The sequence below is a fragment of the Quercus lobata genome, chromosome 11 (genome assembly GCF_001633185.2).
Source record: "Quercus lobata isolate SW786 chromosome 11, ValleyOak3.0 Primary Assembly, whole genome shotgun sequence".
NCBI classification, from domain to species: domain Eukaryota; kingdom Viridiplantae; phylum Streptophyta; class Magnoliopsida; order Fagales; family Fagaceae; genus Quercus; species Quercus lobata.
The window spans coordinates 16,388,563-16,459,445 of record NC_044914.1 but is presented as its reverse complement, the minus strand read 5'-3'; the positions used below and the strand labels follow the sequence as shown (position 1 = coordinate 16,459,445).

Here is a 70,883-nt window from a genome sequence, read left to right as displayed (position 1 = left end):
GTGAGAGAGACTTTTGAATCTACACTAGAAAAAGTAGACCCAACCAAAATTGTTGTGCGAGTGTAAATAGTTGGGATTTCATGTAGATTTCATAATATTGAAGTGGTGAGAATCCTTGAGTCCCATATAGGAAATGATGGAGAATACGAGTTTATATGCTCATTGGTTGGACATTGGGTTGGGCTTTAGGCATGTGTGGACTAAGCCCCCTTGTCCAAATAATAATAATATTTTATTATTTTATCTTTTGAGTTAGTAAGTCTGTATATAGCAGTTATTTTTAAAATAGTGTGTCTTTTCAGTAACGTATATATTCATTACCCCTCATTCATGAAAAATAACTTTTGAGAAACTCTCCCAGAGAAAAAATATTTTGTCCATTAGCATTTGAGTCAAAGAGAAAGAAACGGAGACATAGTTTAGTTCACAGAGCACAGACCTTGTATGCTTCTTCTCCGTGTTGTAGATCATTTTATCTTGGGAGACAAACATCCATAAGTCTCAAAGCATCACAGATTGTGTGAGGGGCGAAATCTTTTTTAAGAATATTGTGTCAAACACAAGACTTGATTTGTATCATTCATCCTTCACGCATTTGGTTTGTAAGTTTTTAATTATCTTGTAGATTTCTTCTTATATATGCAGTATCCTTTTTCTGTTTTTGCATATCACATTTTTTGATGTTATTGCTTATAATTAGATATGTATGTTATTTCTTTTTGCTTAATCACAAAAGTAAATGTTTATTTTAATGCTTGGTAATTTATTTTTGCGTTGTCTTTCAATTACTATGAATAGCTAAATTTTCAATTAAGATTGAGGATGAAACCTTATTAAAGATTATCAAAAGTATTTATGTGATTTAATTTTTCCCACAATAGTTGTTCTTTAATGATTTAAATTGGAGACAATGTTCATGGATCTAGCAACAACTTAAAGATTGGAGAATGCATGCAAAATGATCGTTTTGGATTTTATTGTGATGGGTGAAAATCTCATATATATCTGACTAAGGTAAGGGTGGACTTCTCAAATTTCACATATGAATAGGTGGTTTTTACTATTTTAGGTTTTGTTTTGAAGTTACTTAATGTATTTTGTATAATACACGCACACACGCACATGTGATCAATTCAGTCTTCATTGAAATTGGAATCTCAACGACGTCATTAACTATCGTCCTATTTGTCGTCGGCAATCCCATTAGGCAATTCGATCAGCTTAATTCCAGCTCAATAATTTGGCCTAGATTGATTTTTGAACACCCTTACCGAAAGTTTAACAATTTCAATAAAGAGTTTTAAGGGGTCTTAATTTCTATTTCTTTTAAATGAAGGGGGTAGGGTCATGTGTTTTGGTATTGTCAATCATGCCAAATTATGTGTCTTTTATTGAGTTTTGATGTGTCTTAAAGTTGTAATTGAAGACCAAGTTGAAAACACAAAGTTTGCTCAAGAAAAGCTCAAGAAAAACACATTTTCAGCATGTACCTCAATAGCAGCTCGATAGAAGCTAGAAACTCACTGTCTCCTTGATAGAAGCTTGATCTATCGAAATTTTGTTCTTGATAGTAGCTTGATCTATCGAGTTTTGCGGATCAGCAAAAATCAGTAACGTGAAAAGCCCTATAACTTATTCGTTTAAAGCCCGGATTGAGATCCATTTGAAACGGTATTTAAAGGACATCATAAGCCATCTATTAGAAGGTTTTTCAAAGAGAAAAACACTTTGTTTATGCAGCTAGGGTTTTGTAACCAAGTTTTTTCTATGTCACCAAATAAAAGACTTTCAAAGTAGATCTAAAGATTCCATTGGTGAAAAAGCTGAAGTCATAGCAACCACCATAAACATGCTACTGTGAGGAAAACCTTCAAGAGGTTCTTGAAGTCAGTTGTAGGTTTCAATTGTGATTGTGGGTGGAGCTTTCATATATTGAAGAGTTTAGAGGTTCTGAAGCGGTAGAAAGTTTTTGCTATAAGTTCATCTATTGAGATTGTAGAGTCTAGGGACAAAAGTTTTGTACTAGATCTGAAACTTCTCTTTTTTATAGTGGATTGATTTTTGGGAAGGTTTCCCCCTAGATTTTTTACTGTAAAACTAGTTTGTTTCATTAGTTTTTTTGGGTCATCATATCTTATCTTATTTACTATTCCACTGTGCATGATTTTGACATGATATTGATGTTTTTTCCTTTAACCAAGGATTATTCATAATATATCTAATTAACAACTTGGGTTTAAAACTTGTTAATTTTATCAATCGAGATCTAAATTTTCCAACAAGTGGTATCAAAGCGGGTACACTTTGACTGGATTAACTTCCTTAGTGTGATCCTTGACCCTTGTTGTCATGGATTATGGACAATCTCTTTTGATTCCTCATTTGTTTGATGGTACTAACTATGCCAACTGGAAAGTTCATATGAAAACTTTTTTGCAAGCTCTTAATGAAAAAGTATGGTTAGTTGTTGAAGTTGGTTGGAAGAAACCAAGTGAACCCCCAGCTAATTGGGATGATGGCAAGATCAAAGTTACAAACTTCAACAGTAAGGCTTTAAATGCTTTGTTCAGTGGTGTGACAAATGAGAAGTTCAAGAAAATATTATCCACTGAAATTGCTAAGGAAGCATGGACCATGCTTGAGACCACCTATGAAGATACTAAGGCAGTGAAGACTGTTAAGCTTTAAAGACTCACTAGTAGTTTTAAAGAAATAAGGATGGAGGGGGATGAGACATTTGATGAGTTCTTTGCTAAACTCAAGAATATTGTGAACTCTGCCTTCAATCTTGGAGAATCTATAGCAAAACCCATAATTGTTAGAAAAATCCTTAGGTCCCTACTTGAAAGATTCCATGCCAAGATCATTGTCATTGAAGAAGCGAAGGACATTGATAAAATTCCTTTAACTAAGCTTGTAGGAAACCTTCAAACTTATGAGATGAGATTACATAATATAGGAAAAGGTGGAAAGAGAAGGAGCATGGCTCTTAAGGGTATAGTGGAAGAGAGTGATGACTTTGAAAATGAGGATGAGAATGAGGATGATGACTAAACTTTCATAGCTAAGAAGATTAGAAAACTTCTCCAATATAGGAAAAAGGATAAGAACAGAGCTCATAGGAAATTTGAATCCTTTAGGAAAGGTAAGAGTGAAAAACCCCTCATCTAGTGCCATGAGTGTAAAAGTTTTGGCCATATAAGGATAGAGTGTCCAAACTATCTTATAAAAGAAAAGACCAAAAGATCAAAAGGTAAAGTGTTGGTTGCCACCTTAAGTGATACTGAAAGTGATCTTTTTGATGAGTTTGAGGATGAATATAGTAATAATATGGCTTTTGCTGCCACAATTGAGAATGTGATTGTGGAGAATGTTAGTGATAGTGAGAATTCTTCCGATGATGAAGCACCTAAGAAGTTGACTCTTCAGGAAGCCTATGATAAGTTGTGCACTGAATATATAAAATTTGAAAAGACCTCCTATCTCTGTAGAAAAGAACTTAATGAGGTAAAAACTGATCTATTAGTCAAATTAGATGAGACTACTTAGTTGAGACTCTGGCTGTGGAGAACACCTCATTAGATGAGAAGGTCAAGAATCCTAAGGTGAAGAGGATGTCTAGTGCAAAGCTTGATGAGGTTTTGAGTGCTCAAAAGCCTAGTTCTGATAAGACTGGCTTAGGATATGTTAATTCCTCTAACCCCTCTTCTTCCACAGCTTTTGGATCAAAGACTATTGTTGTGCCTCAATTTGAGAAGGTTGATAAAGGTAAGAAATCCATAACTAATATGTCTAATTCTAAATCCTTTGTTAGACCTCATTTTTGGAAATTTAATTGTTTTAAAACTACTCATGTTTGTCACCATTGTGGTGTTCCTAGACACACTCACCTTAATTGTTTCAAGTTGTATCCTCATAAGCAAGTGTCAAAAAGGTCTCAGGTTTCTTCACAAGGTTCTACACCTTTTCTTGGTGAGTTATTAAAAGTTTTGAGCTTATTAACTTAATTTTAGGAGAATTTTAACTCCTCTATGTCATTTGGTAATCATACTAGGACACGTGCCTTTTTATCTTCACAGCCAAAGACTTATGCTGTGTGGGTGATGAAGGATCCTAAGGCTTAATTGTCTTTTTGTTTGTCCTTTGCTTTAATTCATTCTATCTAAAGTAGGACTTTCATGCTTGATTTCTTATCTATTTTTAGAATCATGCTTTCATACATTGCATTGTTTTTGTATTTATTTATTTTTGCATATGCATTTTTTATTTCTTTTGTTGCTTTCAAGAAAAGAATAACAAATTTAAAAAAATTGAAAAATACAAAAACAGTGTGTTTTGAGTATTCTGGTACTTGTGTACTTTTGGATGGCCATTGAAACAAGGTTTCTTAATTTTGTAACTCTTGTAGCTTAGATAAGCTTCTTTATGCACAACTAAGTAATGTGAGCTTTGTGGCTTGTTATATGATTTAGTTAATCTTTTATCATTCATATCTTCAATCACTCTTTTTGATGGGAAGGACTAGAAAATTCTAAGAGAAAAACATGAATAACCATCTCACCACTAAAACTTGTCAATCATAAACATTTGTGTGCAATTCATAAAAGTCGTGTTTGGCAAGGTGTAGCACTTGCACAACAAGAAAAGGATGTTTGGGTAACATAATTGAGTATTTCTTTTTTCTCTTATATGTTCATGCATGATATCCCTTTTATACATAATTGTCTTTTTGTTTGTCCTTTGTTTTAATTCTTTCTATCTAAAGTAGGACTTTCATGCTTGACTTCTTATCTGTTTTTAGAATCATTCTTTCTTGCATTGCATTGTTTTTGTATTTATTTATTTTTGCATATGCATTTTTTATTGGCATAAATGCACTTTTAGTCCCTACATTTTGCACTTTTTCCATTTTGGTCCCTACATTTTATTTTTACCACTTTTAATCCCTAAACCAATTAACACCTGACATTTAGGTCATTTCCGTCACCCAACTAACAGCAAAAGCTAACGTGGTTCACAGTAGAATAAAAAAATAATATAATCACACATAATATAATGCCACGTCAGCATAAAAATTTAAAAAATTAATTTATTAATTTTAACTAAATAAAAAAACAGAATTAAAAGCCAAAAATCACTAAAATTAAGATCTAAAAAGTATCTTGAACAAAATTAAAAAAAAAATATTCGAAAAATTTGGAAAAACATGTTTTTTCCCCAATCTTTGGTTGGAAACATGTTTAGACTATCTCTTTCTTCCAATTCCAATTCCATTTCCAATTACAATTCCTAACTAAAACCAAACAAATCCTTATAAACCAATTTCTCTTCTCCACTTATCAAAAAAAAAAAAAAAAATCTTCTCTTCTCTCTGAGCTATTCCACAGTCCCCATCAAATCTCTCCAAACCTCTTTCTCTACCTCTCGATCTCGCTCTCTTGGCAAGGGTGATGACAACAGTGAAGGCGACGGCAAAGGCTTGAAGACTGAAGGTGACAACAATGGCAGCTTAAAGATTGGTTGTTCTGGGTTTTGCTCGTATGGGTTTTGGATATAGATCGATGCTTCTGTGCTTGTTCTGAGTTTTTTTGGGTTTCAAACCGATGCTCCGTTGCTGCTTTGCCACCGCTCAGCCCACCACTCTAACCCCTCTACCCATTTTTCCCTTCACGATTTCTCTCTCACGAACCCATATTTGCTCTCTCTTTTCCAACCGAACCTAGTTGAGACAAAGAAAAATAAAAAAAACAAAAATCCATAGCAATATCCACGAACCCAAATTCTCTCTCTCACGAACCCAAATTTGCTCGCTCTCTCTCACAAACCCAGATTTGCTAACAATATTTATCAGCTCCTAGAAAATTCTTTTTCTTGTATATTATTATTATTTTTTGCTGTCTATGGGTTCATATCTGAGCTGCTGACATGTTTTTGTTTTTATTTGTGTGTGTGATTTCCATTGTAAGATGTCTGGGAAGTGTGTTGATGTAGTAATGATCAAATGTGTTTTTTTCATGTGGGTATTTGTAAAAATTTAGGATTCTGTGGTGTCTCGGTGGTGGTGGCGACGGCTAGCTTTTGGTGGTTGGGTTGAGTTTAGGTTGTTGTTGGCTTTGGTGGGTTGTTGCTGGTGGTGGTGATTGCTGGTCATGGGCATGATGGATAGAGAGAGAGGAAGAGAGAGACGTGTGTTCTTGAGCTCTTTGATCTAGGTTCGAGTTCTTTGATCTGGGTTCGAGTTCTTGTGATCTTCATGTTCTTGAGTTTTTTTTTTAATTTTTTTATTTATTTTAATATTTATTTTTAATTTAATTAATTAATGTGTGTGATTATATATATATTTTTTTTATTCTACCGTCAGCCACGTCAGCTTTTGTTGTTAATTGGGTGACGAAAAGGACCTAAATGTTAGGCGTTAATTGGTTAGGGACTAAAAGTGGTAAAAATAAAATGTAGGGACCAAAATGAAAAAAGTGCAAAATGTAGGGACTAAGTGCATTTACGCCTTTTTTTAATTTCTTTTATTGCTTTCAAGAAAAGAAAAGAAAATTTTTTTAAAAAATTTTAAAAATTGAAAAATACAAAAATAGTGTGTTTTGAGTATACTGTTACTTGTGTACTTTTGGATGACCATTGAAACAAGGTTTCTTGTATCTCTTGTAGCTTAGATGAGTTTTTTTTTTATGCACAACTAAGTAATGTGAGCTTTGTGGCTTGTTATGTGATTTGTATGATTTGGATAATCTTTTATCATTCATATCTTCAATCACTCTTTTTGATGGGAAGGACTAGAAAATTCTAAGAGAAAAACATGAATAACCATCTCACCATTAAAACTCGTCAATCATAAACATCTGTGTGCAATTCATAAAAGTCGTGCTTGGCAAGGTGTAGTACTTGCACAGCAAGAAAAGGATGTTTGGCTAACATAATTGACTATTTCTTTTTTCTCTTGTATGCCCATGCATGATATGTTTTTTATACTAAAAAGAAAAATAACCAAAGAACTTGAAAAGCAAAAAGAATCAAAATGCATTTATATATGGTTGCAAGTATGTTTCTAGGAGATGTTGGAGTTATATGATGTACCTCAGAGGTGATGGTCCCCATTAAACGGTTATGATTATGTGTAAATGTTTTTGATTCTCGTATATCATTATTTTCATATGACGAGACACTTATGCTTCTTGCAAAAGTTTCACACACAACACGCATACTCTTTGCTAGTCTTGATAATGTTGTATGGGTACAATGTGATTTGGCCATTTAAAGTTACTCTTGTACTAGTGTGAGTTTTTAAAAAAATAGAAATTTGTGTTTTTGCTTTAGAAAGTCTTTTGGATTTTTGCATTTCTTTTCTCCCTTTGTGTCCATAGCATCTTGTTGTCATGTTCTTTTTGTAGGTCTATGGTTCCTTATTTTCCTTATTCCCTCTTGTCAGTTTTCTATCTGTCTCTGGTCAAGCTTTTTTGGCTTTCTATGTCCTTTGACAATCGTGGCAAAAAGGGGGAGAAATTTGAGATTTGCATGTCATTCCTTAGGGGGAGTAATAAATTTAGGGGGAGAACTTCATGTAAAAGAGAAGAAAATTTTTTGATGTAACAATCTTAGGGGAAGTGTTAGTTTGTTAGTTTGATACACTTTGATATTGATATATTTTGTGTAGTGTATTTTTTGGTTTTGTAACCATCTACATACATTACATCATGTTTTGTTTCAATATATGATGATGATGTATGTGTTTCTCTCTTTATCTCACATATGTTGTTTCTTTTCTCACTTTATACACATGTTTCTTGTTTATTTAACTTGTCATTGTTTTCGACATAGTACCTTGATACGCCTTGTTTAGTGCCTTTCAGGAAAGACAAGTTAAGATTCCGAGCCTTTTTCTTGCAACAACTTCCAAGGTTCAAATCTTTTAGACTAGGCTTATTTTGCAATCTTGAGTAGAATGTATTCTAGGACATTCAATGTACTCTTGTGATTTTGTCACGGATTACCAAAAGGGGAGATCGTTAGGTTCATATTTTTATATAATTGGCATATCTTATGACAAAACTCAATTTACTTGTTTATTATTTATCATTGTTTTCCACATGGTACGCATAATATGTTTGTTAAGTGCTTTTAGGAAAGACAGGTATGAAGCCAATCAAAATAGTCAATCCTAGTTCGTGCTATGATTTCTCAGGACTGGTTGTTTTTAGATAGGCTAGTGTATTTGAATATGGGTTCATTCATTGTATTCGGGTTATTATCGTATTGGGCTTACATTTGTATTAAAGTTTTGTCATGGATTGACAAAGGGGGAGGTTGTTAAGGTCATGTGTTTTGATATTGTCAACCATGCCAAATTATGTGTCTTTTATTAAGTTTTGATGTGTCTTAAAGTTGTAATTGAATGCCAAGTTTAAGACACAAAGTTTGCTCAAGAAAAGCTTAAGAAAAATACATTTTTAGCATGTACCTTGATAGGAGCTCAATAAAAGCTCGATAGAAGCTAGAAACTCACTGTCTCATCGATAGAAGCTCGATTGCAGTTCAATCTATTGACCTTCAGGGATCAACAACAATTAGCAATGCGAAGAAGCCCATAACTTATTCGTTTGAAGCCCGAATTGAGATCCATTTGAACCAGTATTTAAAGGACATCATAAGCCATCTATTAGAAGGTTTTTTAGAGAGGGAAACACTCTGTTTATGTGGTTAAGGTTTCCCCCTAAGTTTTTTACTGTGAAACTAGTTTGTTTCATTGGTTTTCCTAGGTCATCATATCTTGTCTTATTTACTATTCCACTGTGCATGATTTTGACATGATATTGATGTTTGTTCGTTTAACCAAGGATTATTCATAATATATCTAATTAACAACTTGGGTTAAAAACTTGTTAATTCTATCAATCGGAGTCTAATACTATTTAATGTAATTGATCAAGCTAACTTTTATAATACTATTTAATGTAATTGATCAAGTATTCAGATTATAAAAAACTTTTCCATTTAAACTTTGCATTGTAAAACTCTACTACTAAATCTCTACTTTCTACAACAATACAAAAAAAACACTAAATCTGGGGATTATGGTCAATAAACCACATGTTTGAATTTAATATGAAGAATCTAAGATACAATACCTTAAAAATAGTATCTAAGTTTTATATCCTTGTATATAATTGCAATAGGATTTTTGGTGTCAAATTTTCACTATTTTTCATTCAGGTTCATGTGATAGCCTAGGGCCAGTGGTAGTAACACTATTTATGGTGCCTAATGTATGTGGTTTGAATTCTATCTCTCCCTTCCCCTTCCGCTTCCGTACCTTATGTTTAACCTACCCCTAATATTTAGTTCAATTTGATTTTTTTAAACACAAATATTGGACCAGAAAAAAGTATTGTGATAATGAAAAGATTATTTAGAATAACATACAAAGTTAAGGAGAATGGTTCAACTAAACATATCTCTTAAATGTATCTAACATCATACCCCACGCTACTAATAATTTAACTTTTTTTTTAATAGAATATAACTATTAAAAATTTGAAAACTCTCCCACACTCATACAACTACTTATTTTGAACCCAAGAAAAAAGCATTATATGGATAGACTTTAAAATAAGCACTAGCATGTGCATGGGGGTTGAATCTCCCCTCCCCTAAAACACACACACACACATACATACATATACATATATATTTATATATATATATATATATATATATTTATATTTTGGGAGTTGAGATGATTAGATATTAGGGGGATTCTAAAAAAAAAGTAGATATTAGGGGAGGATGAGGTGGGGTTCAAACCATAGATATTGGGCACCATAAAGTATGTCATTACCACCAAGCTATCACTTAAACCCCAGGTTAATCCATATTTAATTTAGGGTCCGTTTGGTTGGAGGAGTGGAAAAGAATGGAAAAATGGGAGGATATAAAAGATTTGGCTTTCCCTCATGTGTGTTTGGTTGGAGGGGTGGAAAAGTGGGAGGGTGGAAAACTTTTTTGTTTGGTTGGAGAGAAAAAGGGGAGGATGGAAAATGTAGTTTATATAAATTGACTGTTATGTCCTTGTTATATAATATATAAGAAATAGATATATTTACACTCATTAAATAATATAAAAATTAACACAAATACATAAAACATTTATATTACTTTTCTTTATTATTATATATAATTTTAAATTTATAGGCAACAAAAATAGATTATGCGTTAACTGGGAAGACATTTCAAAAAAAAAAAAAACCTTTATCCACATGACCATACGTAGATTGGGAAGATATATATATATATATATATATATTTAAAAAAAATTATCTAACCATTGTTACGTGGGAAGATATTAAAAAAAAAAAAAAAAACTTTATTCACATGGGCGACTGGAGTTCACGTTGTTGTGCTGTGAAGATGCTAAGAAACTGATAAGGATGAAGAGGCAAAAGTAATCAGGTCACAGGTGTAGTGGGAAAGTGAAAAGGATAGGTGAGTGCAATAAAGTGAGAGTATTTGTGTAAATTACATCATTCAGCAACTTTTTTCTTAGTTTTCCTCCTAAATTGGGAAGACAAAAAAATGTGGGCCTGGAGGGATTATTTTCCTCCCCATTTTCCGTCTCTCTTATTTTCTCTCCTAAACCAAATAAGAGAAAATGCCATTTTCCACCCTATTTTCTTCTCCCTACTTTTCATTCTTCCTGTTTTCATCCCAACCAAACATACCCTTAAGGTTTTTGCCATTAGGTTTCAAGGGAACATGTCAAGATGCATTGAATACTCTATTAAATGATTTTGTTGTACGTTTTTTTATAAATAAAGTCAAACACTATACACAAATGTCAAGAAAAACACACATTACCATAATCAATTGTACATGCAAATTTTTTTTAGAAGATATTGTACGTGTAAATGATTCAAATAAAAATGATTGACAAATTTATAAAGAGTAAATTGTAAATTACACTTCTAAAGTTTGAGGGTGTTTGGATTTTACATTTAGAAGTTTCAGAATTTGGATTTTATTCCCTGAAGTTTGAGGGTGTTTGGATTTTACATCCTGATGTTTCATAATTTGGATTTTACCCTCTAAATTTAGGGTTGTTTGGATTTTACTCCCTTAAGTTTAAGGGTATTTAAAGTTTCAGAATTCGAGAGTGTAAAATCCAAACACTCCTAAATTTTAGGAAGTAAAATTCAAATTCTGAAATATTAGGGTATAAAATTTGAACACCCCCAAACTTCAGAGGATAAAATCCAAATTCTGAAATTTCAAGGTGTAAAATCTAAACTTCCCTAAATTTTAGGGGTATAATTTGTAATTTACTCATGTGGGTACACGACTCACACCAATCGGTATTTGTCCGCTTTGGGGAGCCAGTCCCTCACGGTTTTGTCACGAAGGGGTGGGAGCTAAGGATTTTTGCCATGAAGTGATTGACACCTAGGCTCACCCCAGTCCCACATCGCCTAAGTAACCCTCCCACTCATGGTTTATAAGCTTCTGGAGCGACCATGAGTGTACCACTACTACATGTGTAGTAGTGGTACACGGTCGCTCCAGAAGCTTATAAACCATGAGTGGGAGGGTTACTTAGGCGATGTGGGACTGGGGTGAGCCTAGGTGTCAATCACTTCATGGCAAAAATCCTTAGCTCCCACCCCTTCGTGACAAAACCGTGAGGGACTGGCTCCCCAAAGCGGACAAATACCGATTGGTGTGAGTCGTGTACCCACAACTCATATAACTCATAATTGAATATTAATAATTTCTTATCTTGTGTCTTCTCCTTCCACTTATTATTAATTGTTAATGGAGGTGGGGTTGTTAAGGACACTGATTGACAACATTTATTTATTTATGAATAATTTTGAGGTGGAGTTGTTAAGCACACTGATTGACAACATTTATTTATTTATGAATAATTCTTTAAAGTCTCATTTCTTCTAGTATAATATTACCTCAATCAACTTCAACAAATAATTCAAAACTCTTAACCAGTACTTGGGTAACTTTCAAGAGATTCATCACTATAGTTACATAGTGTGTATGAGATGGGAGACTGCACACCCAAGACAATGATCAAATACTCAAAAAGTTCTCAAATAGTGAACACACATATTAATAATAAATAAATAAAACAAATAGATAAAAGACAAGGTTTTTCTCTAATTCATTATGTAACGATTCATAAATAATTTGTATGTGTTATTTAAACAAGTTATATGATTTATTAAATAAGTCATGTGAGTAAATCTACATGTAAATAGTTTTATCAATCTGCACATAGTAAGTTGAAGAAATTCAAATTGGTTTAGAGGTAAAACTTTTTTTCATGAAGGGCAATGTTCAAATGATAAATACTAAGTGTGCGTTTGGATACCACTTATTTTATTGAAAGCTGAAAACAATAAAAAAATAATTTCTGCAATACTGTTCACTCTTTTGACACTGTAGCTTTGTCTTAATGTATTGTTCATGTCCCATGAACAGTGCAAGAGGCGTTGGTCAAGAAAAAAAAAAAAAAGAAGGCAGACACAGATGTGAACGTGGAACGTGCAATCCAAATGGAGCCTTAGAGTCCATTTGGAAACAGTTTATTTAGCTAAAATTGAAAAACTTTTTACTTAAATACTATAGATAAATCTAAAAGGTAGCTGAAATAGTACAATAGGACCAATGAATAGTACCAAAAATGTAATGAGACCCACAAATAGTAATAAAAATAAGCTGAATAGTAACAAAAATAAACTAAAGAGTAAAAAAAACTGCATTTTTTAGCTTTTCCCAAACGCAACCTAAGTTGTCACTATCTTTACTCTTTAGAACCAAAAATTAGGGAGAAGGGAGACATGTCTTTTTCTATAATTTTGTTGCATTCAGATAACCAAATAACAATCAGAAAAATGTTGTCAAGATTAAGCATGTTGTTGAGGTGGATAGACTAAAATTGGGATTCAGGCTCCTGTATCTCCATGGCTTAATACAATAATAAATGTATGTTCTCTATTTTCGTCGGTACAAGAAAGAAAACTTTGATGAAAATGCGAGCATAAGCCTCACAACTGGATCATTCCCAACTTAACATGGTTAACTCTGATTGTATGAATAATTTTTATTCAGAGAAATGATCCTATTAATTTATTACTATTTTGACAAATGATGAACTCCAAATTTGATTATCTTAATAATACTTTCCAACATTCTTATAAAAAAAATACCTACCTCCAAATCGTATCGGAAAATCTCATTATAAAATTTGGTCAAAAAAGCTCAATTTAAAAATTAAAAATGTGTAGAGTGCATCTCATTTTTTTTTTTTTAAAAGGAAAGAATTGTGTAGGGTACACAGAATAGTGGCCCAATAGACATGGTTGGTTGCATGAATAATGTTTATTCAGAAAAATGATCTTATTATTAATTTATTACTATTTTGGCAAATGATGAACTCCAAATTTGATTATTTTCATAAATTTTTCCAGGAAAAAAAAACACTCCAAATTGTATCTGAAATCTCATTTAAAAAATTGGTCAAAAAACCTCATTAAAAAAAAAAAAAAGTCTAGAGGTGGGTTCTATCATTTAATTCAATTGGTAAAATATTTGATGATTGAATAAAATATCTGAGATTAATCCTCGCCTACATAAAAAACCGATCGATGTCTTGGTTTGATGATAAAAATTGAACAAAATTTGTCTCCAAATTAGTTTGAAGAGAAACCCTACAAACTCATCACATATATTTATATTGAGTGTGAATTTTGAAAATCTAATCGTTAGATTACATGTTCTTATTACATCCTTAATGCTTAAAAAATTTCAAGAAAATCAAAGATCAATTACTATGTCATCAAATAAATGTTAAAATTTCAAATTTTTGTGATTTAAAGTTGTGTATAAGAAATAAGTTTATTGATCGAATAGTAAATAACATTCGATTTGAATGAAATTTGATATGCATGTTAAAAACATTAAAAGAAATTCAACGGTTAAATTTTCAAAATTCACACCTAAAGAAAAAATATATAAAAAGTTTAAAAAATTTGTTCATAAAAAATTATTATCAGAAATAACATAGACTCTCTAAAAAAAAATAAAAACTATAAAGTATAAAGTGCATCTCATTAAAAAAAAGAAAAAAAAAAAAAGTTTGTTTCGGTTTACATGTGATAGTGGCCCAATAAACATGGGCTCACATAATATACTATAAATTTGGGGTGATGTGAATCCCAGTGCCGGGTCCACCACCGCTTCAATTCCTCATTTTTTAAAACCCAAGTGGGCTTCAACTGTTATAAAACTTTATAATAATAATAAATAAAAGAAAAGAAAAACGTAAAGGGCCGCCACATATATGGGAAGGGACCCACAGCAGATCCCCGAAGAGCCTTCAAATGCAAATTGTGTAATACACAATAGACAACACAATGCTACGTCTCTACACCCACCACTACTCTTAAAAAGTTAAAACAGTGCCGCACTAGTTGGAATTGAAGGAGGCAGCAATAGGCAATAGCACTCTTATCATATAAAACCAAAGGAATCGACGTTTCGCCCTCTCCATTCACCCAACAGCTTACACGTCTCTTTCTTTCGTACACCACACCGCACCGCAACACAAACTCAAAACACAACACGAACACACAAACTTCGCGATAAACGTTTCTTTGTGTAAATCTCCACCAAAACCATATCTCCACGTCTCTCTGTAAATCTCTTTTTTTTTTTTTTTTTGATATTATCGATGTTTAATATTTATTTATTTATTTATTTTAATTAATGCAAACTTAACCGACTCATATATATTCTTTTCTTTTATTTTTTTTTGTTAGTTCTTTCATCGCTTTCACTTCTTCACATCTAAATCTCACAGCCAACAACACACAGGTTTACATCTCTCTCTCTCTCTCTCTCTCTCTGATAAAGCCTTTGTTTGTTTATTTATTTGATTTTCTTGTTTCCAGGGAAAATTATTTTTATTTTTCCTAGAAAGGGTGGTGTTGTGATTGGCTGATTCGCTATTGCAATTGCATGCCTGGTGAATTGTATATGTATATTTTTTTCATGATGTTTATGCATTATGTGAATTAAATATTCATTTTATTATTGTATTCTTGTTTTCTGTTAATTTAATGTATTTGTTATTCTGTTGGAACAAACAGAGTCTTAGTGATTGGTGGACTGTTTGTTTATTGTATATATATTCTGTGATTTGTTTTAGTATGTGTTTGGATAAAGCGAAATGTAAAACATTTGGCTGTAATTGATAATTCCAGGTCTTAATTTTCTAGGTTTTAGTTATTTAGGTTTAGTATTGCTTTTTTTTTTTTTTTTAATAAGAATTTATTCTTATTATTAGGTGTGAAATCTGCTGTTAAATTCATCTTTCTATGTATTGAGTTCTTCTACTAGTATAACAAAATCTCGCAATATTTTCACAAGAAGCGAGGTGTCAAACCAAAAATAAAATACCGGGTCCCACATAACTCAAAACAGGGGTTTTGTGAAAATGCTAGTGAGATTTTGTTGTATTCATAGATTTTTTCTTACGTATTTGGTTGCAAAAATAATTCAGTGCCCCAGGTGTATTACAGAGAGAGTGAATCCTACATGTGGGTCCCACACTATGGAAAAATTATTCGGTACATTTGGTGTATTACGTACCTTTCTAAGGAGATGGTATTAGGTGTAATGGAGATATGTGTAACCCCTCTTACATTGGGTGGTTCCCACACGTGTGGCGGCTCAGATTTGCAGGGCCCAGATGTGGGATTGAGAGGAAAGTGTAGTAGTATTGGGTTCATTGAATAATTACACCCACATGTGAGACTTACATTTATGTGAGAGAGAGGTGTAATACAATGAGAGTATGGAATAAGATGAGATTGTGGTTAATAAATTATTCCATAGCTGACTCCAAAGTGTTTGGGTTAAGACACGTTGTTGTTAATATTCTTATAAACAACTATAGGGAAGAATATGATAGTATTGTGCTACATATGTATCCCTATTATGTTTAATAGGAAATTTGAGATTTGAAATGCTTCTTGTTTGTGAAAGTCTCAAAAGATTTTTCAAAGACAATGTCTTAAAAGAGAAAGAAGGCAAGAAAGTAATTTTAACGAGAGGAAAGTTTCGTAGAACAGGCAATAATATGATTTGGAATGCAATCCCCCATTGCCTCATGTGGCGTATTTGGTGTGAGAGGAATGCAAGGACCTTTGAGGGACAGGAGAAATTAGTGCATGATCTTAAGCTTTCTCTACTCAAATCTTTATTTGAGTGGATGAATGCTTCCTATATCTTTTCTTTTGATACTGTGATACTTTGATATACTTGATGGCTGTTCATTTTGTGCTTAATGTCAATGTACTTTTTGTACACATCCTGTGCATATGTCTACCTCTTCTAGTTGCATTAATGAATTTTACTTATCAAATGGGAGAGAGAGAGAGAACCTTGGCTAAATTTCAAATCTGTTACTGATTCTGAATTGAATGAAGGCGTATAGTTATGTTATCAATTTATTTTGAGACAAAGTATAAGGCTGCAAAGGTGCTTCCATGTGTGTGTGTGTGTTTTTTTTTTCCACATTGTATTCACTTCACAATTTTTTCCTTTTTTCTCTGAGTTGATGCCTATGTATGTGCTTGCTTAACTCTCTCTCTCTGCCTGGCTTTGGTAGTCTGGTAAAAATAATATCCTTAGGTAGGGGGGGCGTTACCCATGAAGTTATTGGTTATTGACAAAATAAAGGAACTTCCATTTCCATTAAGGCTTTAGCCCATGATATCACATCTTGTTCACCTTGATATTGAGGATTTCATTGTTATTGTCATTATTAAATTTGACAGCACATCAAGGGTGGAATCAATGGAGTATGATGAAGGTCAGCATGGTGCCCATGGAGAAGATCCTGAATATGGTGCAATTTTCATGTCAAATAGTGCAACCAAAAGAGAGTGTTTTAGTAGGAGACTATTTGGCCTTCCATCTTCTCAGAGCCGCTTTGTAATGCAGGTTAAATATGGAATGATTTTATTTTTGTTTGAATATGAAAAAAGACAGCTTCATGGTGTTTTCCGGGCATGTTCTGATGGTGCAATGTATATTGAGCCCAATGCCTTCCGTAAATCAGGGAAGCAATTCCCGGCACAGGTGTGGATATGTATATCTTTCTTGTGTCCGTTTGGTTCCTTTTTTTAGTTTTAGTTTTAGCTGGGAGAAGGCTTTGGGATTTTATTCTTAAGTGAAATGATTGAAATTTTTTTCCACAAATTATTTTATTTATTTATAAACTGATTCTCTTTTTTCTCAGGTAAAGTTCACCCCAATTTGGTCGTGTATCCCACTTAAAGAAGATGAATTTCGTGACATAATCAAAGAAAATTACTTTTCAGCCCACAAGTTTAACTTTGGGCTGTCGGAAGAGCAGGTCTGCTCCTTTCCTATCAAAGTCAAGACTTCAAAATGCAATCAAATATATATTTTTTTATCAATGTCTCTTCCTATGTATTTTATAGGTTTGTAGGCTTCTATACAAATTCAGTTTGAGAAAGGAAACAGATCATCAACCTCGAAGACAGTTACTAAAATTTAAGGTTGCAAGAGGGCGTTCTATGGATAAAGTCAGTAGAGCTGATGTTGGTGGCATTGCAATGAGTGATAAGGTGAAAGATGAGAATGATTGGGATGATCGTTATAGGCCAGCTGTCTTATCTGAGTACCCTGGGGAATCTTTTGGCTACTCTGGAAGAGAAAGTGCAGGAGGCAAGTTTGCAAAAAGTCTTGAGGTAGAGAACAAACATAAAGTTTGCAATGATCTTGGGCCAGTCATCAGGTATGAATATATTGAGGACTCCACGACTAGAGTTGGAAGAGATGAAAGCAGATTTGCAGCATGTGATAGGTTGAGGACTGATCATAACTCAGCTATTGACCATGGACCTGTCATGTCAAATGCCCATTCTGGGTACTTTTTGAGTGAAGAAGGACACGTCTCCGATCATAGCAGGTTTGCAATAGCTAATAGGCTAGAAAGTGAATGTAATTTAAACAATGGCACTGTGCCACCTGTCTCAAATGAGTGCCATAGTTTATTTCAACCTAACCTTCGTAGATCTTTTGGCTCTAACAAGCCCATTATGGAAACAGATTCTGTGGTTCAAGATCAACTCTGGCCACATTCAACATCTTCTGGCTCAATAGAGCCACAAATCTCTTACCCTTCTTACAGAGATGGAATTGTTACACGCACAGTTCCTTATGATCCTGATGTCCCTAGTATTAACTTTAGGCGCCCATCGCCTTCCGGGATTGATCACAGCACTAATCCAGTGCAAGAATATACTTCTCCTTATAGAACATGTGCAGGGAATCTTCTTCACTCCCCAAAAAATCAACCATATTTCCCATCTGTAGAGCCCAAAGTTATCACAAATAGATGTCCAGATGATAGTTCTGGTTTCGGGAACCATATTCCCTTCCCTACTCCCTACCATTATGAGCGTTTTTGCAACAGGACCAGCATATCTTCTTCAGGGACCGCTGCATATTCTGAAAACTTGGCAACAGAATTGTCTGGAAATCAAGATCATGTTGGCCTTTCCTTTTCGCAGACTCCTATAGCACCTGTGCCTTTATCAGAAACCGGAAATAATGGGATGGAAAACCAGGGTCTTCCATCATTTTCCTCTACTTCCAGCATACATCCTTCTTTTGCCTATAATTTTGGATTTCCTGTAGAGTCACAAGGCAAGCATGAGCATGAAGTACTACAGGAGGAGAACAATGAAGCATTTACTGCTAGAGCTAATGTTCCTTTATCAAATAAGGGTCAGGTTCAATTGCATAGTTATTCTTCTGGTCCCAATGTTCTTCCCTCCTCCATCTATAATTTTAACTTTTCTGTTGAGTCACAAGGCAAGTTTGAGCAAGAAGTTGTACAGCACGAGGAGAGGAATGAAGCATTTACTCGTAATGATCCTTTATCAAATAAGCGCCAGGTTCAGTATGATTTTTCTGGTGAGCCTAGGAGAGTGCATGTCCATGAAGACAATTCACCAAATCATGATTTCAAGTTTGATCAGGATCCCAAAAGCATGTATTCTGACTACGATAAAAACAGAAAAACTAGTGTGTTTTCTCGCTTGTCTTTGGCCCCAGCTGTTGTCTATGAGGAACATGATGGGGATTCATCAGTGGATGAAGTCATGGCAATGTTGCAGCAGAGTCACCACCAATGGGGGAAGACAAAAAAGTCTAAAACATTGATGAAGAGACGTGATGATGCTCAAAACGTTAGGAATAAAATACAAACCACTTCTTGTCCCAAGCCGGAAAGGGACTGCTTTGACATGAACATAAAGAAGATGAAAATGAATAGTCCTTCAGTTGTTGGAGAGAATGTCTACCAAACTGCTGAAAGTTCTCTGTTTGTAGATTCTGAACATCTGAGTGCTGAATGGTCACCATTTGTGGATTTCAAACGTCGGAGTGAAGTTCGGAAAACTGATGATGACACCAAGAATAGGGGTTGTTATAAAATTGCTGGAAGTGACAGATCGTTAGGTGTGCAGCGCAAAAGAAGAAAGTTGATTAGGCCTGACTTTAGTAAGAAAGAGTCTTCCAATGAGCAAGGAACCAATGGTGATGTTTCTCGATGTATAGATGTATTTTCACAAGAAAGTTCTGTTAGCAAAGGTGAACAATCAAGTTGTGAGGCTTTGGTTGGAAGCCAGGATAATGCAACCAAGTTATCTCAAAGTGTTGTAATTTGTTCAAGCAGTGGTGAATGTAAGAATATTATTGTTGAAAGAGGTTTAGACTCTGAAGGGGAATTAAGAACTGAAAGTTGTGAAACATCCTTCAGAGTTGTATGTGAAGACAGAAATGAGTCTTCACTAGACAATGGCGTCCAAAATGCCTGTGAAGATAAGAGTCATAATGCTGAGGATGGCTTGGGAGTTAAGGATCCCATGGAGGGTCAATTGTCCCTAGTTTGTGATGATACCAGCCACTCTATCTTGCCAAAGTCATTTGTAGAAATAGAAGAAGAAAATGCTTACAAAGGAACTGCACATGGTGATATTGAACATGGAAGTACTTTGCCTCAGAGTGTTGAGAATGTGAATGAGCTTAGTCACATCAGTGGTGAGATTGCCATGGGAAACACAGTGAACAACTCAGGTGTTGACAGTGCTACATTGCAAAGGATCAAAGAATTTATAGATAGCTGTGTAGATGAAGGTAAGAGGAACAATCAGAAACAATCCATTACCAAGCGGGCTTCTTCTGAAAATGCAAGGTGCTCCAATGTTGAAGAATCATCTCAAGAAATTTGTGAGGGAAATGTCGGATCTGGAGAGATATTGGCCACACCCAATGGTGGCAAAAGCTGTGAAATGGAATTTCATCAAAATATGGAAAACAAGAATGAAGTTATACCCCGCAGTTGTGAAATCAGTAAATGGCAATTGAAGACGATCTCAAGTGACCAGAATTCAAGATTATCTCAAGAGCCTGCAGATGATGAAAAGAAGGGACAAAACAGGGTGATTGTTGAAGCTTCTGATTGGAAACAGCTGTTTTAAAATCCAGACTGAAGCTTCTGAATTTTTTTTGACAAGGGCTTAAAACTAATTCTTGGCATACTGACAATGTTGAATATAAATCACAGAGATACTGCTTTTGGTATGAGGCAATGCTATGGAGTATATGACTTGGAAGTGCATTGAGTCTTTTGTTTGTTGACGTTACCGATCTGGGCTAACAAATTCAATTCTGCAGCTGGAAGAATGTCCCAATGTTGCTCACTTTAAATATTGATTTTGCTTGCTTGGGTAAATTGCTGCATTTTTAACTACAGATGATAACCATCTTTTTGTTTAGTGCTATTCTTGAAAGACTTCAGCAGTGTCTTGTATTTTGACAAGCTAAGAAATTTTATAATGGGAGTTTAGTTTTAAGCACTTGGTTATAATTATTGTATCTGAAATTTGATTTTTAATTTGGAAATGGAAATTCACTATATTTTGATTGTTGAAAATTGCCAATGATTTGATCTTCTCCACTAGTACGGCTGAAGTAGTGGATTTGATATAGTAATGAATGGGTGAAATAGGCACAGTTTCGTAAGTGCACCAAACATTAGGTTTTACATTTTAGCATTGAAATTATCTGTTTGGAGAACACGGTTATTGTTTGTGTTTTATTAGTTAATGGAATAATGTGTTTTGTGATTGGTGGTATATAAGTTTGTAGAACTTATGTAGTAAAATTTGTAATGCCCTAGTATCACTTGTACCCTTTAATCTCAAATTTTTGGTACTGACTTGGATCCCCAGCTGACATGGCTAAGTGGCTGACAAGATAAACTGAATTAGATCATCTTACTGTCAAACTAAATTTTGGGCTCATTTATGCCTCATTCAAAAATAAGAGTTGAATCTATTTATTGCATTTCTCCTGTATAAAAATGGCTCTAATTTGTAGTGCCGTAAATGAGGTCCAATTTTTTTTTTTTTTTTTTTTTTTTTTTTTTTTTTTTTTTTTTTTTTTTGAGAATGAAATGAGGTCCACATTTATGAAGGTATTCACGAACACAAAATGTATGAGAATTTTTTTTTTTTTATAATTTTGATGTTTAGAATTTAATGTCATATATATATACACACACTGAATATAAATATGAAAGTAAGATACTGAATGTAGAATGTAAAGAAATAATATACTGAATGTAAATATGAATACTGAATGTAAAACTTTATTTTATTGGGTATAAAACTTACAAAGTTACAAACTTACTGTTGGCTTACTGAAGCTATAGATACAAAAACTGAAAGCTTGATTGGAAGTTTGAATTATTGTTGGCTGACTGAAGCTATAGATACAAATAACTGAAAGCTTGAACACATATTTAAAATTTGATTATTTCTTAATACTATTAAGGACAATGGATTAGTCATTTCTGAATCCAAAGTCAAAAAATTTCAAACTCATGTTAGGTTCTTAGGGTTTGATATTCATCATGGTATGATCAAACCAATTGATAGAGTGATTCAATTTGCAGATAAGTTTGGTGACCAAACCTAGACAGTTTTAACATTATAATCATGTCTAAAAGATGGCATCATGACTTGTAAAAATCCTTGGTCGGGACTGAACCAGTCAATCTAGAGTTAGGTGATTAATACCTAGAAACCATCAATAAGTTAGGTGATTAATACCTAGAAACCATCAATAGGATTGATTTCCAAAAATGGCATTCGGACATGTATTTCTCTAGGCTAAGAGTATCTCTAGCAGATTCATCAGATTTTTATACTGTTTGGAGAATGAACAGTAACTTTTACCTTTATTTATCCACTTTTTCAAATACACATTTCAACAGATTCTCTATCTCATTTAAATATTATTTTTTCATTCATTATTTATTCTTTTTTTAACAACTACACATCTTCCAACATTTTTTTATTCAACACATAATTATTGATGAAGTGTGACTTTGTCAGTCGAATTAAACGTGCCTAGATGGATCCAAATCCTCGCCTGGATGCCTGTGTAGATGACAAGACTGCTTCTATAAGGGAGGTCACCGGTGTGGTGCTTGCCACAACGTCTCCGATGCCAAAATCAGAACGAGAGAGTATATTGTAAAATGAAACAAAACAGTAAAATGACGATCACTATCTTTTTAGAGTGTCTGTGTTTTTTTGTGTACCTCGTGTTGACAGTGTGGGGGGCTTTATATATGTTGCCTTGGATTCTAGCCGTTGTGATTGGCATTGTGATGTTAATGTCTTCCTTTGGTAACGCCTCTTGCCTTGAAATGGAGCTTTTAATGTGCTCTTAACGGTTTGTACAGTTGGTTCTGTAACCGTCCGAGGTATTATTGGTGGCATTGAATGGTCCAGCTGTCTTCGTCAGTGACGTGGGCAAAGGTTAGGCTCTTCATTGGGGAATGGTCTCGTTAGTCTCGCTTATTTCGTCTGTAGCCAATTTCGTCAATCCTATTAGATGCCCTCCGATTCTATGGTCATTGTGACATGTCATGACGACCGTAGAAGATGAAAGGTCATTGGTTTGTAAGTGACTCTTGGGACTTCGCGCTGTATTAAATGCGCAGTGGTGGCGCAACACACTTCATGGCCACGTGGCGCGTGCTGATTGGTGGGTTTTTTGCATGACCCTTGGGTTTCCCACTACTTTTCAGTTGTTTGGACTTTAGTTTTTAAACTCCCTTTTCCTTTCGTTTCCCCTTTTACTTTTCCCAATTTCCTTATTCATTGTTCTGAGTCTCTTCTTCCCCGCTTGTTCTTGCTACTGTTCCAACTTTTGTTCCAGCGATTCTCCTTTTCCAATTTGCGTTGCACTTTTTCGAGGTATGTTTCTCTTTGTCCTTTCCCTCTATTTCCTTTTTCTTTTCCTTTGTAATCTGTTGTAAGCTTTTGATTTTTCCTTTTTCTTTCCATTGCTGTGATTGTCTTTATTTTCTGGCTTTTGGGGTTTTAGTGTTTACCTCATTCTTCTGCGTTTTTTCTAGGTGTCCATGGTTGGTAGTTCTGAGGTTAGGATAGCTTGCCCCTCGATTTCTTTCCATTTTGTGCATTTAGGAGGGGTCTCTAGGTGTTTTCCCAAACGTTGAGGACTTTGTTTTTGAGGGTAACAGTTTAGGTGTTGTATTGGTTGAGTTGTGCCCTTTGCTTCGTCAATCTATTGGTTGGTTTGAAGGTCTAGTTAAAGAGTGGGGGATGACGTCTGAGATTAGGTCCAGTGAACTTGACACTGGGTTATCATCTAGTGGCGAGCCGGTGGAGGGTGATATCGCCGTCTCTACCCCTAGAGAGGTTAGGGCTTTTTACGCCCTCGAGGAGGTGTGTGGGCTAGATGCTGAAACCGTAGGTAGATTTAGAGACAGATTTCAATTTCCGGAGAGGGTTCGTGTTCATCAGCCTAATGATGAGGATAGGGCTTGCCACTTCTTTCTTGGTGAGGTATGCTTCTATGAGGCTACCTTCACTTGTGGCCTTAGGTTCCCCGTCCACTCGTTGATCATGGAGCTATTGGATCACTTTGGTGTTGTCCCCGGGCAGCTTATGCCCAACTCGTGGAGGATAGTGGTTAACTGTATAGAAATATGGTTGGCCGCTATCGGGGACATGATTAAGGTGGCTGAGCTCGTCCATATGCATCGTTTGAAAGGGTCTAAAGAGTACGGGTATTATGAGTTAGTGCCCTGGGAAAGGAAAACCAGGATTGTCAAGGGTTTACTGTTGTCCTTCAGGTATTGGAAGTCAATATTTTTCTTTGTGTCTGGGGATGATTTTGAGACTCCCTCCAATCGGGATTGGGGTGATATCCTGAGGTTGCTTCGTTAGTGGGGAACCCCGACCTTAGGTGCGTAAGTATTTCTTCTCGTTGTTTTCGGTTTCATTATGTTTGCTGTTATCGTCATTGACTCCTTGTTTCTTATTTTGCGCAGTAAAAAGATGACCTAAGCTCAAAAGTAGGTATAAGGAGCGTGTTGAGAAGGCCATACAGTACGCCCTGTCGATTGAGAATTGGGACAACCTGGTAGATCTGCGGACCCTTGCTTTCTATCATCTTGGTCCCGACCCGTCCTCCTACGTTCTGCGAAGTCTTGGCATTGAAGAAAAAAAGAGTAAGTATTAATTTCGTCAGTGTTTGATATCGTCAGTGTTGACTTTCTTTTAAGCACTTGGATTTTTTTTTTTTTTTTTTTTTTTTAACAAGTGTTTTCTTCTTGTAGAGATGACGACCAAGTTCAACAAGGATATGTACGCAAAGATGAGGTCTAAGAAGGATGAGCCCTTGTCCAGCATCGGGAAGAAGGGGGTACGTGTAACAGGGAAAGGTCCGTCTATTACACCAGTTACTTCTGCTACTCCCATCATCTCTGGTGTTAAGACTGTGAGGACGGCCTCTCCAGCCACTTCGGTTGAAGAGATTCCCACTCCTTCATCGAAAAGGCCGCGCATATCGGGCAAGGAGAAGGAAAAGGCTGACTCTCGTTCGTCCACCGTATGGAGTGACGAAGGGCTGGTTGTGGACAGGGCGCACGGGGTCGTCACTGCTGAGGACCTGAAGGTTTTTACCGGCATGCCATTCAATGTGGTCGCAAATCAACAAGTCCACAAGCTCGTCCGGGAAATCTGCTTGTGTGCCTCTGGTATTTTTCTCTCTTTGTACTGACGACTTTAGCTTTCTTTTCAGGTGTTGGGGGAGAGCCTCCACATTGCTTCTAAGTACCTCACTCAGGAGGCCAAGGTGGCATCATTAACATCCAGGATGGAGGCCTTGGAAGAGGAGAATTCTACACTGAAGAGGAAGCTCATTGAATCTATGCACGAGGTCAACACTTTGAAGGAAAGCACAAAGACTTTGACTGACGATCTCCGAACTGAGCGTCAATTAACATTGGAGAAGGACGATTAGCTTCTGGCAGCTAAGGAGAAGCTTAAGACTATTGCTGCCAGGTCCGTCGAGGCTTTCCAGCAAACTGATGAGTACAACACTATGCTCTTCAATTGGTACTTCAAAAGCTTCGAGCTTCTAAGGCGGTACCTTGTCAAGCATCCCACTGGAGTTGATCTGCAAAACTTGGATCTTGAAGTGGTAGACCAGGAGATGGCGATAGACGAGGCTGCCTAATCTTCCGCTCCTGAGGATGACGTCCCCGAAAAGGCTCCTGCTGACGATGCTGCTACCGGTGTGACGCTGCTATTGGTGATGACGTTGCTGTTGGCCCCCGAACTTAATACTTGTGAAAATTTCTTATTTTCTTTTGTTTCTTTTCGGTAGCCCGCCATGTTTTGGGCTTTTTGTAAATCTAATTTTAGAACAATTTAATCTATCTTGAGAACAATTTTTTTTGCCCAGTGTTTATGGGCCTTTGGATGTGAACACAGTGATAATTGCCCATCATTTTTGGGCTTTTAAATTCATGGTTATGGACTTACTTGCTTGCTTACTTATTGGTTCGTCATATGCTTGTGATGTTTTACATTCGTCCATACCTTGTACTTAGCCGAAATTTTTAGCTGTAACTTTTTTCTCTTCCTTCATCACTGTTCTGCTACTTAGTCTGCAACTCACAGCCCTTCAGAGGAGCTTGGATGCAGCCTGAGCTTTGTTTTGATTTGTTGCAAGGTTCTTGTTCCCCTTTTTATTTTTATTTTTTTAGGGATTTTATCGTTGTATGTGGATTCGTTAGTAACCTACATCTGTCAGGCGAAATCTTGTCACTTAGTCATTTTGTTGTTTGACTTGCACCTACTAATGGATTTTGTCATGTTTGTGGCTTCGTCGGTAACTTACATCTGTCAGGGCGGAATCTTGTTACTTAGCCATTCGACTTACACTCATTTAAGGGATTTTTTCATGTTTGTGGCTTCGTCAGTAACTTACATCCGTCAGGGCGGAATCTTGCTACTTAGCCGTTTGACTTACACCCATTTAAGGGATTTTGTCATGTTTGTGGCTTCGTCAGTAACTTACATCCGTCAGGATGGAATCTTGTTACTTAGCCGTTTGACTTACACCCATTTAAGGGATTTTTTTTATGTTTGTGGCTTCGTCAGTAACTTACATCGGTCAGGGCGGAATCTTGTTACCTAGCCATTTTTGGTTTTACGGCTGACTAGATCTGCTTGCATGAAGACATTGGGTGAATAATTCATTTATTAATTTCAGGAATGAATATATTCATTTGATACATCAATTGGTGGTACTTCTTCAAGTATTCAATGTTCCATGGCCGAGGGAGCCTCTGCCTGTCTACAGTTTCCAAGTGATAACTGTCTTGCTTAGAGTAGTGGACGACTCGGTAAGGTCCTTCCCATGTGGGGCCAAGCTTTCTGTAGGCAGGATCTTTAGTTGCCGTGGTAACCTTGCACAGGACGAGGTCGTCTATATCAAGTCGTCTGAGTTTGACCCTTTTATTGTAGTATTCGGCCATCTTCTGTTGGTACTTCGCCATTCTGCCGGAAGCTTTGTCTCTTACTTCGTCCAAACAATCCAGGTTGAACCGCAGTTGAATACCTCTCGCTTGATGCTAGTTACTCCTACCTCTACCGGGATCACTGCCTCAGTGCCATAGGTGAGCCTGAAGGGGGTTTCTCCCGTTGGGGTTCTTACTGTGGTTTTGTAAGCCCACAGGATATTGGGCAATTCTTCTGGCCAGCCACCCTTCGTGTTGTCCAGTTTGGCTTTGATAATCTTGAGCAGTGTCCAATTCGTCACTTCCGTCTGTCCATTCGCCTGGGGATGCCCTGAGGATGAGAATTGGTTCTTGATACCCAAACTTGAACAGAAGTCCCTAAACCCTTGGCTGTCAAACTGCTGCCCATTATCTGATATGATCGTCAATGGAATCCTAAACCTGCAAATTATATTCTTCCACACAAAGCTCCGAATTCTTGCTTCGGTGATTGTTGCTAGAGCCTCTGCTTCGACCCACTTTGTGAAGTAGTCAATAGCAACTAGTAGGAATTTTACCTGACCTTTACCTTGGGGCAGGGGACCGACAATGTCGATTCCCCATTGTGTAAATGGCCATGGGGAGGCTATCGTCGTCAGTCTCTCTGCTGGAAGTCGTTGGACATTCCCGTATCGTTAGCACTTGTCACACTTCTTGACGAGCTCCACTGCGTCCACCTGCATAGTAAGCCAGAAATAACCTGTTCGAATGACCTTGTTCACCAGGGACTTGGGGCCGACATGGTCACCGTAAACCCCTTCATGGATTTCTTCCAGTATGTACTTGGCTTCTTCCTCGTCGACACACTTCAAGTAAGGTATGGAGAAGCCCCTCTTGTATAAGGTGTCATTAAGGATCGTAAATCTGGCCGCCCTCTTCCTGATCGTTTTGGCCTCTTCTGTATTTTGAGGGAGGTGCCCGTCCTGGAGGAAAGATACGATTGGTGTTATCTAGCTGTTTGTGCTCTGGATTGTGAATGTTGGAACTTCTTCAATGCTAGGGTGTTTTTGGACTTCCATTGCCAAGCCCATGCTTATCCCCTCTTCTTCTGACGATGCTAGCTTCGAGACTTCGCCTGCTACCATATTCTGGCTTCTGGGGATCTGTGCGAATTCCACCTTATCGAGCTCTTGAGTTAGATGTTTCGTTAGCCTGAGGTATTTCTGCATTCGTTCTTCCTTTACTTCGTACTCTCCCTTGATTTGCCCGATCACCAGCTTTGAATCATTCTGGACTAACAGGTTCTTAGCTCCAAGCGCCTTTCCGAGCCTCAATCCCGTCAATATTCCTTCGTATTCAACTTTGTTGTTGGTAGCTGGAAATTTCAGTTGAACTCCATATTTGAGTACCTCCTCGTCAGGGGTGGTTATGACAATCCCTACTCCACCCCTCTTTTGGGCTGACGAACCATTAGTAGGTATCGTCCATTTTTCGGCTTCTTTGGTGAGACTATCCTCCTTCGGAAAGGTGAACTTGGCGATGAAGTCTGCCAAAGCTTGTGCCTTGATGGCTGTTCTGGGATGGTACTCAATGTCAAATTGACTGAGTTCAATTGCCCACTGAACCATTCTTCCGGCTGCCTCAGGTTTGTTCATGGACTTTTTGATAGGTTGGTCCGTCATCACCAGGATAGGATTTGCCTGAAAATATTGCCTTAGTTTGTGTGAGGCTACTATTAACGCGAACGCAATTTTTTCAATCCTTGGATACTTGGACTCAGCCCCTTGGAAAACTTGGCTGACGTAGTAAATTGGAAGCTATTTCTTGCCTTCTTCTCGAATTAGGGCTGCACTCACTGCTGTAGCTGATACTACCAAGTACAAATATAGGTTTTCCCTTTCCTTGGACGGACTTAAAAGGGGTGGATTACTTAGGTAACGTTTCAGTTCTTGGAATGCTGCTTCACATTCATCGGTCTAGGCAAAAGCCTGCTTTAAGGTCTTGAAGAAGGGTAGGCATTTGTCCGTCGCTCTAGAGACGAACCTGTTTAAAGTTGCGATCCTTTTTATGAGCTTCTGGACTTCCTTATCGGTCCTAGACGATGCCATATTGATTATGGCTTGCACTTTCTTCGGGTTTGTTTCTATTCCTCTCTAGGACACCATGAATCCCAAGAATTTCCTTGAAGCTAGGATTCAGCCTCATCTGGTATTATTTGAGGGTGGCAAACGTCTCCTTTAGGTCGTCCAGATGGGCAAGCTCTTCCTTACTCTTGACGAGTATATCATCCACGTATACTTCCATATTCCTGCCGATTTGTTTGCTGAACATCTTGTTCACTAATCTCTGATAAGTAGCTCCTGCATTCTTTAATCCAAAAGGCATTACCTTATAGCAATAGAGTCCTTGGCTCGTGATGAAAGCAGTCTTCTCCTGATCTTCTTCGGCCATTTTTATCTGGTTGTATCCTGAGAAAACGTCCATGAATGTCAGCAACTTATGTCCGGTTGTAGAATCCACAAGCTGGTCTATCCTTGGTAGAAGGAAACTGTCATTCGGACATGCCTTGTTTAGGTCTGTGAAGTCCACGTACATTCTCCACTTCCCATTTGTCTTCTTCACTAGGACGACGTTTGCGAGCCACTCAGGATAATACACTTCCCGGATGAAGCCTACCGTCAACAATTTGGTAACTTCATCTGTAACCGCTTGGTCTCGTTCTGGGGTGAAGACTCTTCGTCTTTGCTGGACGGGCTTTCTTTCTGGGTACACATTCAACTTATGCTGGATGACTTCTGGGAATATGCCTGGCATGTCCTCGTGGCTCCATGCGAAGACATCTAGGTTCTCCTTAAGGAACTGGACGAGTCTTGTTCTCATCTCGGGACTTAGCTTCGTCCCTATCTTTGTCGTCTTGGTTGCCTCTCCTTCGGCTAGTTCCACTGTTTCCAGGGCTTCCATTTTATCTTCTTCCTTCTCTTCAATCATCCATGTATGGTTTTCCTTTACAGCCAAGATGGCCTGGTAACACTCTCTGGCTAAGACTTGATCTCCTTTTACTTCGCCGATACCATTATCCGTTGGGAACTTTACCTTCAAGCAATAGGTGGACGTGGCTGCTTTCCATTTATTGAGTGTGGGCCTCCCAATGATTACATTGTATGATGAGGGGCAATCTACTACCAAGAAGTCTAATTGACGGGTCAACTGCATCGGGTAGGTCCCCACCGTTATTGTCAACGTCACTATACCCTTGGGATATACCTTGTCTCCACTGAAACTGACGAGGAAGGAGTCAAATGAGCGCAGTCTCCTTGGATCTAGTTTCAGCTGCTGAAAAGCAGGAAGGTAGATGATGTTTGCGGAGCTACCGTTGTCCACGAGGATCCTTTTGGTGTTGAATCTCTCTATAGTCAGCATTATGACCAAAGGGTCATTGTGAGGCTGCTTCACTCCCCTGGCAGCTGTTTCATTGAAGGACATATCCTGGTCCGTCTGTTGTTGCTTAAACGGAGGTATCATGTGGACGCTATTAACCTGTCTTTGACATGCTTTCTTAAGGGATCCGAATGACCCTCCTACAATTGTCTTTATCTCCCCAATCACATCTTGTTGCGACTGGAATGGACGATCATCATTCCTGGAAGAGGACTCATGCTGGCCCTTATTGCCGTCTTTGAACTTACTATATTCCCCATTTTTCACATATTTCTGCAGTTTCCCCTTCTATATCAACTCCTCTATTTGCTCCTTTAGGTCCCGACAGTCTTCTGTGTTGTGGCCATGATCTTTGTGAAACCGGTAATACTTATTCTTATCACGGACATTACAGGACAAATGTAATGGCCTTGGCCATTTGAGGTAGTGCTCATCCTTAATCTGCGTTAAAATTTTGTCAACAGGCATAACTAGGGGGGTAAATTTTACCGTCCAAGGACCTTTATCTTTTTTTCTTCTTCTGTCATTGGTCCGACGACCTGGACGCTCCCTCTTTTGTCCCCTACGCTCGTCATCCTTCCTTCCTTTGTCCCCTGGCTTCTCTACATTCCCTATAGCTACTAAAACGTTTTCAGCATTCATGTACTTCTGTGTTTTCAGGAGCATCTCTGCCATCTTTGGAGGTTTCTTTGTGAGTGAAGCCACGAGATCTCTAGATCTCAGTCCCACTTTGAAGGTCGTCAGCTGTACCTTGTCATTAGCTTCGTCTACCTCCAGGGTCTCCCAAGTAAAGCGTTTCACGTACGACCTCAGAGTTTCCTTCTCTCCCTGCCGAATGGTGAGTAAGTGGTCCGCTGGCCTCTTAGGACGCTGGCTCCCAATAAAGTGACGCAAGAAGGCGTTGCTCAACTGCTCAAAGTTTTCAATGGACGATATTGGCAACTTTGTGAACCATTCCCTTGCAGCTCCTTTGAGAGTGGTGGGGAAGGAATGACATAGTATCTCGTCGGGGGGCTATTGAAGGCCTAGCGTTGTTTTGAAGGTATTAAGGTGATCCTGAGGGTCTTTGAGTCGTCGAACGGCTCAAGCTGAGGTAGACGAAATTTTGACGGCACTGGACATTCGAGGACTGCTGCAGTAAAAGGCGAATCCGTGGCCCTTACCATTCTATCCACGCTTCGGTCTGTTTTCTCCTTGATGGCATTCCTTAACTCATCATCTCCTTCCTCATCTCTAGAAGAAGATCCGAATTCTATTGGTCCGGAGTAGTAGGTCTTTGATGACTACTCCTACTATGGCTGTCTCCCTCACCCTCTGGGTTGTCCTTGGACCGATTCTCCTCGTGTTGAACCTGTTGAAGCCGTAGCTTCATTTCCTGATTTTGTTTGGTGAGTTCTTCAACGGTGGCTGCAAGAGTTTGGACTTGTTGAGTCAAGGCTGCGGAATCTTGATTTGACTCCATCTGAATATAGAAGTTGATGGAAACTGCGTTTTCGAATGTGAATACGAAAATGTCGTCCCCACAGACGGTGCCAAACTGATGAAGCGTGATTTCGTCAGTCGAATTAAACGTGCCCAGATGGATCTAAATCCTCACCTAGATGCTTGTGTAGATGACGAGACTGCTTCTGTAAGGGTGGTCACCGGTGTGGTGCCTGCCACAACGTCTCCGATGCCAAAGTTAGAACGAGAGAGTATATTGTAAAATGAAACAAAATAGTAAAATGGTGATCACTATCTTTTTAGAGTGTCTGTGTTTTTTTGTGTACTTCGTGTTGGCAGTGTGGGGGGCTTTATATATGTTGCCTTGGATTCTAGCCGTTGTGATTGACATTGTGATGTTAATGTCTTCCTTTGGTAACACCTCCTGCCTTGAAATGGAGTTTTTAATGTGCTCTCAACGGTCTGTACAGTTGGTTCTGTAACCGTCCGAGGTATTATTGGTGGCATTGAATGGTCCAGTTGTCTTCGTTAGTGACGTGGGCAAGGGTTAGGCTCTTCATTGGGGAATGGTTTCGTTAGTCTCGCTTATTTCGTCTGTAGCCAATTTCGTCAATCCTATCAATTATTATAATAGAAAAAATGTATTTGAAGAATGAACAGTAGCCCATCAGACTTGATGGGCTACTGTTCATTAGCCAAAAAAAAAATCCAGTTATACCGAAGCTGCTGGAGCATATACAGTACACAAAATCTCCAAATTTTAGCTAATAAAGCCGAATACCGATGCTCTTGGAGATGCTCTAAGGGTTCTTAAGGAACTCAAATGTTAGAGGTTGATCATTGGGATTGGTGGTTTTTTTTTTTTTTTTTTAATGAAACCGGATTGTTATTCCTTCATTCCACAAGAAGTGTTGTGTCCTCACAAAAACCAATTGGACTAAAAAAAATAAGTCAGTAGTCCAATTCAGTCATCCACCCTCTAGCTTTTTGGTACTCTACTAGTTTCACATCGTAAACCGTTTAAATATGCAATCAAGCTTTCAGTTTTATATATATATGTACCTCGTTTTTTTTAAAGAAAATGAATATTTTAAGTAAAAAGATTCTAAAAAAAAAAATTACAAAAACTATAGCATTACATTAACAAAAACTATTAAGTTCCAGTTAATTCAATTAACACAAAAACCAATTAGACTAAAAAAATTAAGCCAGTAGTCCAATTCAGTCATCCACCCTCTAGCTTTTAGGTACTCTACTAGTTTCATATTGTAAACCGTTTAAATATGCAATCAAGCTTTCAGTTTTATATATATATATATATATATATATATATATATATATGTACCTCTTTTTTTTTAAAGAAAATGAATATTTTAAGTAAAAAGATTCTAAAAAAAATTACAAAAACTATAGCATTACATTAATAAAAACTATTAAGTTCCAATTAATTCAATTAGTAAAGTTTCTTATAATTGTATAAGAGATTTGAGATTCATTCTTTATTTATACAAAAAAAACTTATTGATATTTTGGCTAGAAGTTATCTCAAAAACAAAATCTAAAACCCTAATTTGAAATTGGATTTTCCTTTTGCATTAGCGTGGGTCCCACACAGACCGTTGGGGTAAGAAGATGAAAATCTAATAAGATCTGTTTTAGTTTACAACACACTTGAAGGGTCCCACAGGAAAACCAAGATCCCTTTCATTTCTTTTTCTTCGCAGTTCCCAGAGAGTCCAGGCCTCTCCTCTCAGCTATATACATAAATGCCGTCAATTTAACAGAGAGAGAAAATATGCAACGGACACGTAGGCGTGGGCGTAACGGAGCACAGTTGTGCGCCGTGATCTCAGCATTTCTCCTCCTCTTCCTCTCCGTTTCTCTCCTCTACTCTCGTCTCTCTCACTCTAACTCTCCCAACCGTCACTACCATTACCAAAACGACGTCGATTCCAACCGCCTCCTAGAAGACAACAGCGACGTCGTTTCCTCTGACGACAACAACAACAACAACGTCGACGACAAAATCGACATCCTCGACGAAGACCAGCAACAACAACGACAAGCCGTTTTAGAAGAAGGCGAGGAAGAAGAAGAAGGCGAAGAAGAAGAACAACAGCAAAACGACGAGTCGTTTACGTCGAGGAATTTGCCTAGGGTTTCCGGGTACTACTTCGACCATGTCACCGGAGCTATCAGGAAATCATTCAAGAAGAAGAAAACCACGACGAGGACGAGTTGGGACGAGGACGATTTGGTCGTCGATGGCGAAGATCGATTTCTAGGGTTTATGATGGGAAGTACGACTGTCGTTGACGACGATGATCGGAGTAAATCCGCGTTTGCCTCCGACGACGTGCCGTTGGACGAGACTGTACGGAGAAAAGCTGCAAATGTCGCGGTCGAAGAGGCGTTGTTGTTGAAAACGACGGGTCGTTTTAAGGCCTCGCCGTTGAGGGAAGTCTGGGGGGATTGGTTTGAAAAAAAGAGCGATTTTTTGCGGAAGGATATGATGTTCAAGTCCAATTTTGAGACTTTGAACCCTTTGAACAATCCAATGCTTCAAGACCCAGATGGGGTTGGGGTCACCACTTTCACTAGAGGTGATAGGTTGGTCCAGAAATGGTGGCTCAATGAGTTCAAGAGGGTACCCTTTTTGACCAAGAGGCCGTTGAGTGTTTCGGAGACTGGTAAGAGGTCGAAACCCGGTTTTAATGCTAATGCTAATGGTAGAGATTTGAGAAATGTAGATAATGGATTGAATAGTAAGGGAATTGTCGATACAAAAGATGAGGTTGTTTTGGGTATAGTTGGAAATGTAGATAATGGGTTGAATAGAAATGATGGGGTTTTGAGTTTGTCTGATGAGGGTGATAGGATGTTGAATGTTGAATTGGGTAAAAATGTAGGTAATGTGTTGAATAGTAGGGGAATTGTTGATAAGAACGGTGGGGTTTCGGGTTTATCTGATAAGAGTAAGAGTAAGAGAGCTGAGGCTAGGAGTTTAGTTAAAGATGTTGGTAATGGGTTGAATAGAAATAGAGTTGCTGATTCTGATGATAAGTTGAATGCTGAATTGGGTCGAAATGGTGGTGGGTTGGTTAATGTCGATAAAGGTGATATTGTTGGGGGCAAGACTGAGTTTTCAGGTCATATATATGCCAATGGAAAAAGATGGGGGTATTATCCCGGGGTACATCCACATCTGTCTTTTTCAGATTTTATGGATGCATTTTTTAGGAAGGGGAAGTGTGATGTGAGGGTCTTTATGGTGTGGAATTCGCCACCTTGGATGTATAGTGTGCGACATCAGCGGGGGCTTGAGAGTTTGCTCTCACAGCATCGAGATGCCTGTGTTGTGGTGTTCTCGGAAACGATTGAGCTTGATTTTTTCAAAGATAGCTTTGTGAAGGATGGGTATTTCTCTGATCTAACTGCCTCTTTTTCCTATATCTGTTTGTTCATTTGGTTTTGAAACTGTATTGTCTGAAATAAATTTTTTGTTTTTAGTTACAAAGTTGCTGTTGCAATGCCAAATCTTGATGAATTGCTGGAGGATACACCAACCCATGTATTTGCTTCTGTATGGTTTGAATGGAAAAAGACAAAGTTTTATCCTACGCACTATAGTGAGCTTGTCCGTCTTGCTGCTCTCTATAAGTAAGTATGCTTAGTGCCATATCAATATTTTCCATCTAGGGTAGTGAATCTTCAATTTTATCTTTTTGTGAGTTTTTCCAGTCCACTATGGACTATCTATTATGGAATCCTTGATTGGTTTCTATTTTAGTAAATGTGAAGATCTGATGAACATATAACTGATATAAGTGGGAAATGCAGCAGAACTTGGAGATGAAATCATGTAGAACAGAAGAAAAAGGACAAAAGGGGATCATGCATGTGAATATTAGATAAACACTACCACATTATAGTTGTAGGTCTGCATAATCTATGACCATGCTGCCATTGATCTTTAGCTCAAATGACATATCCTCTCCTTCTAAGAACAAGGTTGAAGGTGAGGTCATGGAGATGCACTTGGTGCATCTGTAGTTAGCAATAAAAAATCTATGAACATGCTAAATTGCTGGTTTTTCTGGGGGATTATCTTTAATTAAAATATTTGTTTATTGATTAAAATGAGGAACAATTTCAAATTATTTCTATAAGCTGTGCAAATATATTCAAATATGTGATTTCTGCTTGAGGCGTGCTTGATGCTCAATTTAAGGCTAGACACATGCCCTAGGATTTTTTTTTTTAATTTTTTAAATTCTGCATTTTATCTCAATTCTTCCTGACTATATACAGGAGCCACATATTAAACCATCAAGACTCCCTCCTTTTTACCCAATACCCTCTACTGCCAATTTTTGATTTTATTGAAACTAAGCCGTGGATGGGTTTCTACTCAATTCCAGATTTCAACTCATAGTATATAGAATGTTCTTTTATAACCGAATAAGGCCATATAAACTTTCCCTAAAATTAAATTTCTTCTAATCATTAACCGTTTTGGTTTACAAGGATTTAAAAAATAAAGATGTTTAGCTACAAAATTGATTGTAACTTTAGGCTACAACCTTACCCAATATCTTTTTATTGGAGGTGAATTTTAACAAATCCACCATTGGATTACATTTTCTTCTTATATCCTTTATGCTTGCAAAATTTCTAGAAAATTAAAGATCAAAAGCTATGTCATTAATAAATTGTTTAAATTGCAAGTTTTTGTAGTTTAAAATTATGTATAAAATATGAGCTTATAGATCATATAGTAAATAACATTCAATTATCACAAAATTTGACATGTGTATTAAGAGCGTAAAGAACATGTAATTCAAGGGTTAGATTTTCAAAATATGTAGTAATATTTATTTTATTGAGTAAAGTTGTAGCCTTAGGCTACAACCAATTTTGTAGCTAAATTTTGTCCGAGAAAGATTATTTATCCACCAAGAAGGATGTTGTTTGGCTGATGAGCAAAGTGCAGAAAATTACTGTCATTCTGAGGAGATGAAAGTCATCAGAATAATATTTTGCCTTTTTTTTTATAAGGTTAATTAGAAACATAGTTTAATTACTGTCCTTGGAGTAATTCAATGAACCAATGAACCAGTTACTAGTCTGGAGTCGAGGATCCTGAAGTTCTTCCAACTTAAAGCATATTGATTATTCAACCTCTTTGATTATTTCTCTTGAAGTTCTAATGAAACTAACCTTATTATTTACTTCTTTACATTGCTAAAGTTGAATGTTGGTTCACTGTATTAAGTGCTGCTCTCAAAGTAGAATTTTACCAGCATTCGTTGTTGATCAATTATGTTTTCATAGGTACTCTGTAGTTGTGAGGCAAGACAGTTTTACTATATGGCTCTGCTTTATATTCAGGAGATAGTAATGTAACTGTTTTTCCATAATTTTGTGTCTTTGATTGTCTATAAAAAAATGCTGGCCTTACAAGTCATTCCCGCATGAAAAAGTCAAGTCAAATTTTATTTTGCATTTTTTTACTGGATATGCATAATGAGAAAGTTGGGTACTATTTTCCTGTAAGCTTTTCTGGTAAGCCAGACTGTACTGGGAAAAGAGACTTTCATTTCACTTCCTCCAGGATAGTCTTGACAATAAATGAGTTTCTTATTAAAGATGCTTTCATGGAGACTGCGTTTTGACTGCTTCCTGAGAAGATTATACTGATGCAACTATATTTTGTTTTCCCTTATGTACATTGAGGAGGAAATTATTCATGTTTATTGAGTTCTTACTTCTTAGGCTTGCTTGTGTCAGTTTTTATTTTCTTGTACGAAACTAGTTATTAATAGTTGGTTCATTGTGATATGTCATATGCTATCTAATTTTCCAAATGCTGATATTGGTCATCTACCATGTGTAATTATTTGTTCTTTTGTTGTGTTTTCCAGATATGGTGGAATATATCTTGATTCTGATATTATAGTTTTGAGACCACTATCTTTGCTTAATAATTCTGTTGGTATGGAGGATCATCTTGCTGGAAGTTCTCTGAATGGTGCTGTGATGGCATTTAGGAAGCAAAGGTACTAACAGAACATATTTGCTGATGATGTTAGAGCCCCTCCCTCCGGGTTCTTTCTTCCCTTTCTTCACTAGATTTTTAAAATTTTCTTCTGCGCACTTGACCACCAACCCCCCCCCCCCCCCCCGGGCACACACACACACACACACACACACACACACACACACACACACACACAAAGCAAATAAAAAACTTTTATGGTTACATGTTTTGTTTGTGGTGCATTTTGTTCTTGTCTCTGATCTGTTTCTAAACATCACATTGAACTGTAATAACTTTCCTGAAAAAGGTTGAGTAATGAGATGGGTTGGAGGGAAAGAATTGTTTTAGAAATTCAAAGAATGGATTATGTTCGAGTATCAGACATGGAGCTGATGTTTATTATGTATTTTTTTTGGGAAATTTTATTTGCAGATTTGTCTTGTTCATTTATTGGGGAAAAGAAGTTCTATATGATCAACTACTCGTTTTTTTTTTTTGGCAATTGACACTGTATGTTTAAATATGATATTTCTTCCCCTTTCCATGCAGTCCCTTCATAATGGAGTGCCTGAAAGAGTTCTATATGACTTATGATGACACTCAATTGAGATGGAATGGGGCTGAACTTTTGACAAGAGTTTCCAGAAAGTTTTGGAGTCAAGAGAAACTATCCATTAAACAGCTGGAACTGAATGTGCAAGATTCTTTCATTTTCTTCCCTATCAGTTCTCAAAATATCTCAAGGTATATTTCTAAATCCTTTTCCATCTTATATGTTTTAGTGCATACATATGTGAGGGAATTTTCATCCACTTAATTTTTGAGCATGAGCATGGTTATATTTTTGAGAGACAAATTAAGCAGAATTCTTCTATTCTGTAGCCTTTAAAGTAAAATTGAGTTTGTAGATCACCTATCAATCAATTAATTGTATGCTTCAATGATATGGGAGCCTATTCTGTGATGGTTTTGGAGTAAATCTTATGATGCCAAACATTTAGAAGTTAGTTATTGGGTGGAGGCAAATAGCTGGTATACTGCTTTATTAGGGTTTACTGATCAATATTATGAACTGGCGATCAATTCTTTTAAACTAAAATCTATTCAATGAGTTTTGAATGTCCAGACGTAAGTCCTCAATTGGATAACCTAGGACATTATATCCATGGAATTTGACTGCCCAGTTTCTGGAGCAGGAGCAGATTATAGCCGTGAACAATGTGCTTTCCTAATTTTACATTTGGATAGGGTTGAGACTAGGTCAGGCATAGAGCTTTTGTATGTAAGTTCCAATTAGTCTTAATTCAATATTTGTGGTTCTTAATCATTGAATCAGTAAAAATTTGCAAATCACTCAAAATCACAATCCATACCAGCAGGGCACCAAAATAAAGTCTTAGTTTTGTATTATAAAAGCCTTCTTCCGTTCTTCTGGAAATTCATTTTTTGTATTTAATAATGCTGAGTTATAATTGATACAAGAATCCAATTAACAGGTGCCCTTGGGGCATCCATTAATAAACCATTTCAGAAAACTTTTTTATGGGAAATTGAAAAAGCTGTCAAAAAAATCAGTTGCTTTTCCTTTTCCAATAAAAAGTTTCCTAAAATAGTTCATTAATGAATGCCCATCTGTTTGTAAAATCCTTGATACATTAATGAGCTTAAGTCTTTTTTCTTTTTTCTTTGCTGGAATGGGCTAGAGCTATTCAAGCTTTCTCTTGTGATTCTTTCTTTGATTTGTTAGAGCTATGCTCTTTGAAATGTTGATGTTGGTTTTCTTTGTATACCCCTGTATACTTGGAAGTTTTTCTGATTTAATAAAGATTGTTACTTATAAAAAAAAAAAAAAAAAAAATTCTTTCAAAAATTTTTTTCCAAAGAACTTACTGATATTGTCCAATATATATATTTTAATTTATCAAATATTTAACCAGTCGAGCCTATTTGTATGTTTTCATGATCATGAACAATTTGGAATACAATGAACAAGATTGAGAAGCATTAAAACTTCTCTTTTGTTGTATTTCTTAGAGAAAATTACAAAGAACACTCACACCTAAAATTAACAATTTCTTGGCAGTTGAGTTTAAACATTGAAGTTGATTGAAGGCTAAACGGCATAAAATGTTTATGGGGGTTGATAGACTTTAAAAGGTTCGTAGTTTTAACAAGTACTATAAACAGTAGCTTGTGTGGTCACAGTAAAATGTAATTACAGACAAAAAGAATATCTTTGTTGGTAGAAATTTCAAATAAGGAAAGGGATTTTGGCCATGCAAGCCTTATAGGAATGGTAAGATACTTTGGAGATGTCTGTTTTACAGCTCTGATGGCTTATTCACTGTCAATATATATATATATATATATATATATATATTCGTGCAAGATGTTGAAGGTGCATGCTTAGCTGCCAACGGGGGTTGGTTCAGTTGGTAAGGCTCGAATGCTTCGCCCAAAAGGCCTAGGTTCGAGTCCTGCTGTCAGCAGTCCTCCTTGGTGGGGGTGATCTATAAGTCTAATGTAAGTCCTCTGTGAGGTCTGCGGCTTGCCCTGGCCCTGGTATGGGGTAGCTCTCCTCACCTAAAATTTTGTTTACCAAAAAAAAAAAAAAAGGATAGCATGCTTAGCTGGTAAGGTTCTGGGCAGTTGCATTGGAAATTTGGGATCAAATCCTGCCTTTGCTAAGGATGAGGGTTTAAGAAGTTGCAGCTGTTACTCCCTTTGTTTAATCTACTAGCTAAGGTGTTTTCATTACGTTAATGATGTCCAGAGATACCTATAAAAAAAAAAATGATGTCTATAGATATGTATAGTATTGATACTTTAATTAGCCAAAATCAGATGATATATGTGTTTCATTTGGGTCCTTATCTGTATTTGTTTTTTGTTTGTTTGTTTCTTTAATTCTTGGATATTTTATTTTTGTGGGTCTGAGGGACATTTGAGATAGATGTTTCGTTAATTATGGATGCAAGCTCAAAGGTGATTCCACTATATCTCCTCTGGTGTGTTTTTTAAAGCTCAAGATATTCTTCTTAAATTGCTTTTCTCTTGGACTTCCTTGGTTTTCCAAGTGGTCTGTCCATTCCTCTTTGGAGGTTTAAGATTCTTTTGTTTGTTTTTCTGTCTGTTTGTTGGTTCGATGCTTGCACTGGCTTTAGCATTTAGGCTTTCCTTTCTTTCTAAAAACATTTTCATCTTATTTATCAGATACTCTTTTAACTGGAATTGAATCTTCAAGTTAAACTAGAAGAGATGTTTCCAGTGCCTAATGAACAAAATTATAGATCACATTATTATTATTATTATTGCTGTTTCCATAATTATGTCATTTGATCAAGGGTCTCTTTGTTGATGTGTTATCCTCGTATAAGCTGGGCCAGTTTATACACGTTTAGCTGACATAAAAAATCAGCTCACCTGTGTCATTGATTGTTTTGCTTCCCAGAGCCATATAGTTGCCATGTGTGTTTGTCTGATTATGTTCCCTTAAATTTTTTCTATTATATGGTTCTGTCCTCTATGTTTTTAAAACAAATTGTGTAGTGCCTTTGGTTCATATGGCTCTCATATTCTTGTTTATTATTTAACCCATTTGAGCTGCAAACAGATATTTTACTGCACCGGCAACTGAGACTGAGAAAGCTCGACAAGATGATTTGTTCAGAAAGATGCTGGATAAGTCGTTGACTTTTCATTTTTGGAACAGCTTGACATCTGCTCTCATTCCAGAGCCAGAGAGCCTTGTAAATAGGCTTATTGATCACACCTGTATCCGATGTTTTGATGTGTTGTGAATTTCACATAGGATTATCTGATCATAAAGAATGTAGCAAATTGAATTCAAAATTATTAAAGCATCCACGTTCTAGGTGTTTCTCGAGAAATCTTAGGCTTTGAGCTGTATCGGCCATAAGAGTTTAGGATGGGGGGACATGAAGAGCATCCATATTCATATAGGTCTACAGTTTTGTAGCTATGTATTTGTTATGTTAAAAGAAAAAGGGTCTTCCTTTTTTGGTGGTAAATTATATAGGAGAACATTTTTACTCTGATTTGTTTCTGAGAAGGCTGTTGTTATTTACTTATTGGCCTACCTCATTCTTCTCACAATGTATCATCAAGTTAAATTTGAATGTGATATATCATATACTTTATTTTATTGATTGAAAGATTAGTTCCCTGTGATAATAAGAGACCATAACTCTTCCTTCTTCTTTTTTTCGGATAAAGAGACCATTTGTCATTGATCAATATGGAAATGTATTTAGATGCTTCATCATATATTATGTAATTCTTCCCTTAGTGCAACTCGAGAGAGATCTTTTTACATCAACTGAGCACTAATCATTTCAAAAACAGCTCCAAATATGATCAACAGTTTTCTATATAGATCCTTTTTGCATACAGAGAAACAACTATAAATTCAACAAGCAAAGCATAAAAAGCATGGGTCATCATGAAAAGCAAGGTATTTACTTCCACATCAAGCTGGCCATCCCTTCAACACCAGGTGCCAGCCTAGCCTCATTTGATTACCATTTCTTTTCATCCGGTCCTCACCTGCCCTTTTTGAGACACTTCTAATAAGAGCAAGAGGTAAAGTAGTAGAAGAAATGATAGCAAAGCATTTACAATGAAACACTCTTTAATCCACAGCATTAGGCCCAAAGCATCTCCTTTGCAAAGGGTTCCATACCCATTGCACAAGAAACCTTCTTCCTTTCACTCCGTTCACATTATACCCATTTCCCCATGAGTCTGTAAACACCTTCCCCACATATCCACCACCCCCACCACTCCCATAAACACCAACACACAGATCTGCTATCTCAGTTGGTGCAGTTGGATCATCACCAGCATACCATGCATTCACAAGTGGGTTACTTGACACTTCAGCTAGCTCATGAGCAATCACACTGATCATTCCATCAGTACCCACATCTCCATTAGGTGCATGCATTATATTGTTGCCTCCATTTGTGCTTGGTGGTGGCTTACCTGAATTCTTAGGCCATGCAAATGGATAGGCACAGATGCCTGGACACTGAGTTCCACTATTACCAACCCACGCATAAGGTACAGTGACACCAACAATGTTTGGGAAAGTGAAGTAGTGAAAGCCACAGACCGCTCTACAAAAGTCTTGGACTTGAACATCTGAAGAAGACAGCACTAAGTAGAGGCCATTGTGAGGATTGAGAGGTAGAGGTCTTGGATATGAAGTGACAGCAGTTTTGATGATAGATTGGATTGCTAAACGACTGAGATAGCCACCATGGGAGTATTTAGTGTCATAGAACTCACCTGAGAGGGCTATATTCCCTGTGATATTTGATCCTGTTTGGTCAGTGTAGAGCCTGACAGTCCTCCACCAATCAGAGACTGAAGGGTAAGAAGAAGATGAAGAGAGGGAATAGAGGAAATCTCTAATAATGGTTTGTTGGGTTGGGTTCCAATGGCCATACCAGATTATATAAAGATTTATAGGAGATGCGAGGACAGGACCCATGTGGTACTGAAGGTCCACTAGATCTGAGGAGCCCTCATAGTTCTTTCCTTGATTGAATTGCATGTTTTGGTTCCATGAAAGAGCTAGCGTAGAAAAGCAAAAGCAAGAAATCAAGAGGAAATGGTAGTGGTGATGCTTTTGCATTTTGATCTTATTGCTAATGGTACTTGTGGTGGTGAGTCTTGGTGACAGTTAGAGGAAGCTCTCTTTATAAAGAGAAACTAATGGGAAGTTAAGAGGTGGGTGAGAGAGATTCTGCTATAGTATTTGCTTGTGGTGGACAGTGGCTTGCATGTTTACATAATTCTATGTCCATCATTTTCTACTTTTTAATGATAACTATGTTGCTCCCCTTTGCTTTTTCACTATTTAATATTTTTGTTCAGATACTACAAAAGGTGTTAGGCTAACAAACCTATAAATGTATTTCATAATTTAGTACAACTCCTGTATAAACTATGGTAGGAATTGGGATCAGAACATGAACACTTTAATTGTTAATACTTCTTAGTTAGGATGCAGGTTTATCTCTCTCTCAAGAGTTTTTGTTTCTTGTCACATCTATTTCAACCGGTCAATTTTAAAATAATAAGTTTAGAGATACAAAATTTTTCATAACTACTGAGTTTGTATACTATAATATACTATAAAAAAAAATCTCACTAATAAAAATGATACAAGTAATTGACTTTTGTAAAAATGATGTAACTTCCATTACAACTTGTTACATTAACAATTATAAAAAAGAGTATGGAATTTTTTATATTTCTAACATTACTCATATATATATATATATATATATATATATTTTTTTTTTTCCCTTTCATTTTAAAAAGCCTAGATACCTTGAGTTTTTTATATTCTATTTCAACCGGTCAATTTTAAAATAATAAGTTTAGAGATACAAAATTTTTCATAACTACTGAGTTTGTATACTATAATATACTATAAAAAAAAATCTCACTAATAAAAATGATATAAGTAACTGACTTTTGTAAAAATGATGTAACTTCCATTACAACTTGTTATGTTAACAATTATAAAAAAGAGTATGAAATTTTTTATATTTCTAACATTACTCATATATATATATATATATATATATATTTTTTTTTTTTCTTTCATTTTAAAAAGCCTAGATACCTTGCGTTTTTTATATTTCTTTCTTATTAGTCCGTGGAAAGATAGAATGACCGACTTTGAATCTTTGGAATAAAATAACAAGTATGATACATAGTTTATGAATTATGTTACAAAAACAATTAATTTATTCTTAAACTTATTGTATAATGTGGCATAAAGAATTATAGGTTAAACAATGTTGCTTGTGCTGTGTTACAACTTACAAGTTCTTAATCTTACAAATAAAGAATTATGGGTTAAACAGAAAATGCCAAACACATAAGATTTGTTTGTAAGTTTTTGGTTTAAACTGTAAAAGACAAACCAGCTGTCAGTTATATTTGCAAAGAGCAATATATATATATATATTATCAAACTCTTTTACACAAGAAGACTTTTGATATAAAGTACTCAATAGAGTATCTTTGAAATAAAAAGAACATGTAATGAGTCCCCACGATTTGGCCTCTAATTGGCAGTGATATATATATCATTTTTAATGAAATCTCTTGACCCAAACCCAATTGAGATTAGCATAAAGTCAGAGACAATAAAGGTTAGGAAAAGAACGATGAGGGTCAAAACCAGATGTGTAAAAATGAATGATGGGTGTCCCCTGTAGTAAAAGCAAGCATGTGATGCCTTTATGAAAATTTCCTTCCTTTAAGACTAGGACAATTTGACTTTCCAAATCTTTGACAATCTATGTTTCTTTAGGGCCCTAGGCACAAAAAAGTATTAGGACTTGTGCTATATAGATTATAGACAACCAATCTCATTCAATAAATTTCCAGATAAAAAGGTTGATTGAAAACAATGTTGAGCAAGATAAGTAACTTGCAAAATGGGTAAACCTTAAGAGTTGGAGAAAGTTTAAGAATGAGAGTCACAAGAAAAAAGGACCAGCAAGAAGGTTGTACTTGCTTCTTTAATATGTGGGGTTTCATGACTTAAAACTCTCAATAAAAATCCATGCCACCATGAGTGATTGTGGTATCTTCTAATGGCAAGTATATACTTTGATGAAAGGCAAGTAAAATATCTTGCAATCACGCAAAGGTAGGAAGTGCATGTGGTCCCTTAACAACTCCCTTTCCTTAAAAATAGGGATTGAATGAATTCTAATTAAACAAAGCTTAAAAAGGCCTCTATTCTAGCAACAAAATAATCAAAGAATATTCTTAAAGGAAAAAAAAAAGGGGTCTAGTAACTCATGAAGCATAAATAAATTTGCCTTGGATTCCATTTTAAAAGAGAAACTCTAGAGGCATATCTAAATACACACCCAAATCCATAACATACTTAAGTGTAATCTTGTAATTAATGTACCTAAATTCAATTTTTTTAGTAAGTATTAGTGGTAGTCCCATGTGTAAGTGCTATAATCCAATTACAAGTTAACATCCAAACATACTATGAAATTGGATGTGGGTTTTAGTGTGTTAGTGTGTGGACTGTTTTTTTAACCCCTTCATAAATGGTTCAATTTTATATTAAGATTTTGGATTAATAGAAGTTTGAATTCAAGGGTCGTAGGCTCATAGCCTCCCTTCCTCTTAAAATTTTAAATAAGTATATATTATTTAAAGTCACACAAAGTGAAATTTGATCCAGTCATAAGCCTTAGTTTCAAAATTTTGAGGTCAGTTATGGATCCCTAATTGATTAGTTAAGGTTAGCTACATGTATAATGTTATACTCCATTTTGTTGTATTTGAAATTATATATATAACATGAAAGATAGAAAAATTAATTTTCTGATACTAGAATAATTATAGTAACTAGTAAATATATTATATACAGAATCACCAACCTTGAAAAAACATACATACTCAAGTCATGAGAAATGAGACACCACTACAAAATAAATTTACAAGATTAAGCAATTTTGTGTGTGTGTGTGTGGATAATTCGATAGTTGGGAAGTAAGGATTTGAATTGTGGTCATTTCTATTGGAAACACTATGAAATTTCAGCTGATCAATAACTTGATGATTAAAAAACTTTATTATCTTAAATAGTTAACAAAACCCTCTATATATATGCCAATCGTGAAAACCACAAACAAGTGGTACCAAATAAAAAAGATAGAGAAAGAGCAACAGTGTAACTGCAGCAAAAATGAAACTCCCAAAGCAAACATAAAGAGTATAGAGACAATCTCTTGAATGAAACAAGAGTCTAGCAATAGGTTTGCAAAGTTCTTTGTTCATAGAACCTTGGTAGTTAGAAAGATCTTTGAATATCTTCCATTTTATATTAATCCTAAGAATTATTGCTTAAATTAGGTGACGTAACTATGTATTAGTAACTGGAAGATTGGTGCAATGAACTTTGGTATGTCAAACTTCACATGCACAATGTGGTCCGAATTTCTCTTAAAAAATTAAAATATTGCTTTCGACTGATTACAATATGAATTTTTTTTATTATTATTTTGGAATATAAGTACGGTTCTTGATTAAATGGACTCATAATCATGATCCACTAGTTTTTTTTTTGAAAGAAAAAAAATGGGACTCACGTGTGGCAGTCATTGTCCCACGCCCTATGGTACAGTTGGGTAAGCCCATGGGTACCACCAGCTCGAACTGGAACTCGGAAACTCTGAACCCACACACACTCCAAGCTCTATTGGTTTTTGGGACTTCTAGAAATTGCAATTACAGTCCTTGTGAGAACTCGAACCTGGGATGTGGTGAAACCTCAGCAGTCACCTACCAGTTGTACCACACCCACTGGTGGTTCATGATCCACTAGTTTTAATCCTTGTGGACTCTCTAAACATGTAAAGGTGGATCCAATTGAGGTGTTGCATAATTGATAATTGGTACAGGGTTCTTATGGCAAGATCATTGCGTTGAGCTAAAAGTTCGTCCTTTACTAAGTTTCACTCCCTTCCTTCCAAACTGGCCATTAATACTTTAGTGAAAAAGCCATTGATAATCCAATTGACAAGATGATGACTAAAAATCTATCATCATAGCCAACTAATTTTTTTTTTCCCCAACTATTGACAACTAAAATGTTCTATATCAGCATAAAGAGAGAACCTAAATGCATGAGTTTTTCTCAACATTTAAAATCTCAAACTAAAAAATTGTTTCAAAGTTCTTAACAACTAGAAAGTTCTATTTCAAGAGAGACGATGAAGTATCCAAAATATGTGTTTTTTACACAAAATTCAAAACAACGAAGCCATTGATAGACCAATGGACAAGATAATGACTAAATATCATCCATCATAGCCAACTAAAAAAAAATGTCTTGCCAACTCTTGCCAACTAAAATATTTTAGAGAGAGAGAGAGAGAGTACCCAAAATACATGGGTTTTTTTAATAACATTCAAAATCTCAAACTAAAAAATTGTTTCAAAGTGGATCTTTTCTACTCTTTTTTCTTTGTCAAGGCTCAATTGCATAACTTATTGATACCAAAAGTTGATGTGTTGTTGTGTAATAGGAGAATTCATCGCTTTTCTCCTTCCTCAGTCATAACTTCAACTGCATCATCCATATATTTTGCACCAACTCCAATAGCTCTATCCATCCCACACAAGATCTCAATGTCCTCCAATTGTCAATAACTTTGTTTTTATAAGCACATGCTTTTGCATTTTTCTATAAAAAGCAAGACATTATGTGATGATTGTATTAGTGATAAATTTATGTAGAAATGAAAGGCATTATGTATCTGCAGATTTTTCTCAAAGCAATCTTTAAACACATGGACAAAACTCGTTATAGCTTGAAACTGCAATACCAAGAAGTAGTCAGCACACAGCCATATAGTTGAGTTAGCCTTGGGAAGTCATTCAATTTGGGCAAATCATAGCAAATACAAAGTCTATAGTTTTTTATTCCAAAATTTTCCATAAGATTATGACTTACCAAAGATGAAAGACGGCTATTTTTTGTAAAATTAGATCACAATCCATGAAAATATAGTCATAAAGGAAAGAATTGGAGTGCCATTCTTTTTTCTGACCAGTTAAGACTTTTAATTTAAACCAATAGAGAGAGGGAGAGAGCAAGTAATTGTGGCTGTCAACTAAAGCAAATAGGGAAAGCTTGGGCAAGGAGTTGATCATTGGTTTGTTTTAAAGAAGTTCTCTTTTCTAATGTTATAGGAGTTGAGTGTATATGCTGTTAATAGAAATGGAGTCTTACCCTGTCACTAATATTTGTGTGTTTCCAGGGAGCTTTATGTTATTCCTTTGGATATTGTAAATCTAGTCTCTATAGAGTGCTGTACAGAGAGTGCAGGGTTATTAAAGATCTATGTGGTTTTGTACTTTGTTTTTTAATAATATATATCTTACCCACAAAGAATAAAAGAAAAAGAAAAAAGAAGAAGTAAAGAATACTAATGCACTAACATTACAATGTTTGAAAACTCAACAATACAAATTTAAATAAAAGGAATGTGCAAAGCTAATAATCAACATGTCTACTTGCAAGTAAGCAAAATTAATAGTATTGTTACATGAATGACTCAATGAAATAATCAAGCAGTTTCTGAGCAGAACACAAAGCCAAATGTAAATTTTGTAAGAAAGTGAAAGAGAAGCACTAACTAGTTAAGAAGTGCTCTTAATTTTCCTGTTAATTATCTTTTTCACTCTTAGTTATCTTGCCTAATTAAAATTTAAACACAAATCATCCATTTGAATGCTTAGACCTTAGAATTGTATCTTTCAATTTCTGTAATTTATATGTTTATCAACTCTCTGGACTAAGCACTAGACATAACTAGTTGCATTACAAATGTTTTCAACGGCATTTACCCAAGGGTCTTGCTCTCTTTGTTTCATATGAACAAATTTCCAAGAAATAAAATAAGCATATGAAGAAATGAATATGAAAAAACTCAATTTACCTTGTGGAATTCACAAAAATACCATGTAATTGAGTAAGCTAAGCACCACCATCACAAAGAGCAGTTCGCTTTCCCTTTTTTAGCCATCTGGAAATGCCCTTGATAGATTCAACATTGTCAATATGAAAATTACGGGATGTATCAAAACATTTTGTTATTTTGATATGCAATCTCTTTAATCTTTTTTTTTTGGGGATAAATCAGCTAAAAATTCTATTAGCTTAGACACCAGAAACAACCTGTGATGCTATTCCCAAAACAAGGAAAATAGCAAGACAAATCGCAACACAAAAGCTCTTAAACTCTAACGCTAGAAAACAACTACTCAAAACAAAATTCAAACCTTGACTTTGAGATGTGCAATAGCAACAGAATTACAACCGGCTATTTTCTTTTTCAACATACTCAAGGAATCAACCAAACCGACCACTCTGTACATCTATAAATAATAGTGTTGAGTAATTAAAATGATGTACACCAAAGAAAAGCTATGAAATAGAAACAAAGCAATAGCAACTCCTCCTTAGGAGTTAAGACATAGTAGAAAAAAATTTATATTTTTTATAAAAAGCCTTCCACCTTAAATACAAAGGTGTGGCCTTCTCCTCTGCTAACAAAAAAAAAAAAAAAAAAAACCAAATTTTAGCACCACACTAACAAAAACCCAAACCCCCTGATCATCGAACACAAAGCCACAACAAGCTTAGAAAAACCGAATCCCTATGAAGCATTTCAACAAGCACTTTCTGCGCCACTTGAAAAGAAATAACCAAATTAGTACCTCTTCAGCGTAGAAGTATTGCCAATGTTGTGGTACAATGAAATTTAAGAGCGAAATTCCAAAAAATTCTCAAAAACCAACCAAGAAATTAGGGTTTTATTCTGTAGGAGGCTAAGGATCATGAAGGGCTCAGAGGCAATTGGGCTAGGTATGTGTTATCATAATATGTTCAGTGTGATAATTTGTCAGCTTAATATATAGTGTGATTGAACATCATGGACTTTTTGTCAGCTTAAAATTTCTGTGTCTCTAGCGAAAATGTAAGTACATTCAAAATGATCTAAGAAATATGCTTGATTGCAGCTCCAAGGGCTGTGGAGAAGTGTAAGAACCGTAACTAAAGTGGAAGTATCTACAAAGACCAAAGGGAGGTGGTTCCTGGGTATCAAAAGCTTTGATAGAATTTGAAGTTTGATATTCTATTTTAGAAACCTATATGTGTTTTTGATATGTATTAGCTTCTGTGTAGTTAAGAGACTGGTAAATTTTCATGTAAGGTAGAAGATTTTAACTGGAGACATGATTATTATATAATTTCTTTTGTTTTTTTATATGTATCTCTGAACTCAAAAGTGATGTGTAAATGGATTGCTTGATGATTGTAATTCCTCTGCCTCTATAACTCTATTTTTGGTAAATAACAAAAATTTGTTCCTCAGTCTATAATTTTTATTTTGAAGAAAAATGATCAACAAAGGTTGGGATGCCATAAGCCATAACAATTCCGTTTCCCTCAAACCAAGAATGCCTAGAAATTGGGCAAAGGGCAAGAAAATCAGAGATGCCACAAGAGGAATGGGAAAACGGAAAAGATATACTTTAGAGATATAACTTTATTTTTCACAATTCTATTTTTTATTGTATAATATGCTCTTATATTTGTTAAATATTTGATAAAGTTTGATATCAAATAATTTTGATCGAAAAAACTAAACTTTTTTTTTTGGGTTGGATGTGTGTATATATATATATATAACTTATCAAATAAAAATAAAAAAGCATGCAGGTATGTATATATATATATATATATATATATGAGCGGTGAAAATTGTCTTAATAAATATATTAGCATAAGAACTTGCTCTCAAACAAAAATTTCTTCCTCCACCTTGCTCTTACAAGGGAAGGAGGTGCCACTCGGGCTAAAATAAACTTTTCAAAATAACAGAGAGACCAAAATTCTCAGTTAATTCAAGTCAAAATCAATGTACATATAAATGAAAGGTAAAAGAGAGAGAGCAAGCACCTCTTATATAAAATTGATCAAATATCTGCCTTACAGAATAAATATCTCCGGTTCCAGTGTCACAGTTATCCTCAAAAACAAGATGTTGAATTAGACCGCATGAACCTGTGAAAAAGGACTACCAGAGAAAGAGACACACATGACATTACTTCTTGTTTTCTTTTGAGTTCCTTATCTCTCCCCTTCACATTACACCCTCACACAATTTCACAACTCCCACAAACTCTCACACTTTATAACAAAACCAAAACCGAAGCTAAAAAAAAAAAAAAAAAATCAATGCCCTCGAAAATGCTGGAACGAGTTCTCTCTGTGCGCCGTGCCGTTTCCTCTCGCAGCGACGCCACGTCATCGGTTGAGTTCGAAAACGTCAACGACGAAGCGACGGCGGACGCCGCCGCCGACGACGAGAAGGCCAAGAAGCAGCAGCACCAGCAGATCCGAATTGCGACCCGGGCCGTCGCGAACTACTTGACCCGGATGCGGCCTTTCGGGCTCTGCCTCGTCTTCCTCTCCCTCGCTTTCCTCTCCATTCTCTCCTTGTACCTTTTCCACTCTTACGACCCGCTTACCCGCTCCGGATTCTTCGGGTTGGATGGGCTCAAAACCGATTTCGGATCTCTCGGCGTCCCTTGGTGTAAGTCCCTTGGTGTAAAATGTAATTGAGTTTATAATTGTTATTATTAAAGTTTGTATATTTTAGTTTTGGTGTATAGTGAGGCATCGATGGATTTAATTTGTTTTAATGTAAAATATTTATAAAAGTAAAAATATTTTCCATGTAAAATATTTTACTAAAAATATTTTCATTTTATCGTATTTGGTTTATATTTCCTAAAAATGCAAAAAAATGTATATTTTAAATTTTTTTTAACAATCTCACAAAACAATTTTAAGCAAGTCCAGGTCTACCCGAAGACATTCCTTGAGGGTGTTGGTGGTTTTTTTTTTTTTTTTTTACGAATATCAACAACTAATGGCTACACAGGTTTGAAGTTTGAGCAGGCTGAGTATAATGTTTCTGGGGTTGGGTTTTCCATTGTATTTTGGTGCTTTCTCTAGGGACACCACTCCATATGGTTGTTAGTTACTAGTTTTACATATAATTTCTTCAGTTAAATAAAGACTTTCTATCGTTTTGGCTCCAAAAAAAAAAAAACTCACAAAACCAAAACACCACCACTCCACCACCCAAGTCACCACTAGATCGGCACAAACCCACCCACCACCACCCCAACACTCCACTGACCACTCAAATCCACAAATTGGAGAATGAAAAACAAAAAAAGAGAGGCCAAAGCCGGCCAACCACCCACCATAACCCACAAACCCAGTCCTCACCATGGCCCACAAACCATTCCAGCCACCCAAAAACTCAGCCATCAACAGACCTACAAACATCTCAGCCACCCACTGCAACTCAAATACCCAGCCACCCACCACAACCCATGAAACTAACCAAAAAGCCCAAATCAATAAACCCATGTGGTGGTAAAAAATAAAAAATAAAAAAACTAGATTTGAGAACTTGTGGGTAGGTTGATAAAGGTAGAGGTAGAGCCGGTGTGATGGTGGTAAAAGAAACGGTGGAGTAAGAGCTGGTGTATGGTCAGATCGCAAAAAGAATCGGTGGGTTTGAATGGTTGAACCAAACTCGGTGGGTGGAGGTGTGGAGGTGAGTCAAGTGACGATGGCAGAGGTGGAGTCGGTGATGAGAGCTGCCGGAGATGAGTGGCGACGATGAAACTGAGAATGGTTGGGTGGCTCTAGTTTGTGGGGAGGGAGAACTTGAGAGTGAGAAAGGAAAGAGTGTGAGAGGGATTGAGGAGTGAAGTGAGGTTTGAGGGAGTATCGGGTTGAGAGCTTGAAAGAAAATGTAAAATATTTTACCAAAATTTTAAGTGTAAAATATTTTACATAAATTTGCCTAGTTGATTTGGTTAACTGAAAATATTTTACTTTTTACTAAATATTTTACTGCAAAACAAACACAATAAAATAGGAAAATATTTTTCTGAAAATATTTTACATCAAAACAAATAGAGCGTTAGAATATGGGTTGTGAATGTTTGTTTAGGATCTAGAGTATTACTAATTGGGGACTATGTTTGGTTGCTGAAAAAATGTACTGGAATTTTGGAGGAAATGGAATAGAATTTGGGATTTCTAGATTTGGTGTTTTAGGGTTGTTAAGGAAGTGAGAAATGTTTAATTTAAAAAAAAAATTTTAAAAAAATAATTGCAACAATGGGGAGAGAGGATTTGAATCCTAGATGTCTCTACTGAAAACACCCAGAGATGCCAACCAGTTGAGACACAAGGTTCCCGGCGACAAATGTTTAACTTTGATAAGTTAAAAGACTTTGGTTGGTTGCTTAAGAAACATAAGTGAAGGAAATAATTAATGGGGGAGATGGGTTTTCTTTTGTGTTGCTTATTTTAGGAAATTGCTGAACCTTTTGGATATTTATGGTCTTTAATGGGTCCAAGTAAAAAATGGAAGTCAGATTTAGAAGTTAGTTTATAAAAAGAAAGAAATACTAAGGATGGAGTGAATTTAAGATGCAATGTACAATAGGGGGAGGGGGGATTTGAACCTTGGCTGAGAGGATTTTCTTTTTAGGAGTTTATAAAAGAAGAAATGGAAAGGAAATGTAAGATGTATTGTAAGTTTACTATACTATACCACTTATATTTTATTCGTAGGCTTTTCAAATAAGAGCAAAAGAGTTATTTATTTCCCCTACTTAATTGATGGGAATGTTTGTTATCATACAGTGGAATGGTGGGGTCTACAATTCAGTTCCATTCCTTTCCCTTGCATTTCATACACTCCCAAAGACAATATAGAGTACAGGAATATAGATTCTGTCATTTTCATGGCGATAAAGCATGCCTTGTTTTGGTGAAATTTCAACCATAAGTTGTTATTGACTGTGAACTTGTGATCCTCCTGATACAAAATGATACCAACCTTTTTTTTTTTTTGATGAAAAACTCTTTAACTTCATTCAACAACTAGGACAAAGAGTCCATAGACAGTACATCATACAAAAGTTGGTCAGCAATGGATGGGGGAGAGTCCTCTACCCATATTACACTTTCTAGAATTGGTTTGGCTTCTTTAGCCATAACATGTGCAACTGTATTGCTGCTTCTCCTTGTGTGCAAGATCTTCCAATTATCAAACTTCTTGAGCCACCATGAGATACCTTCAGATACCTTTTAGATAGAGATAGCAGGGGCGACCACGCCATTAAGAGCTTAAGCCATGGCCAGCGAATCTCCTTCTACAACAACATTCTTTAGACCCAGATCCCATGCCAACAAAATACCTTCTTCGACAGCCTTTGCTTCAGCCTCAATTGTTCCCAATGGCAGACATATTTTCTTACTCATTGCTCCCATAACCTTACCTTTAGCATCTTTAATAACCACCCCCACACCTATACCACCTTGTTCCTTGAAGACCATACCGTCCACATTGATCTTATACCAATTGGGTGGTGGCGGAGACCATTTCTTAGGGGGATGCTGGAGTTTTGGGGGGTCACTAGGCATGTGATCTCGGAATTCATCTACATACCTCCGAGCTTCCAATGCTATGTCTCTCCCCTGTCTGCCTTGTTCTCCATGTCTAATAACATTTCTGTTGTTCCAAAGACTCCATCTTACAGTAGCAAAGACCTCCCAATCATTAATCCCAGAGTGCTCTTGCAGCCACCAAAGAACATCAATAAATTCCTCTAGGGGGGTATCCGATCAGCTTACCTTACTTTCAGTTCTGCCCCGGTATCCTTTGCTGTATTGCAGCTCCACAAAATGTGTCCAGTGGTTTCTCTTTCACTGCAAATGTCACATTTATCGTTTGTGGTAACCTTCGCTACTTTAAGCCGTGCTTGGTGGGTAGGATGTTCCTACATGCTCTCCACATAAAGTGCTTAATTTTACTTTGGCACTTTAAATTCCATATAGCTTTCCATAGGGCTTGCATTTTGGAGTTGTCTGAGCATTCAGAACTGTGGTAGGCGACTTTATAGGCACTGTTTACTGAAAAGGTCCCATTAGGTGTTTTTGTCCATACTTGAGAATCTTTCGAGGCCATGGGGCTTATTGGGATGCCAAGGATTACCTCTGCTTCATGAGGTAAGAAAATGGTTCTAATAAGGTCTGCATTCCACCCCCTGCCTTGATCATCCATCAGACCCGACACCATTTCCACTCCTCCTCTAATCTGTACTTTTGGGCTTATTACCTTGTACGTATCAGCCACTGGTAGCCATCCATCATTCCATATGTGAACCATCCTGCCATTGTCAATCACCCATCTAGACCCCCTTGTGATAACCTCCCTTGCTGATAGGATGCTCCTCCAAATGTAGGAAGACCTTTTCCTCATTTGAGCTTCCATGAAGGTTGACCCTGCGAAATACTTTGCTTTGAAAACTTTATGGACTAGAAAGTCAGGGTTTTCCTGAATTCACCAGCCCTGTTTTGCCAACAACGCCAAATTAAACGCCTTTAAGTCTCTAAACCCCAGCCCACCTTCAAGCTTCGGACTACACAGCTTTTCCCAAGACAGCCAAGCTAATTTTCTTTCATTTGCCTTTTGCCCCCACCAAAATCTACCCATTAAGTTCAAATCCGAGCAGAGCAAGTTCGGGAGCTTGAAGCAGCTCATTGTGTACGTGGGAGTCGCTTGCGCTACTGCCTTTATCATAATTTCTCTTCTGGCATTGGACAACAGTTTACCTTTCCAAACAGCAACTTTTCGGCTCACTTGGTCCTTTATCTGGTTGAAGGCTTTCTTTTTACTTCGGCCTATCAGCGGGGGCAGCCCGAGTTACTTCTCATGTTGTTGGATAATCTATGCTCCAAAGGTCTCCTTCGCCATTTCTTGAAATTCCGAACTCATATTTTTACTGAAGAAAAGTGAAGTCTTCTCTTTGTTCAACTTTTGCCCCGATTCTTTCTGGTAAATATCAAGCACCTTTGCAACTTGTGCACTATCCCCTTCATAGCTCTACAGAAGATAATACTATCATCCACAAAGAAAAGGTGGGATATACTAGGTGCTCCTCTCTTCACCGAGATACCTCTCAGTCCACCAAGCCTTTCTTTCCTTTTTATCATTGCAGATAAACCTTCAGCACCAAGTAGGAATAGATATGGGGAAATAGGGTCTCCTTGTCGCAGCCCCCTTGTGGGAATGATAGTGCCTCTTGGTTCACCATTTATCAAATCAGAGTAGGTCACCGTCGACACGCACATCATAACCAATGAAATCCATCTATCCTGGAATCCCATTCTTCGCATTATGGCCTCCAAATAGGACCACTCCACTCCGTCATAAGCCTTGCTCATATCGAGCTTGATGGCCATAAGTCCTTCCTTACCCTTCCTTTGTTGGTCAATGGTGTGCATTGTTTCAAAGGTGACAAGAACATTGTCCTTTATGAGTCTTTTTGGAACAAAAGTGCTTTGCGGTTCACTTATAACCACAGGCGGAATTTTCTTCAGTCGGTTTGCAAGCACCTTTGACATAAACTTGTATATCACATTGCAGAGGTTGATCGGGCAGTACTCAGTTATTTTTTGGGGATTCTTTGTTTTAGGTACAAGGTAGATGTAAGCTATGAAGCACGGGTGCGTTTTGGGACTCGAGTGCGGGTGCGGGACTCGGCAATTTTTGAAAAAGGTGGGTGCGGGTGCAGCGGGACTCGGCGATTAAAAAATTATTAAAAATATTTTTATTTATATTTTCTATATATTTTTCCTATTAAAATATTCTTAAAAAAAACACATTACTATGCTTGATTCACAAAACAAAGAAAGAAGAAGGCAAGGAATCAGTATTCACTTTTCACACAAAAATCTACATGACTACATGCTTTATATTATCCTATTCATTCACCCTTTAATTATTCAGTTACATAATATCACTATCAAGTCCCTTTTTTAAGCAATTGAAACCAAACCTATTCAAGTAACTGCATACACGCTTAAAATCCTCGAAACTTCCTAAAAGGCTTTTTTGAGTCCAAAAATAAAAGTATCTCCCAAAAATTTCCATCTTCCTCTCTCTCTTGCTTCTCTTCTTCATCACCCCAGTCTCACTATCCTCTTCCCCAGAACGTTACACTAAATCCCTACCCTCCTATCACAAACCCAGAGAATACTTAGAACTCGGCCTCGCTCGTCCCCTACCATTTGATTTCCTAGTCCCATCATGCTCCAAACAAATCCTATGTCACTCCTTCACCAACACAATCAATACCCCTCCTTTCTCCACCCGCTACTCCCCGCCGTCCGATTGCCTCAATTTTGGCCTGTTTTGAACATTTCGGTCCGTTTCGGTCGCCGATTAATACGACTTGTTTCAGCCTGAATTGGCGATTTTGCCTGATACAGCTCAATTCGGTCCGAGTCTCAGCCACATCGACGAGAGTTGTTGAAAAAAAAAAAAAAGAAACACGTGGCAGACGCGGCCAGACACAGCACCGATGCATAGCAACGGCGTCCAACGTGGGTGCGGCCCCTCAAACAGCGAGTTCGTGCTTCCCAGGATGGAAGTCTCATTAGCATGTGGAGGCATGGTACCTGAATTGAGAGCCTGCAACACACAATCTAATACACAAGGACCAACAATATCCCAATATTTCTGAAAAAACAAAGGGGGCATACCATCAGGACCCGGCGTCTTGGTCGGGTGCATCTGATACCAACCTGAGTGCAAATTGGTCCTAGTGCTATAGTTCTATAAGATTATGGCAATACATTTAATTGGTTATGGCTGAGATTTCATTAACACGAGTTTCATAAGATGAACATGAGGGGATTTGAATCCTTCTGTTCAGTTTGAAATCCTTGGTTTGAATGTGAAGTCATTAAGTTTTATTTTCCAATAATTTTTTGATTCTTATATTCTTATTTTTGGCAAAAGGCAGATCGAAACATGGAAAAACGGTTGAATGGACATCTAAGGATTTAATCAAAGGCTTGGAAGAGTTTGTACCTATCTATGAAATTCGGCCAATTAAAAACAATACGTATGGGATGGGTTTTGACCACAGTTTTGGGCTTTGGTTCATTGCTCGATGGCTGAAGCCAGATTTGATGATTGAGAGTGGCGTATTGAAGGGACATTCAACTTGGGTTTTACGACAAGCAATGCCAGACACACCAATTGTGTCGCTTTCACCACGGCATCCTGAGAAATATCTGAAGAAGGGGCCTGCTTATGTTGATGGAAACTGCACATACTTTGCTGGAAAAGTCTTTGTTGATTTTGGAAGTGTTGATTGGGGAAGTGTAATGAAGAAACATGAGATAACTGATCTCAGTCGGGTTCTAATTTTTTTCGATGACCATCAGAATGAATTGAAAAGGTTATCACCATTTCTCAAGGAACATTTTCCTTTCATTTATTATTGATCTAGGTTGGGATTGTTTTGCCAAAATTTTTCCTTTTGTGTGCCTTCATGAGCAGAATAAAGCAGGCTCTGAAAGCGGGCTTCCAACATCTTGTTTTTGAGGATAACTATGACACTGGAACCGGAGATATTTATTCTGTAAGGCAGATATGTGATCAATTTTATATAAGAGGTGCTTGCTCTCTCTCTCTTTTACCTTTCATTTATATGTACATTGATTTTGCCTTGAATTAACTGAGAATTTTGGTCTCTCTGTTATTTTGAAAAGTTTATTTTAGCTTGAGTGGCACCTCTTTCCCTTGTAAGTGCAAGGAGGAGGATGAAGTTTTGGGTTCAAGACCCCGCAGGTGCCCATGTAACTTAACCCTTTTTTTTTTGGTAAGAAAAAAGAGAGAGAGATTGTCATGTTGATTGCAGTATTGATGGCTTACTGGTAAATATGTTGTTTTACGTAGTAGAGAAATCATGTGTTATAATTGAAGAGCTTATGGAAAACAATTTTGGGTATGCCTTTCTGCCAAGAAGGTTCAAGTGCATCCATCAGTCTTACTCTAGCTGGCACCCCCAAATTTTAGTAAATGAAATCTTTTCCTAAGTATTTGGGTAGGCTAAAGATATATCTATACTTAATGTCATTCCCTGCCATGATCCTTTATTGGGGGCTGTATTAATCGGTAATTGATGAGGCATCTGGTCTTATTTCAGCTGGCCTAATTATTTATTTATTTATATTTTTTTTGGCATTTATGTCTTAGAATTTGGATGATCTAATTTTAGGTGTTTAAAACTCTCACATTAATGCCCAACACCTAGCAATATTCTGTTCAAGTACAACAGGATTTTAAGAAGAAAAAAGTGAATCTCATTTTCAAAAAATGTGAATCTTCTAGTCTTCTGATAATTTGAGCCATCAGATTGTAGCCAGACTTGTATTATAGGTTTGGCTGTTGTATTTTCGTTTTCCCATGTGGAGTTTTTCTTCAATAGGATTTTTGTTCAGTTGGTTTGGAGCTTTTGGGTACTGGCTTACTGCCTCAAGAAGCACTCATAGTCAATTGGTTATTTTGTTAACTAGGAGGTGGCCATAGCTGTTTTAAAGACAGTGACGAAGCTAGGATTAGATCGAAAAGGAGGAAGTTCTGGCAGAAAGCAGTCGATATAGAACATCTTTGTGGCCCAGATGAAGCGTGGTGGGGTGTTACAGGGTTCATGCGAGATGACTTCAACCACAGCAATCAGCCAATCTCCTATGCAGACCACTTTCATAACAGCCGTTTTCTGGAATCAGTTCTTGATGTTTATTGGGAACTCCCTCCTGTGGCTGGACCTTCTCTCACTCATCAAACAAGATATGACCCAGCTCGTGTACCCAGTCCCATTGTTGAAGACGGTCAGTATCGCTTATTCCGGCGTCTTGGTTTGACCGGACTTGAGACATCTGTATTTAATGGGTATACTCAGATGGTTTATCTTCACATATCTGGACAAGAATCTTAGAGCAGTCTTGATGAGAATGCATTGTTTAGGGGGTGTTTGGGAGAGTAGTTTAAGTTATGTTGTTTAAGTGTTTTTTATATACGTGTGGATGAAAAGTACGATAAAATGTGTGTAAGTGTGTTATAACTTGTTCACATACCTGTTTATATTATGCATGAATTTTTTGTTGTTAGTTTTTGTGTTTTCATTCACCTTTTTTAGATTTTTTTTTTTTTTTTTTTTTTTTTCATGGGCTTATAAAAACAAAGTTATTGACAATTGGAGGACATTGAGACCTTGTGTGGGATGGATAGAGCTATTGGAGTTGGTGCAAAATATATGGATGATGTAGTTGAAGTTATGACTGAGGAAGGAGAAAAGTGATGAATTCTCCTATTGCACAACAACACATCAACTTTTGGTATCAATAAGTTATGCAATTGAGCCTTGACAAAGAAAAAAGAGTAGAAAAGATCCACTTTGAAACAATTTTTTAGTTTGAGATTTTGAATGTTGTTAAAAAAACCCATGTATTTTGGGTACTCTCTCTCTCTCTCTCTCTAAAATATTTTAGTTGGCAAGAGTTGGCAAGACATTGTTTTTTAGATGGCTATGATGGACAATATTTAGTCATTATCTTGTCCATTGGTCTATCAATGGCTTCGTTGTTTTGAATTTTGTGTAAAAAACACATATTTTGGATACTTTATCGTCTCTCTTGAAATAGAACTTTCTAGTTGTTAAGAACTTTGAAACAATTTTTTAGTTTGAGATTTTAAATTTTGAGAAAAAACTCATGCATTTAGGTTCTCTCTTTATGTTGATATAGAACATTTTAGTTCTCAATAGTTGGGAAAAAAAAATTTAGTTGGCTATGATGATAGATTTTTAGTCATCATCTTGTTGATTGGATTATCAATGGCTTTTTCATTACCTCATGTATTTATTAAAAAATGTTACTAAAATTAAAATGTAGAAGGTTTAAGAAAAATAATAATTGGAAAATATATTTTATTGATCTTAAATCCAAATCCAAATTCAAATTTAGGTATCTAAACAATGAAATTTCAAATCCTTCATTGTATAAAAAGACCTAAACAAGTAATTTTAAATCCATTAATTTCAAATCAAGGCTTTTTAAATCCATTAATTTAAAAATCAATGGGTTTCAAATCAAGCAAATAGAGTGGTTGTATAAAAGTTTTATTTTCATTTTGGTCTTGCGAATAGAGGTTTCAGTGGGTATTTTGGTCATATTTTAGGTTTCATGGTTATTTTAGTCATTTTTTAGGTTTTATGGTAATTTCGGTCATTTTTTAAGTTTCAAGGTCACATGGTAATTTTTTTTTGTCTTAAGGCTATTTTGGTCATTTTTTAAGTTCATGGTTATTTCAGTCATTTTTTGGGTTTTATAGTAATTTTTTAAGTTTTAGGGTGATTTTTTCCTTTTAAGGTTCTAAGAGTATTTCGGTAATTTTTTTGGTTTCAAGGGTATTATGGTAATTGGTGAGAAAAAAAAAACCATTGAATGTGACAAAAGTACCACCAAATGTGAGAAATGTACAGTCTAATGTGATGTTGGTACTGCCTAATGTAACAATGGAACCATCAAATGTAAGAAAGAAATAAAGAGACCACCAAATGTGACAAAAGTACAGTCATATGTGATGTTAGTACTATACAATGTGAGGACGGCATCGTCAAATGTGAGAAAAAAAAATTAAAGTGAAACCAAATTTGAGAAAAGTACGATCAAATGTGATATTGGTACCGCCTAATGTGACAATAGAACCATCATTTGCGAGAAAAAAAATTGAACCACCAAACATGACAAAAGGTTATACATCCAAAAATGAACCACCAAATGGATTTTTTGCATAATTTGCTAATTGTATAGTCACCCTATTTCCAACCTTAGGCACCACAATAAACACACAACTATGATTAAGTTGCAAATGTTGCATAAGAACAATTAGAGAGCACAAAAGGTTATACATCTTCGGTTTTATAGTATATATAAATAATAAAAATATAAATATCAAGAAAGTGACCTCAACTATGTTATCTTACAGGGAGGTATGCCATTGAATGTGATAGAAGCTACCAAGGGGGATATGTAGGAAGTTAATTGGTATACCAATTAAGTGTGGAAGAAACCAAGATAAATCCAATTGATTTTTTTTTTGGTGAACAAAAGTAATTATTATGGTTGGGCTAATTTCTTGGGATGCTTTTTTTTTTTTTTTTTGGTTTTAGATTTTAGATCTAAATTAAAAAATTACTATTATGATAAGCGATTATTAGTAAGTAAAAAAGTGATTTCAATGGTGGGCCCAAATATAAAATTATGGTCAGATATAATATTGATACTGCCTACTGTGATGATTGAACTGTCCATTGTAAGAAAAAAAAATAGGGTACCATCGAATGTGACAAAAATACGATTAGAAGTGATGTTGATACTGCCCAATGTAATAATAGAAATGTCAAATTTGAGAATAAAAAATAGGGTACAATTGAATGTGACAAAAATAGAGTCAAATGCGATGTTGGTACTACTTAATGTGACAATGGAACCATCAAATTTGAAAAAAAAATAAAGGAATCATTATATGTGACAGGAGATCTGTAAAATTTGATATTAGAACTGTACAATATGATAATGGAACTATCAAATTTGAGAAACAAATAAAGTAACCACTAAATGTAACAGAAGAACTGTCAAATGTGATATTAGAACTGCACAATGTGACGATGAAACCGTCAAATGTGAGGAAAAGAATAAGGGAACCACCGAATGTGACAAAAGAACTGTCACATGTGATGTTGAAACTACACAATATGAGAATGAAACAGTCAAATGTGAGAAAAAAGTAAGAGAACCACCCAATGTGAGAAAAAAATTGTCACATGTGACAAAAATAGAGTAGATGTGAGGTTGGTACTACTTAAAATGATAATTGAACCATCAAAATTGAGAAAAATAAAAATAAAGGAACCACTATATGTGACAAAAGTACTGTCAAATGTAATGTTGAAACTGCATAATGTGATAATAGAACCATCAAATGTGAGAAAATAAATAAGGAAACTATCGAATGTGACAAAAGAATTGTCAAATGTGATGTTGGAACTGCACAATGTGAGGATAGAACCGTCAAATGTGAGAAAAAAAGTTAGAGAACCACCAAATGTGAGAAAAGAACTGTCACATGTGATATTGGAACTGCACAATGTGAGGATAGAACCGTCAAATGTGAGAAAAAAAGTTAGAGAACCACCAAATGTGAGAAAAGAACTGTCACATGTGATATTGGAACTGCACAATGTGAGGATGAAACTATCACATATGAGAAAAAAGTAAGGGAACCACCAAATGTGAGAAAAAAACTGTCATATGTGATGTTAGAACTACACAATATGAAGATAGAACCGTCTAATATGAGAAAAAAAAGTAAGAAAACCACTAAATGTGACAAAAGAACTGTCACATGTGATGTTGGAACTGCACAATGTGAGGATGGAATCGTCAAATGTGAGGAAAAAAAATAAGGAAACCGCCGAATGTGATAAAAGAACTGTCACATGTGATATTAGAATTGCACAATGTGAGGATGGAACTGTCAAATGTGAGAAAAAAGTAAGTAAACCACAAATGTAAGAAAAGAACTGTCACATGTGATATTGGAATTGCATAATATGAAGATGGAACAATCAAATGTGAGAAAAAAGTAAGGGAACCACTAAATGTGACAAAAAAAACTGTCACATGTGATATTGAAACTGCACAATGTGAGGATGGAACCGTCAAATGTGAGGAAAAAAAAATAAAGGAACCACCGAATGTGACAAAAGAACTGTCACATGTGATATTAGAATTGCACAATATGAGGATGAAACTGTCAAATGTGAGAAAAAAGTAAGGAAACCACCAAATGTGAGAAAAGAACTGTCACATGTGATGTTGGAACTGCGCAATGTGAAGATGGAACCGTCAAATGTGAGAAAAAAAGTAAGGGAACCACTAAATATGAAAAAAAAACTATCACATATGATGTTGGAACTGTACAATGTGAGGATGAAATTGTCAAATATGAGAAAAAAGTAACCTAGTATAGCAGGTTACCTGTTAATGGGTATCGTTCCCCCCATTTTTTTAGGGGGTATCGCAGAATTACCCTTTATTTATTTATTTATTTACTTGTTATTATTATTATTGACATAGGTCCTTTATAATTGCTCTGGTTAATTTCTTTCTTGGATGAATATTGTGTAGCTCTGCTTTCATGGCCTTAGAAATGTGTTCCGCATCATTCTCATCCATCCCATGTCCAGCAAAGAGTTACAAAGTATTTGTGAGTTATAAAAACAAAGATACTAGCGCACGCTTTGTCTGCTACTTATTTGCTGCTCTAAAGAAGAGAGGGATTTACACCTTTAGAGATGACACAAAAATGGAGAGAGGGAAAGATATATGGATAAAGCTAGAGAAGGCAATCGAGATGTCAATGATTGCAGTTATCGTATTCTTGAAAGACTATGCTGCTTCAGAGTGGTGTCTGAATGAGTTGGCGAAGATCATGGAATGCAACCGGAGCTCGCAACAAATTGTGCTTCCCATTTTCTATGATGTGGATCCGAAGTGCAAGACCTAGATGAGGGCACACAGGACCTGAATGGGAGTTTTGGCGAAATTTTTGCCCAGGGTAAGAAGCGTTTCGGGGAAGATAAGGTGCAGCACTGAAAGGCTGCTTTGAATGAGGCTGCAAACTTAGTCGGCTGGTACTTCCAAGATGTCACAAATTGGTAAGTAATATGTTCTCTCGCTTAATATTTATATATTTATCTATATCGATCTATACCGTATATGATCATAGAAGCCTGGCAATAAATTTTGCAAAGTTCCCATTATGCCGTATCATCAATATGTTTTTCCTATTATTTTTTCATTATATATATATGGGTTAGGTTCAAGTTACACCTGGTGTAACTCTGATACCTCGTTTGGGAGAAGAGAATGGAATGGAATGAAATGGAAATGAATGAAAAAAATAATTTTAGAATATTTTTCCCTTCCATTGTTTGTGAGTTTTAATGGAGGGAATGAAAAGACTATTCCCTTATTTAGGAGTTTAAGTAGAAGGGAATAGAATGGTTAGGAGAGAACACTCATTCCTCTCTATTCCAACTCATTCATCTCTATTCCCTTAAAACGTCAAATTTTCATTCCCTCCAAAATTGGGAGGAATCGGAAGGAATGAAATTAAATTTAATGAATTTTTTACTAAAACATCCAAAATACCCCTATATATTCAATCCTTTATTTTAAAATAGGGGTCTAATAGTAATATTGTCATAAAATGATTTCATTCTATTCCCTCCATGTTACTCCCAAACAATATTACTTACATTCCATTCCTTTTTATTCCTTTATTTTAAAACATCCAATCAAGGTTATTTAACTCTATTTCATTTCATTCTTTTCCATTCATTTCCCTAATTACTTAAATACATTCCATTCCATTCTTTTCCATTTTATTCCATTCCTTTCCATTTCCTTATGATAATTTCATTCTATTCCATTCCATTCTCCTATGAACTCTCAAACGAAACCTAAGCAATATTACACTACTCAATATTTCTTAATTGGATGTGAATTTCAATAAATATACCATCAGATTACATTATTTTCATATATATGCTTGATATTAAGATTTCTTATTTGGGTTTCATCATTTTGCGTACTAAAATATCTTCACACAAATTCTTAAACTCTCTAAAATACCATTATCTTTTAGTTAAATATTTTTAAATTTGAAAACACAAATTGGTTAAAAACGTAATTTACTATTTTTTAAAAAGTTCCTAAATTTTAGGCTTTCAGACTTTTATCAATTCTCACGTAGAAAAAGATCTTAAAAATTAGGACATTATCTCTATCTCACTTTTAAACATAATTTTACTAAATCCAAAATAAATTTTCTTAAAAAGCCTAATTGCACATGCAAAGTGTGTGTGTATATATATATATATATATATATATATATATATATTAGGGCCTGATTGGTGGGAGGATTTTTTGTTTTTTTTTTTCAAAATAGTATAAAAACAATTTTCAAAAAATTGAACTTAAAACTAGCTTTCAGATAATAATTTTTATATTATACATGTTTGGATCCCACTTTTATGAACAATTTTCAAAATACTAAAAAAAAAATAATTGTTTCGAAGACCATTTATATTTTTGAGATTTAAAAAAATATATTTACAAAAAGTAACATGTAGAATCTGTAGATTTTTGTGTAGATAATGATGATGGAATAGAGTTCATCATATACTTTTTTTTTAATGATATTTTTCAAATTTGAATAAATATGTAGAGTCCATTGTTTTTAATGTATTTGCAACTATGTCATTAAAAACGTTTTCTGTATTTTGAAAACAGCCCCTTAGGGGTTGTTTGGTAAGACTATTTAAATATAGTTTTTTGTTTTGTAATTCATAACATGGTGGTCTCACACTTGAATTTATTGTTTGACTAATATTTTCGAAATACAATTTTCAAAAGACTGTATCCTATTTTCCTTATTTGAAACACGATTTTGAAAACATCTTAGGGTGTGTTTTCAAGATATAGAAAATGTTTTTAACGACATAGTTGTAAATAAATTGAAAATAGTGGACCCACATATTTGTCCAAACTCTTTTATCTCTTAAATTTAGGAGTTTATCTTTATCACAAAAAGAATACTCACACTTCAAATTTGAAACTTATCATTAAATATATATATATATATATATATATATATGATGAGTTCTATTCCCTTATCATTATCCATAAAAAATAAAAAAATAAAAAAGTAATTTAAAAATTAATCTATAGATTTTACACGTTACTTTTTGTAAATATTTTTTTTTTAAATCTTAAAAATATAAATGGTCTCCTAAGAAATTATTTTACTCTAGAAATGCTACCTCTGATTTTGGAGAAACATGTGTTTGTGGAAGGATACTGATGGCGGCAAAAATCTTACAAGGATGCAAACCTACATCTCACCAATACCTCGTACTTCTTTATTTCAAGCTTTACAGTACACAACTCAAACTTAATTGACAATCACAGTAAAGCATTTGTAATTATGTTCTATGTTTTAGGATGTTAATATTGTGTGAGAATGAAACTTGTGTATTTATTTTAATTAGACTTTCAAAAGATATAGTAAATATATTCCTTTGTATTCATGTTGTTTTGTTTTGGTTAGCACGGAGCCTGAGGAGGTAGAAGCTTGTAAGTTCTTTAAAAAGTTATAATTGTTGGGATCACCCTTATACAAATACCTCTACTAATTTTCTTTTTCAAAACTCATGCCCCCTAATGTGGCTTCATCACTGCGGTCAACTCCATTCCTGTAAAAGCAACAACATATTCTGTTAATACAGCTTTTAATGTAATATACTCATTATCTTTCTGGATTTAGGGAAAATAGTATTTTTAATTTTTCTTTGATATACTTCTATATTTTTCTATCTTCATGCTCATTGAAAGTTACTAATATCACGAGGCATGCTATTTCCAACACAATATTGGGATTTCTGCTTAGATTACCTTTGAAGATCTTTTATAAAAAGTGTTACGCCCTGGGAAGATGAGAAACAATAGATCTTATGATATGATGACATCAAATGTAAGCTGGACGAAACAAAGAAGCTCCTCTTTGTACATCTATGGTTTGTCCGAATGAAACTGCACCAACAGTGCAACTAAGAAAAACCAAAGAAAACATGGACTCTAAGCTAATCAAACCAATCTGACATAATAAATGAAATTTTCTGAGGAGTTTCAATTAATCTTTTTGTATCTAAACAACCCCAATAGGGTTAAAACAATCGGCTGAGAACCACGCTATCTGAAGCGTAAGCCATTAGTTTGAATCTATTATTCCCATCCCCTTGGAACCAAAAACACACTAAAAAATAAATAAATAAATAATCCATGAAGAGCCATCTGTTGTATGTACTATATAGTAGCCAATATTGTTGGGATAAAATTAAAGATATAGCAAAACAGTTGTGAAAATTATAACATGATGTTCCACAGTTGCTAGGAAAGTTGAGTAATTAAAGAACCTTCTAAATGATTAAGTAGGAGAACATGCAATAATGTTTAAATCAGAATCTATGAAAATAGCTGTCCTAGAAATGCGTATAACAATATGGTGGGTGAAATGGAAATGCATAGATTATCCCTCCTTGCCACATGATTCATTGGGATGATCTATGCATTTAGGAACTAGGTTCATGTTTCCCTTCAAATTAATCACAACAAACAAACCTTTTTTTTTTTTTTTTTTTTACAAATTTTTAATTTGAAAACCATATTCTGAGAGAGAGAGAGTTAAAGGTTGATTTGGTTGTTATAATTATTGTGCATTTAATTACTTTATAACCATATTTATACGAAATTCATCATGCGCTTTGCGTGTGCAATAATGCTTTTTTTTATTTATTTTTTTGTTTAGTGTTATAATGTTTAAAAGTGATATATAAAAGTGATATATAACTAACCCTTTGTATTTTGTATTTTTTATTTTTTAAAGAAAGAGATAAGGTAACATAGAATAATATTTAAAAATGAGATAGAGATAGTGTCCTAAGTTTTAGGCTGAATGGAGAAAATAAAGGAAAAAGTCTAAAACTAAAGAACAGTAAATTACTCTTTTAGCCAATTTGTGTTTATTAATTTAAAATTATTTAACTAAAATATAGAGATATTTTAGAGCATTTAATAATGTGTGTAAGGGTAATTTAGTAAACAAATATTGAAATATAAACCGGAAATCCTGTTATTAGAAGTATAAATAGATAGATAGATGATTTTTTTATATCCAATTGTCCATTAAATTATAATTCTTGAAAATAAAATTTTAATATGCAATATGGATAATACTTTTTGTGTTATCTAGAAATGTGATTTAGATTTGAAAGAACCAAAATAAATAGTAAGATAGTGTGCATTACACCAAGGCATGGGAGACTGTCTATGTGGTTGAATTTGGACCCTACATGTGGAGTGGCTGTGAGCAAATGAAGGAAAATCGTTGACTACAAAGTTCTATCCTTAGCTCGTGCCAAAGGCGTGATTGTCTTGGGAAGGAAGTAAGATATGCATCTGACATGGTACTCAAGTACTCACAAAAGGGAGATGGTGACCTTCTAGGGTCAACAACTATAGAAACATCTCTTATTGGCTGAATGCATGTTGGAACACTTCAGGGACATGTGTATCACCTACAATACTTCAGATATCCCTTTCATTGCTTAAGGGTTATTCCCCAGGCAGTGGCAAGGTCAACTACTCGCAAGCCACAATGTTGATGTTGGTGCATTCTCTCTCCTCCAGTCATCAAATAGTACCCCAACTGTGGTAAGGTCCAAAATAGGAAAATGATGACTTGACACCTATCTTTGTACTCAGCCATATTCCTTAGATTATAAGAGTAACATGCAGCTAGACTTTTAGGGTGAGAACTCAAGTAAATCTTTTGAGAAAAGAGTAAAAAGTTGATAAGATAGTAAGGTAGAAAACAAAGTCTCTCTTTTTAAGGAAGAACACCCTTATTGTACAAGTTTGGCCACTTCTTTCCATATAATACAAAACTGAACAAAGCAAGAATGTTCATTTCTTGCTCAAACCGTGGTTTTTCATTTATTTTTTAGGGTTTTCCATGTACATCTTATGTCAACTTTACATTCTTGCAATCACTTTCTTCTTCTCTAGATTTTGTGATGTCAAAGCTTGCATTTTTTTCATTCATAAGCTTTCTCATTGAGATGTACTATTAGATAGTTTATATAATTTTTTTAATACTTATATATATCTATATATATAATATTAGTGCACACCAATAGATAATTAATGTGTATTTACTCCATTGACATATTCAATGAACTAAAAATTTGATATAAATGCAAACTTTGATGAGGTGGAAGTCTAAATAAGATAGTCTCAAGGAATGCACGCTTTTATATACAACTAACTTGTAACTCCATGCATGTGCATGAATATACTTAAAAGATATACATTAAGATGCATAGTATAATTCTTACATTATAATTTATATATTATTAATAGTCATCCTTATTATTTTTTTTAACTCTTTAAAAAGTTTTGTAAGAATATTATTAGATAGAAAATGTAAATTTTCAATTTAATTTAATTTTTTTTTTATATATTCTATTCATTAATTCTAGACTCTTTGGTTTTTGTATGCCATAACTCACTTAGATGGATATTTATGATGTGGTCCCACATTTGACTCCAAAATTAAGAAATAAAATTCTCTCTAAAAATAAATAATTTAGGACATATGACATAAAATTGGACCTCAATTGTAGAATCTAATTAGATTTTCTCTCTCTCTCTCTCTCTCTCTCTCTCTCTCTCTCTCTCTCTCTCTCTCTCTCTCTATATATATATATATATATATATATATATAGATTAGTGTGTAACCTTATACATATGCATGAGTACAATTATAAACAAACACAATTACACGATTCAAATTATAC

The 70,883-nt window shown here is 35.6% G+C and overlaps 6 protein-coding genes and 1 long non-coding RNA gene across 10 annotated transcripts; 4 read left to right on the top strand and 3 right to left on the bottom strand.

The window, feature by feature from the left end:
* Positions 1–14,465: 14,465 nt before the first annotated feature.
* On the top strand, positions 14,466–21,033 carry LOC115968485. Of its 2 annotated transcripts, none has more exons than XM_031087895.1 (5): positions 14,466–14,673; positions 14,835–14,889; positions 16,857–17,160; positions 17,321–17,437; positions 17,526–21,033. In XM_031087895.1, the coding sequence occupies exons 3-5, from the start codon at positions 16,876–16,878 to the stop codon at positions 20,592–20,594; spliced, it is 3,471 nt and encodes a 1,156-aa protein (XP_030943755.1). In that variant the 5' UTR covers positions 14,466–14,673; positions 14,835–14,889; positions 16,857–16,875; the 3' UTR covers positions 20,595–21,033. The 2 variants fall into 2 exon arrangements, with proteins under 2 accessions (XP_030943755.1, XP_030943754.1); XM_031087894.1 differs by having other exon boundaries at positions 14,466–14,710.
* Positions 21,034–30,667: 9,634 nt separating this feature from the next.
* LOC115966468 lies at positions 30,668–31,841 on the bottom strand. The gene is made up of 2 exons (XM_031085701.1): positions 31,691–31,841; positions 30,668–31,347 (listed from the first exon to the last, which is right to left on the bottom strand). Exons 1-2 carry the CDS (start codon positions 31,839–31,841, stop codon positions 30,668–30,670), a joined length of 831 nt encoding a protein of 276 aa, XP_030941561.1.
* A 1,667-nt stretch (positions 31,842–33,508) lies between these two features.
* LOC115968265 (uncharacterized protein At4g19900) lies at positions 33,509–42,029 on the top strand. Of its 2 annotated transcripts, XM_031087601.1 has the most exons (5): positions 33,509–35,239; positions 35,333–35,482; positions 37,747–37,881; positions 38,412–38,606; positions 41,476–42,029. In XM_031087601.1, exons 1-5 carry the CDS (start codon positions 33,618–33,620, stop codon positions 41,660–41,662), a joined length of 2,289 nt encoding a protein of 762 aa, XP_030943461.1. In that variant the 5' UTR covers positions 33,509–33,617; the 3' UTR covers positions 41,663–42,029. The 2 variants fall into 2 exon arrangements, with proteins under 2 accessions (XP_030943461.1, XP_030943462.1); XM_031087602.1 differs by lacking the exon at positions 37,747–37,881.
* Positions 42,030–42,156: 127 nt separating this feature from the next.
* Positions 42,157–43,848, bottom strand: LOC115968887 (protein EXORDIUM-like 7). The gene has a single exon (XM_031088428.1). The coding sequence runs from the start codon at positions 43,519–43,521 to the stop codon at positions 42,514–42,516; it is 1,008 nt and encodes a 335-aa protein (XP_030944288.1). The 5' UTR covers positions 43,522–43,848; the 3' UTR covers positions 42,157–42,513.
* Positions 43,849–47,856: 4,008 nt separating this feature from the next.
* On the bottom strand, positions 47,857–51,490 carry LOC115969286. Of its 2 annotated transcripts, none has more exons than XR_004086920.1 (3): positions 51,406–51,490; positions 49,379–49,465; positions 47,857–48,120 (listed from the first exon to the last, which is right to left on the bottom strand). It is a non-coding gene; the product is annotated as an uncharacterized LOC115969286 (long non-coding RNA). The 2 variants fall into 2 exon arrangements; XR_004086921.1 differs by lacking the exon at positions 51,406–51,490 and adding an exon at positions 50,160–50,464.
* On the top strand, positions 51,465–60,499 carry LOC115969285. Its single transcript, XM_031088905.1, has 4 exons — positions 51,465–52,042; positions 58,349–58,793; positions 58,895–59,010; positions 59,914–60,499. Exons 1-4 carry the CDS (start codon positions 51,685–51,687, stop codon positions 60,333–60,335), a joined length of 1,341 nt encoding a protein of 446 aa, XP_030944765.1. The 5' UTR covers positions 51,465–51,684; the 3' UTR covers positions 60,336–60,499.
* A 4,113-nt stretch (positions 60,500–64,612) lies between these two features.
* Positions 64,613–64,969, top strand: LOC115966467 (toll/interleukin-1 receptor-like protein). The gene has a single exon (XM_031085700.1). The coding sequence runs from the start codon at positions 64,613–64,615 to the stop codon at positions 64,967–64,969; it is 357 nt and encodes a 118-aa protein (XP_030941560.1).
* Positions 64,970–70,883: the final 5,914 nt, after the last annotated feature.

What these genes read in the sequence shown, in the direction of transcription:
- LOC115968485 (XM_031087895.1), top strand. Translation starts at nt 16,876, where the DNA reads ATGGAGTATGATGAAGGTCAGCATGGTGCCCATGGAGAAGATCCTGAA. An exon ending in GGAAGCAATTCCCGGCACAG is followed by an intron (nt 17,161 to 17,320) that starts GTGTGGATATGT and finishes CTTTTTTCTCAG; the next exon opens with GTAAAGTTCACCCCAATTTG. An exon ending in TTGGGCTGTCGGAAGAGCAG is followed by an intron (nt 17,438 to 17,525) that starts GTCTGCTCCTTT and finishes TGTATTTTATAG; the next exon opens with GTTTGTAGGCTTCTATACAA.
- LOC115966468 (XM_031085701.1), bottom strand. Translation starts at nt 31,841, where the DNA reads ATGGAGTCAAATCAAGATTCCGCAGCCTTGACTCAACAAGTCCAAACT. An exon ending in GTCCAAGGACAACCCAGAGG is followed by an intron (nt 31,348 to 31,690) that starts GTGAGGGAGACA and finishes CCACTCTCAAAG; the next exon opens with GAGCTGCAAGGGAATGGTTC.
- LOC115968265 (XM_031087601.1), top strand. Translation starts at nt 33,618, where the DNA reads ATGCAACGGACACGTAGGCGTGGGCGTAACGGAGCACAGTTGTGCGCC. An exon ending in GATAGCTTTGTGAAGGATGG is followed by an intron (nt 35,240 to 35,332) that starts GTATTTCTCTGA and finishes TTTTGTTTTTAG; the next exon opens with TTACAAAGTTGCTGTTGCAA. An exon ending in ATGGCATTTAGGAAGCAAAG is followed by an intron (nt 37,882 to 38,411) that starts GTACTAACAGAA and finishes CTTTCCATGCAG; the next exon opens with TCCCTTCATAATGGAGTGCC.
- LOC115968887 (XM_031088428.1), bottom strand. Translation starts at nt 43,521, where the DNA reads ATGCAAAAGCATCACCACTACCATTTCCTCTTGATTTCTTGCTTTTGC.
- LOC115969285 (XM_031088905.1), top strand. Translation starts at nt 51,685, where the DNA reads ATGCCCTCGAAAATGCTGGAACGAGTTCTCTCTGTGCGCCGTGCCGTT. An exon ending in CATCAGAATGAATTGAAAAG is followed by an intron (nt 58,794 to 58,894) that starts GTTATCACCATT and finishes CTTCATGAGCAG; the next exon opens with AATAAAGCAGGCTCTGAAAG. An exon ending in TGATCAATTTTATATAAGAG is followed by an intron (nt 59,011 to 59,913) that starts GTGCTTGCTCTC and finishes TTTGTTAACTAG; the next exon opens with GAGGTGGCCATAGCTGTTTT.
- LOC115966467 (XM_031085700.1), top strand. Translation starts at nt 64,613, where the DNA reads ATGTGTTCCGCATCATTCTCATCCATCCCATGTCCAGCAAAGAGTTAC.